General features: G+C 39.7%; 1 protein-coding gene across 1 annotated transcript; it reads right to left on the bottom strand.

Annotated features, from left to right (window-relative positions):
* Window positions 1-16,089: 16,089 nt before the first annotated feature.
* Window positions 16,090-62,415, bottom strand: LOC122743730 (pro-cathepsin H-like). The gene is made up of 12 exons (XM_043988855.1): window positions 62,186-62,415; window positions 60,019-60,050; window positions 58,526-58,631; window positions 54,271-54,341; window positions 45,281-45,385; window positions 36,551-36,637; window positions 32,668-32,723; window positions 25,668-25,749; window positions 25,512-25,580; window positions 21,995-22,101; window positions 20,250-20,375; window positions 16,090-17,280 (listed from the first exon to the last, which is right to left on the bottom strand). Exons 1-12 carry the CDS (start codon window positions 62,271-62,273, stop codon window positions 17,205-17,207), a joined length of 1,005 nt encoding a protein of 334 aa, XP_043844790.1. The 5' UTR covers window positions 62,274-62,415; the 3' UTR covers window positions 16,090-17,204.
* Between the last annotated feature and the right edge of the window lie 9,674 nt (window positions 62,416-72,089).

Here is a 72,089-nt window from a genome sequence, read left to right as displayed (position 1 = left end):
CAAAGAATTTTCTTCATATTAGCCCAGCAAAGTAGGTACCATATGTTTTGCCATTATATTCAATCATCATAACTATTTCCCTCCATCCTATTCCCTTCCCATGATATTTACTCTATTTTCTATCTTCTTTTAAACTATTCCTCCTCAAAAGTGTTTTACTTCTTCTTCTTTTTTTTTTTTTTAGTGAGGCAATTGGGGTTAAGTGACTTGCCCAGGGTCACACAGCTAGTAAGTGTTAAGTGTCTGAGGCCGGATTTGAACTCAGGTACTCCTAACTCCAGGGCCGGTCCTCTATCCACTGCGCCACCTAGCTGCCCCAAAAGTGTTTTACTTCTGACTGTCCCCTCCCCTACTCTGCACTCCCTTTTTTTTCACCCTTCCATCCTTATCCTCTTCCCCTCATACTTTCCTGTAGGGTTAAATAGGTTACTCCTCCCAACTGGGTGTGAATGTTATTCCCTCCATGAGCCAACTCTGATGAGTTTAAGGTCTTTGAGTTAATTCTATGTTCCAAATTTTTCTTCCTCCCTTTCTCCTCAACCCTCCCTATGAAATCAAGCAATTCAATATGTCATACTTGTGCTGTTATGCAGAACATCTTTACCTTCCTCAAAAGTATTTTGCTTTTTACTACTCTCTCCCCGAATCTGCCCTTCCCTCCTTCCCCTCTCCCCCACCCCCCTTATCTCCCTCCCCTCCCTCAGGGCAAAAATATATTACTATACCCACTTGAGTATGTATGTTAGTCCTTCTTTGAGTCAATTCTGATGATATTAAGGTTCACTCACTCCCCAATTCCTTCCCCCTCTTCCCCTCCCCTCCATAAGCTTTTTTCTTGTTTCCTTCATGTGAACAACCTCTCCCCAGACCATCTCTCCCCTTCCCCCTCCCCCAGTCTATTTCTCCTACACCTCAACCCTATTTTAAGGATGTCATTATGGGTTAGTTAGGTGGCACAGTGGACAATGTACCAACCCTGGACCCAGGAGGCCCCAAGCCCAAATCTGGCCCCAGACATAAGACACCCCACAGAGAACAAACCTTAACATCCCTTCGTATTCAGTTCAGACCTGTGTCCTCTGTTAAATCCTTACTGAGATAGTTCTTATGAGTTTGAAGTATTATCTTCCCATGTAGGAATAGAAATAGTTTGATCTTTTAATATCCCTCATGAAGTCTTTTTCCTGTTTATCTTTTTATGCTTCTCCAGGGTCTTGTATTTGAAAGTCAAATTTTTCTATTCAGTTTAGGTCTTTTCATCACAAATGCCTGAAAGTCTTCTTTCTCCTTGAAATTCCATGTTTGCCTCTGAAAGATGATGCTTAGTTTTGCTGGGTACATGATTTTTGGCTGTAGTCCCAGTTCCTTTGCCCTCTGGAATATCATATTCCATGCCCTCTGGTCCTTTAATGTAGAAGCTGCCAGATCTTTATCCTTATTGGAGCTCCACAGTATTTAAATTCCTTTTTTCTAGCTGCTTGCAATATTTTCTCCTTGACCTGGGAGTTCTGGAATTTGGCTATAATATTCCTGGAGGTTTTCCTTTTGGGATCTCTTTCAGGAGGTGATCGGTAGATTCTTTCAATTTCTATTTTAGCTTCTGCTTCTAGAATATCTGGGCAATTTTCCCTCACAATCTCTTGGAGGATGGTGTCTAAGCTCTTGTTTTGGTCATGGTTTTCAGGTAGTCCAATGATTTTCAAATTATCTCTCCTAGATTTATTTTCCAGGTCAGCTGTTTTTCCAAGGAGATATTTCACATTGCCCTCTATTTTTTCATTCAATTGGATTTGCTTTACTGTGTCTTGGTTTCTCATAAGGTCACTAGCTTCCATTTGTTCAATCCTAATTCTTAGGCAATTATTTTCAGCAGACAGTTTTTTAATCTCCTTTTCCATTTGGCTTTTCAAACTGTTGACTTTTTTCTCATGACTCTCCTGCATTGCTCTCATTTCCCTTTCCATTCCTTCCTCTCTTTCTCTACATCTTCATTCTATCTCTCCTACTTTCTCTTCAAAGTCCCTTTTGAGAGCTTCCATGGCCTGAGACCAGTTCATATTTTTCTTGGAAGCTTTGGACGTTGGAGCTTTGACCCTATTATTATCTTCTTCTTTTGAGGATGTATTGTGGTCTACCTTTCCCCCAAAGAAGTTTTCGATGGTCTTCTGCTTTCTCTGACTACTCATCCTGGCTTACTATTTCCTGGCTTTTTACTCCTTAAAGTGTAGCGCTGCTTCCAGGACATACTGTTCGTGCTGCAGCATGGCCCAGGGGGTGATTGGGCTTCTTCTCAGCCTGCCTGGCTTGTGAGTAATCACAGCTGCTTTCTCTTTGACCTAGAAACAGAAGTCTGATTGAACTTTGATTCTCTATGGTTGGAAGCTTGGCGTGCTTTTACCCCTCCCCCACTGGACCACCACCACTCAATTCAGCCCACTGGTTCAGACCCAGGGCGCTTTGCCCCAACTGCAGTAGATACTGCCTCCACTTCACCCCGGCCTACCGCCAAACCCCCTCACCAGTCCGTAATTGGAGCCTCAGAAGCTGCTGGTGCTGAAGACTCTGACATGCGCTGGAAGCAGTGTCCCTGGCTGGGTCCGGACCGCGCCCTGAGCTGTTCAGCCTGATCAGTAAGTGATCAGAATTGCCCTCTTTTGCGGAGAAACAGTCTCACTCTGTTCTTATGTGCATTAGGCTGTTCTGGGTTTTGATTTTTACCGCATTATTTGGGCGTGAATGGACGGGTTTATCTGGAGCTTGTGGGAGTCACAACCTCTCCTCCGCCATCTTGGCTCCTCCCCCTGTCCTTTATTTTTGAAGAGGACCACGACATCACCCTGATGTCATGACTTGCAGTGAATTAGATTTAAGTGAGGGAGGGCAATCAATGCAAAATCACCAATCTCACTCTCTCCTCCAGAGCCATCTGGGTCCAGTGGCAAGATATATATCAGGGTGATTGGAGATGGCCCCAGATGTTTAAGGCAATTGGGGTTAAGTGACTTTCCCAGGGTCACACAACTAGTAAGTGTCTGAGGTGAGATTTGAACTCAGGTCCTTCCAAATTCAGGGACAATGCTCCATCCGCTGTGCTATCTAGCTGACCATAAGCAAAGATGGAAACACTTCAAACACATTTGAAGAGTACCAAGCAGCCTCATTTAGCTGAAGTAGAGAGTATGTGAATAGGAAATAATGTATAAAGTTGCAAAGGTAGATTGGAGCTACGTTTGAGACAGTTGAACTTTATTTAGCAGTAATGGAGAATTGCTTATGAGAATGAATAGAAAGGCTGCTGGCACAGACAATAGGAAGTTGGTTTTGGAACAAGACAAGCTCGGGTTCAAGTCCTGCCTCTAATACATACATATCAGCTGTATGACCCTAGACAAACTGATTGTTTTCTCAATGCTCAGACAATTATAACTAGAACTTTCAGAACAGGTGCTCATCTACATTTGACCTCCTTGCTGGGGGCTTTCTATACCAAAAGGAATACAAATCTAGTTTAAAAAAAAAAAACAGATGGGGAGTCAGTGAAGATTTTCTTTCGGAGTGGAATAATGTATTAAGATTATTTAAGAAAAATTATTGTAGTACAATTACGCTTATATTCCTAAAAAGATTATAAAAAGAGGAAAGGGACCCATTTATATTAAAATATTTATAGTGGCTCTTTTTCTAGTAGCAAATAAATGAAAATGAAAGGGGTGCCCATTGTCAACCTGAAATTTTTTTTAAATTTTCAAAAGTTTATTTATTTATTATATTTATTAATTTATTATTAATTTATATTATATATAAATATAATATAAATATAAATATATTGTTTATTTATTTAAAAAGTTTAAGTTTCAAAAGTTTATTTATTTAAAAAAATTTTTTTTTACATATAAGGTATTTTATTTTTTCCATTACATGTAAAGATAGTTCTCAACTTTTGTTTATACAAGCTTTACAATTTCAGATTTTTCTCCCTCCCTCCCCTCCCTCCCAACCTGAAATCTTAATGAAGATAACCACTATAGTAAGACTAAGGTCTTTAATGGGAGCTGAGGAGGTGCAGCTTATGGTACCTCCCAACAAGCTCTGGAATACTCAAAGAGGGGAGCTGGGAATAGAGACTAGATGGAACAGACTTAAACAAAAATTTGAAAGAGTCCCGGGCAAAAATATCCAAAAGGACTTAAGGTGACAAGTGTGTATGTCAAATAAAGTGTCCTTAAGGTATTTCTTATTCAGTTTTAAAAAGTAATACCTTGGGGGCAGCTAGGTGGCACAGTGGATAAAACACCAGCCCTGAGTAAATGAGCCTAACACTCCTCAGAATTGGCTCAAAGACATCAATCTCATTAGAATTGGCTCAAGGAGGGAATAATGTACACATTCAATTGAGTGGAGTAATCTCTCTAACCCTGCAGGAAAATAGGGGAAAGGGATAAAAAGAGAGGGGCAAAAGAAGGAAGGACAGAGTGGGGGAGGGGACAGACAGAAGCAAATCCCTTTTGAAGAGTGATAGGATGAAAGAAGATGGATAATAGAATAAATATCATGGGAAAGGGAATAGGATGGAAGGAAAACAGTTAACAATAAATAGTAATCATGAAAAAGAGAAAAGGGGGAAAATTGTACAAAAAACTCTTTGTAGTGGCTAAGAATTGAGAATCAAGGAAATGTCCATCAATTGAGGAATGATGGAAGAAGCTGTGCTATATGATTGTGGTGGAATGGTCTTGTGCTATAAGAAATGACAAACGGGATGGTCCCAGAAAAACCTGGAAAGACTCATGAACTGATGTATAGTGAAGTGAGCAGAGCTGGGAGGACATTGTGCAGTATTGTTCAATGAACAATTGTGAATGACTTAACTACTCTCAGCAATGCAATGACAATGATCCAAGACAATCCCAAGCGATTAATGAGGAGCTTACTATCCACCCCCATAGAAAGAACTGTGTAACAATTGGAATGATGCCACCTGCTGGAAACTTACTGTAGGAAAGCTCCACCATGAGGAGAAGGCCTCTGAGGGCAAGGCCATTTGGTTTTTCTTTGGCGTCAGGAAGTGATGTTTGCTCATGTGTACTGTCTATCAAGGTTACCAGCCAATGAACTTGAGGAGCCTCCCATTTCTGGAAGGAACACACACGAAAGCTGACCCTGGCAGAGGGGTTCTTTCTCTTTTGGTTCCTGACCTGGCCATGGTGGAGGCTAGACTCCAGAGGACTTCACAGGAGAGTGGAGAAAAGATAGGATTGCCAGGTTGTAGGAATTCTGTTCTCAATCTTTCTTTTTCTCTTACTATCTTTCAATAAACCCTTAAAAACCTAAACTTGTTTATCAGTGATTTTAGTCAGTTTTCCCCCAAAACTGGGGGGACAGATTAGAACCTACATTTAGAAATTTAAATTACACAACTGATAAAAAGAACACCTGTGGATTGTACATATATAATCTGGTTGCGATTTTGTGGAGTGGGGCGGAAAGGGAGTGAGAAAAATTTGGAACTCTAAATCTTATGAAAATGAATGTTGAAAACTACCCTTACGTGTAACTGGAAAAAATAAAACAAATTAAAGGAAATTTAAAAATTAAAAAATAAAATAAAGCACCGGCTCTGGATTCAGGAGGACCTGACCTTAGACACTTGACACTTACTAGTTATATGACTCTGAGCAAGTCACTTAACCCTCATTGCCCCACAAAACAAAAACAAAATAAAATGTAATACCTTAAAACAATATTAGGATTTTAAAAAATTTGAAACAAAACCAATCAATTATCAATCAGGTGTTCTCAATTCAGTTGAATGTGCTACACTCCATACACAAAACTCTCCACCCTGTTAATGGCTAAAATTCTAGCTAGTCTGTCTAAAATATCTAATGAGTGGTCGCCAATGAATTATAAGCTTTAGCAAGAGTTAGACTTTTAAGCATTTATTAAAGAGAATAAGAATTTGGTAAAGAGATAAGGAAAGGCCTACATTCATCTATCTATTAAAGGGAGAGCGCATTTCTAGCTCCCTTCTCCACCAGAGTCCTCAGGAAAAGAGAGAGTCAGAGCGCCAGGCTCCCCCTTCTTCCTCCCACCAGCAAACGTCACTTCCTGATGCCAAAGAAAAGACTTATGGTCTTGCCCTCAGAGACATTCACCTCATGGGGGAGCTTTTCTACAGTAAGTCTCCAGCAGGTGGCGTCATTCCAATTGTTACAGTCTCCGCTTTGTTTCTTCAAGAAACCGGGCATTTCCTTGATGAAACAGTCAAAAATAATAGAATATAATAACCTATGCTAACTAACAATATGCTAATATCAATATAGAAAAGGGAGAGAGGAAAGTTTTGTCCAGAGGGGCAATTTTTTGTCCTCATGAACAGGCACTTTGACATTGGTCTTGCAAAGGGAGGGCCTCTGCAGAGAATACATGTTACAGATGGTGTACATAATAACAGAAGAAAAAAACAAAAAACAAACAAACAAAAAACTGTTCATTTAAAGTCTCTGAAAGTCTTTTCTCAGATGTCCTCTGGGTTTAGTCATGGAATGGAAGTCTTTTCAGGGGTTGATGTGTGGATGCTGGTAATCAGACAGGAAAATTTCCTACAAAATTGAGCTTAACACAACTTTAAAATAGCTTTGTCAATAATCAAATCAAACAATGAAAGTTCTCAAAAACATGTCTAAGCAAATTCAGAATCTTAGTTGTTACACATGAAACATATAATAAAACAAAAATTGAAACATTCTTTAAAATTAATATTACTATAGTCCCCCCTTGTGGAGGGTAAATTGATAAGACAATTGCTGCGATATTAATTTTTAAAAATAATTTTTATCTTTGTTTCATCACTTTTTACACCATCTGCATAATTATCCTCATGCCATTATGAGAAATTTTAAAATCTATTATAATTGGTAACAGATGTCAAGGCCAAATCCAACACTGTATTTATCATGGCACCTGAGATAATTATGGGGGTTATCATAAAAGAACAGAGAAATGATGGGATATGAGCATTCCCACCCTTGAGCAATATATACTGCCCATGCAGTATGCCAGGCTTAAAATAGGTGGATGGAATATATGTCCATGCCACTGAACATATTGGAGGAAACTGAGTCAGACTTAATCAGATGCATGGGATTGAGATGTCCATGGCATCAGGCATATAGGAGGGGGCATAGAAGCCAGGTGAAGAATAAGATGGGTGGGATCAAAACTTTTAGCCATCTGTACAGTATTGTGGGGAAAAATAAAATAAAAATTAAACCAAGAGAATCCAACCTCAACATTTGTCAAAAGCCGTCCCCTCAGCCATACCTTGACTTCATGCATGTCTCCCCTCATGTGACAGTTCAGTGTCTGCTCTTGCATGTATTCCTCTTGTGATTGGATGGCATCTTGGCCAACTGGCATCTGATAACTCAGAATAAAGGCAATTAATGTCTTAAATGGTAAGTTCCCATAATCCAAATCTCATATGGATTTAAAAATTGAGGATAATAAATGATTGCAAAAAATGTGAATGTACCTTGACTCAGAATATAATATATAATTATGCGACAATTTCAAATAATACCCCTTTTTCTAACTTAGTATACAATTACTTTTGTGAAAAATCGGAACATATTTAAATACAAGTTAAAGCACAACACAATCTCAAAGAAAACTTTTTTTTTTTGAAAAAAGAAAACTTTTACAAATGTTTCCCTCTTTTTTTTCTTTTGGAATATGCTTATCAAAAATAATACTTCTAGAATCAATTTACACTTTCCATGGCAACCAATTTGCCAAGGAAATGCTTTAAAGAGTTTGATCAAATAATCAGTTGAGAATAAATAACAAAAACAAACAACTCAGAATATGGGAGCACAATACTCCCAGAATTAACATTGTATTATGAAATCAAAACCATCTTGCAATGTTTCAAAATAGAGATAGATGAATGAATAGAAAAAAATACACATGAAACAATAAAAGACAATGAAATTCAAACTAGGGAAATCTAAATGAATATGAACTTAATATTAATAAGAGTATTATAAAATATAAACTTGATCACGTGACTATAAAAAGCTTTTACAAATATTCTCTTTTTTTTTAAAGCTAAGTATAAAACACAATCTCAAAAGCATGAAAATCTCTGAAAATAAACCCATACCATTAATTTCAAAATGTAGATGTAATAGCATAGAAATCCTATGTAACCTCTAAACTAATACTATTACTCTGAGTGAATCTAGAACACTTTTGATTCCGGTATCTAAAATCCCCAATACTTGTATCAATACCTTGCTGCTTACTTCTACATTTCTGTAAAATATGTACCCTTCCATGGCAAAAGAAGCGGAGTCTTGAACTATGATTGTCATTTTTATTCAGCTTAAGTTTTTCTTCTTTAACCTCACTATATTGTCTGTTGGTCCTTTCATAATACAAATGCTTTAGAAGGTTACTAATCAAAGACAGAAGCAGATAAGCAAAATTATGAACAAAACAAGCATATATGGAATTTAAAGGGTTTTCTAAGGTCAAGTCAGAAGCACAGCCAGGCTGGGGAAGGGCTGAGCCTGAAGCTGCAAATGTAGGTAGAGAAAACTGCGCATGCCCAGGATCAGAATCTGAGGAGGGTGGATTAGATCTTGTGACCTCCTGGGCAGGAGAATCAATGGGCTTGGCCATGGGAAAAGTAGAAGGTGGGGTCTGGAGAGGAGGGGAGGGACCAGGGCAATTTGAATCAGACTTGATTTTGAACTCAGGCCCTTCCCCCACTGCTAGGGGATTAAAAGCTTCTAGAGGTTGGGTCATTGCCTCCAGGCATGCAAAATTAGAGCAACAGTTAGTGTTAGAACTTGGAAAAGCTGCAGAAATCAGAGTTTTCTCTGAAAAAGCATGGCTGGGAGAGGGGGAGAACCCTTGTGTGAGCACCTTGCTGGCTCTTCTAACAAAAAGAAAAAGAAAAGCAGAAAATCCACAAAACAAAGCATTAACATGATCTTATCTCCCATTTGTCTGGTTAAACAGACTAAAATAAAAAATAGGGTAATTAGGGAGTTTAAAAGGTCGATTTGAAAATATGTAAAGGGAAAAAGCCAGTACTTAGCAGTTTAAAGGGACAGGATAGGGAAAATTTCTTACCTAACTGGAAGATCAGAAGATGGATGTATCAGCTTTCCTCTTCGTGGTCAGCCATCTGTTAAAGGCTAAAATTCTAGATAATCTGTCTAAAATATCTAATGAGTGGTCGCCAATGAATTATAAGCTTTAGCAAGAGTTAGACTTTTAAGTATTTATTAAGGAGAATAAGAATTTGGTAAATAGAGAAAGAAAGGCCTACATTCATCTATCTATTAAAGGGAGAGCGCATTTCTAGCTCCCTTCTCCACCAGAGTCCTCAGGAAAAGAGAGAGTCAGAGCGCCAGGCTCCCCCTTCTTCCTCCCACCAGCAAACGTCACTTCCTGATGCCAAAGAAAAGACTTATGGTCTTGCCCTCAGAGACATTCACCTCATGGGGGAGCTTTTCTACAGTAAGTCTCCAGAAGGTGGCGAAATTCCAATTGTTACAACCCATATCTCAGAAACTAATCAGATAAGGAGTAAAGTGTAGCTGCTTTTTTTCCTGGGGAAGCCAGCAAGGTTGAATGCAAGACTGGTCATGGCCTGCCTTACAAGAGTTAAATAATCAGATCAAAGCTTAATTCTGTACAGTTCAATGGTTAGACTAAAAAAATTTTTTTTCTTTCCAACTTTTACACATTACAAATAATTCCCAATTTCAAACTATTCTACCACGAAAGATTTTAAGAATAGCAATAAACAGATCAACAACTGTGAGATAGCTACAGGTTATTTCTTCTTGTCTATGCAGTGAACTAAGACCCCATATGCTAGGAATTTCTTACTGAGCTCCCTTTTTCTTGACATCACACCCTAATAAGGGCCAAGGTGAAGATGGTACAACCAAGAAGGGATGAAGGAATTTGTGATCCTCATGCATCCACATTAAAGGCAGTGTTGGCCTACATTTAAGGGGTTTTACCCCACTCCCCACAACCTGTGGCTTTGGTGGAATACTAGAACCTGAATGAGAGAGTAAGACAGGGGTTACCCCTGTGTCATCTATAGACTTACCTCCTACGTCCTGAGTGACCCTGAGCTTGGCCATAGAGATGTCAGTAACAGGGGGCTGGCCAGTCCCCAGCCGCCCGAATTCTGAGTCCACAGGAGACCAGAGTGCAGGGAGCTAGGTTTTCACTCGGCCAACCTCTTGGGGGCTGCACTGAGGACAAGGAGTTAGGGGAGGTGGCCTCACCTTTGAGGAGGATCCCTACTCCAGTGTCCCAGTTTACTGCCACTGCCCGGAGATCTGCTGGTAGCAGACGTGATGGCTGCTATTAGCAAGGCTTTTTCTATGGAGTGGACATGAGCCTTCTCTTCTCTCTCTTTGGCTACTGCAAGGTCCCTGTTATAAAAAATCTTAATGTCAATATCAAGGAATTGTGAGGGTGGGGTTTGGGGACCCCAGTCTAATTTCTGGATTTTTCTCCTAATGTCAGGAGCAGATTGGCTAATAAAATGCATACTGAGGGACACAATCACTCCAAAAACATCTAAATAATGCCTTAGGAAAATGCCCAGACCAGCAAAACTCACAGAAGAATGTGCTGAAATCATTTTTTAACCAAGAACGGCTTGGAAGGTCAGAAGGAAGGAGCTGCTTTGCTGATACAGGAGTGGAGCCCAACCCCACAGTTACCCTGACACAGACCCAGTCCCAGGAAGGCCTCACCAGAGAGGGAGACCCCCAGAGCCTCTGAATCAGCTGAAGTGCCAGTGTCCTCTGGAACTAAGCTCACAATCTGGTGAGTGAGCTGAGCCCTGGGCAGGGGGGAGACTACAGGGGTCTATGCTGGTGCTGAGGCAGAACTTGGATTTTTCACCCCTGCTGAGAACCAGGAGGAAGGCCTGAGTAGCAGTGGCCCAGGTAGGGGAGGAGCACAGGCTCATCTGAAGCTAACAACCACAACACACAAAGCTGGTTGATTAGCAAGTTGGTCTGGGGTCATCTACAGACCAGGGAACAGGCGAGGTGAGTGAAGAAGCTGATCCTCCTTAATCATACCACCTGGGACTTCTTAAATTTGGGATAGTGCAGCCTGGAAACAGTGCCCCACTTTAAGGAGCTAAAAGTCAAGTAAAAGAAAGGCAAGATGAGCTGACAGAGAAAGGTGAGGACCATAGAAAGTTTCTTCAGTAACAAGGAAGACCAAGGGGCGCCCTCAGAGGAAGATGTCAACATCGGGGCCCCTATATCTAAAGCTTCCAAGGAAAATATGAATTGGTCTCAGGCCATAGAGGTGCTCAAAAAGGACTTTGAAGATAAAGTTAGAGAGGTAGAGGAAAACATGGAAAGAGAAATGAGGGTGATGCAGGAAAGACATGAGAAAAAAGTCAACAGCTTGAAAAGCCAAATTGGCCAAATGAAAAAAGGAGGTACAAAAGCTCTCTGATGAAAATAATTGCCTAGGAATGAGAATTGAACAAATGGAAGCCAGTGACTTTATGAGAAACCAAGGCACAATAAAGCAAATCCAAATGAATAAAAAAATAGAGGGCAATGTGAAATATCTTCTGGGAAAAACTGCTGACCTGGAAAATAGGTCCAGGAGAGAGAATTTGGAAATTATTGGTCTACCTGAAAACCATGATCAAGGAAAGAGCTTAGACATCATCTTCCAAGATATTCTCAGGGAAAATCGCCCTGAAATTCTAGAAGAAGACGCTAAAATAGAAATGGAAAGAATCCACAGATCACCTCCAGAAGGAGATCCCAAAGGAAAACTCCTAGGAATATTATGGCCAAATTCCAGAGCTCTCAGATCAAGGAGGAAATATTGCAGGCTGCCAAAAAGAAAGAATTCAAGTACTGTGGAGCCCCAGTCAGGATAGCAGAAGATCTAACAACTTCTACATTAAAGGACCAGAGGGCATGGAATATGATATTCCAGAGGGCAAAGGAAATGGGATTCCAAACAAGAATCACCTACCCAGCAAAACTCAGCATAATCTTTCAGCGGAAAAAATGGGACTTTAATGAAAAAGAAGACTTTCAGATATTTGTGATGAAAAGACCTGAACTGAATGGCAAATTTGACTTTCAAATACAAGACCCTAGAGAACCATAAAAAAATTGGAGTTGGGGGACATGCCTGGGGTTGTGCAGTGGGTGACTGTCTTGTGTCTGAGGCTGGGTTTTGGCTGGGATCCCCCTGGGTCCAGGGGGGATGCTTTGTCCACTGTATCACCTAGCTAGGTGATGACATCTTTAGGGTTAAATTGAGGGGTGAAGGGAATTCTCTGGGGGAGGGGGAAGGGCAGAGGTGAAATCCTACATAAAAGAAACAGGAAAAGGCTAATGGAATGGGGGAAGAGATGGGAGAGGAGCAGGGCAGTAAATACATTTTACACTCATCAGAAAAGGCTCAAACTCATCAGAGTTGCCTCAAGGAGGGACTAACAGACACACCCAACTGGGTGGAGTAATCTATTTAATCTGGGCAGTAAATGAGCCTAACACTCATCAGAATTGGCACAAAGACCTCAATCTCATTAGAACTGGCTCAAGGAGCGAATAATGTACACACTCAATTGGGTGGAGTAATCTCTCTAACCCGGCAGGAAAATAGGAGGGGAAGGGGATAAAGAGAGAGGGGCAAAAGAAGGAAGGGCAGAGTGGGGGAGGGGACAGACAGAAGCAAATCCCTTTTGAAGAGTGATAGGATGGGGGCAGCTAGGTGGTGCAGTGGATAGAGCATTGGCCCTGGAGTCAGGAGTACCTGAGTTCAAATCAGGTTTCAGACACATAACACTTACTAGCTGTGTGACCCTGGGCAAGTCACTTAACCCCAATTGCCTCACTAAAAAAAAAAAAGAATGATAGGATGAAAGAAGATGGATAATAGAATAAATATCATGGGGAAGGGAATAGGATGGAATGGAAACCATTAACAATAGTAATCATGAAAAAGAGAAAAGGGGGAAAATTGTACAAAAAATATTTATAGCAACTCTTGGTGGAGGCTAAGTATTGAGAATCAAGGGAATGTCCATCAATTGAGGAATGATGGAAAAAGCTGTGCTATATGATTGTAGTGGAATGGTCTTGTGCTATAGGAAATGACAAACAGGATGATCCCCCCAAAATCTGGAAAGACTAATGAACATAGATGTATAGTGAAGTGAGAAGACCTGGGAGGACATTGTGCATACTGACAGCAGTGTTGTTCAGTGAGCAATTGTGAATGACTTAACTACTCTTAGCAATGCAATTATCCAAGACAATCCCAAGGAACTAATGAGGAAGTTTATTATGCACCCCCATAGAAAGAACTGATAAAAAGAACACTTGTGTATTGTACATATATAACCTGGTTGAGATCTTGTGGAGGGGGGAGGAAAGGGAGGGAAGGAGGGAGAAAAATTTGGAACTCTAAATCTTATGAAAATGAATGTTGAAAACTACCCTTACATGTAACTGGAAAAAATAAATGTTTGTTGCTAAAAAAAAATGTATATTGAGGACTGTTATTCTTACATACCTTTCTGGATCTAGATTAGTATATTTTTTCAGAGAGTCCACAAGGCAACTCATGAAAAGCTGCCTCTGAAAGAACTTATTTTGAGGTGGTGGTTTGCACCTGGTTCTCACACTAGCAAAGGAGATGTTTGTGCAATCAGGACTCTGCCACTGGTGCTGATAACAAAAGGCACTTGGGTTCCTCATTCCATTTGAAATTTGACAGTTCAAGCCTCAATCATAAGCAGTAGGACAAGGGCAGGAGAGCATCTCTAGATAAGCTGATATGGGCTTGAATGGCTTCAGAGGGTCTGCCAGTTGGTTTTCACAGTGTGTTGTTAATATGTTAGCCAAGTCTTCATACAACCCTTTGGTTACCAGGTAACTGGGGGGGGGGTCCAAGCAAATTAAGGTATTCTTTTTTTCCTTACAATATATCACAAAATTGGAATTGATTTCAGGTAATTAGATGTCTGCGGGGAAAAAGGAGGAATGAGATTGGACACTAAGGTTTTATGCATTGATTACTGGAAAAATAATGTTTAACAGAACTAGTAAGAAATTCAGAAGGGCAAGAGTTTGAAGTCAAGATGATAAGTTTAGGGTTTTTTTCAGTTGTATTATGGTGTTAATGTAGTTTCTGTGTAACAGATTATAAGCAACTTGAGGGCAGGGGCCATGATTTATGTATTTTTGCATTACCATTGTGTTTAATAAAATGCCTGGGCAGATATTATGTATTCAATAAATATATTCCACAATGGACAAGCCTTCCTTTTCCAGTGAAACTTCACAGTTTAACAACCACACAATTTCCTTAATGTTTTAAAAGACAACCTGAAACAACCTTTATAGTCAGTCAATAAACATTTATTAAGCACCTACTACTTGTCAGGAACTGTGCTAAGTGCTGGGGATACAAAGAAAGGTTAAAAGACAGTCTTTGCCCTGAAGAAGCTCAGAGTCTAATGGGAGAGACAGCATGCAAGCAACTTTATACAAACAAGCTATATACAGGATAAACAGGAAATAATCAACAGAGGGATGGCACTAACATAGAAGATTGGGTAAGGCTTCTTGCATAAAGTGGGATTGTAACTGGGACTTGAAGGAAGCCAGGAGACAGAGATGAGGAAGAGTATTCTAAACATGTGGGATAGTCTATTAAAAAAAATGTTTAGAGATGAAATGATTTGTTTAAGGAACGGCAAGGAGGCCAGTGTCATTGTATTACTGAGAGACATGGTGGAGAAAAGTGAGGAAGATAGTCAGTTCTGTAAGCTGTGGCATATGATGGTGATGGAATATTATTGTGCTATAAGAAATAACAAGCCGGACAATTTCAGAAAGGCCTGAAAAAACATATGAACTGGGGCAGCTAGGTGGCACGGTGGATAGAGCACCGGCCCTGGAGTCAGGAGTGCCTGAGTTCAAATCTGGCCTCAGACACTTGACACTTACTAGCTGTGTGACCCTGGACAAGTCACTTAACCCTCATTGCCCTGCAAAAAACAAAAACAAACAAAAAAACCCCATGTGAACTGATGTATAGTGAGGTGAGCAGAACCAGTAAAAAGTTGTGTAGTGAGTGATATTGTTTGAAGAACTGTGAATGACAACTATTCTCAGCTATACAATGATCCAAGACATTCCCAAAGGATTAATGATGAAGCATCCTATACACCTCCAAAGAAATAACTGATGTTGATTGAAAACTTTTGAAAGCTTCCCCCCCCCCCCACTTTCTTTCATTTTTTAATTCAAGTTTTCTTATATAAAATGACTAATACAGTCATGTTTTGTTTTTGGTTTTTGTGGGGCAATGAGGGTTAAGTGACTTGCTCAGGGTCATACAGCTAGTTAAGTGTCAAGTGTGTGAGGCCAGATTTGAACTCAGGTCTTCCTGAATCCAGGGCCAGTGCTTTATCCACTGCACCACCTAGCTGCCCCCAGTAGTGCATTCTTATAGCCCTTTCTCTGCTCAACACTCATGTGACCCACATCAAGGTTAGTGCTTTATCAATATACAGGAGAGGGAGGCTATAACAGAAAAAAAAAAAGAAAGTACTATAGTTAAGCATCTTCCTCTTTGGACCCTTTAAGCCCCATCACTATTACAGAAGACATTGCTAAGGTCTGGATCTGGTGACATGGAAACTGGCAGTGTGTAATGGGTGAGGGAACATAATTTGTACAAGGTTGATTTCTGACACATTCTATCTAAGTTCTTCTTGTTCTAACTGCTCAATACTATGCATGCAGAGACTGTGACATGTTCTTAACCTCATAAATGTAGACCCAAAAGCCAAGTCACTATTTCGTTAAGGCTGTTTTCACCCAAACTGTATCCTTATGATTCATTTGAGTAGTGTTTGGAAGTCTTTCAGGGCACAAAACATCTGTTCTGAATTAAATAGGACTTTTTGCTGATTGTTATTTCAAATGCTGGTACATGAAATGCCTTTAACAAACACAACTTTTAAAAAAAGACAAGAACAAATGAAACCAATTGTGAAATAGTCAAGTCTCTTTATTCAATTTATTTATATGCAATAGCATCTCAGTCCCAATAAAACGACATTTTGGTTTTGAATTCCTGGGTGTCATTGTTGTGCTGCGTAAGTAGTAAGGCAAATGAAAATTATGCAGGCAGAATTCTGAAGAGGTCCACATAATGTTTCATTTTATCCCATGCATCTCCCTTACTTTACACAACTTGAGAAATAGGCAGTAAGCAGTTCTAAGGCCTGCTCAAAAGGAAGCTGACTCAATGGTCAGGTTTCCTCAATTTCAGCTGAGTGAAATTTTACCCTTTATTCAAATGGCTCTAAATCAAAATGATTTCAAATCTAATGTGTATCCAGTCAATCAAAAAAGACATCTTCAAAACATATTTTTAAAAAATAGCAATTAGCACATGGCAAAAATAGGTTTTAAAAAATCATATACTGCTTTAAAACACATTTGATTTTTAAAAAGAGACATTTGCTATCAAAAGAATAAAAATTACCTGAGAATGAAATGACCACTATAGCATTGGTTTTTTTTTTGGGGGGGGGGCAGGGCAATGAGGGTTAAGTGACTTGCCCAGGGTCACACAGCTAGTTAAGTGTCAAGTATCTGAGGCCGGATTTGAATTTAGGGAGTCCTGACTCCAGGGCCGGTGTTTTATCCACTGCACCACCTAGCTGCCCAACCACTATAACATTGTATAGTTTTCCATGTAAAAAAAAGTAGTGCTTTTATTATCTCTTGACTCACTTAAATGCTTGTGTCAAAATCTCTGGGGAACAGTTTGCTACTTAGTGTCCTTGTTTTACTAAGAGCTTCATTCAGCAAGGTAAGAAAAAGGATGAATTCCTCCTTGGCAGCATTGCTAGATTGATGTTACAAGAGATCAGAAATGATTTGAAAACTTTCTGTTCCACAAAGCTGACTTCCCTAAGGGCTTTTTCTCAAGTGAAATGGAAGGTCAAGAGACTTCACAGCTACCCACTAATTCTGGATCCTCATGGCCAACTTAAAACTCAGGGGTCATTCTCTTAGGTTTTATGATATGTTGTATTTCAGCACATAATGCCCTTTTCTCCTCTCCATCTTTGCCCATCCCTATGTATTTCCAGATTACATTTGTGGGATTGGATAAGATGCACAGTCAGCAAGACCACACATGTTCTTTCCACGCTCAATAAGGAAGTACCTGGAGCAATCAGAAAAAAAAAAAAAGAGAATTAGAGAGGAAGCTTCATATTGCTGAGAGATCAAAAGACTAAGCAGCACTAAAAAAAAAAAATCATCTGACTCCTAAAAAGGAGAAATCCATGGAAAAGGATAATTGAAAGCATAAAGCACAGATCTGGGACAAGTAATGATTCCTGTAGGTGTTGGTAGTGACTAATCAAAGGCAGAGAGGACCATGAAGACTTGTACTGATTTGTTAGGATATAGTCCTAGGTTAATAGATTCCTAATCTTGGTAGAAATTCCTACTTTTTTTGGTGGGACAATGAGGGTTAAGTGACTTGCTCAGAGTCACACAGCTAGTAAGTGTCAAGTCTTTGAGGCTGGATTTGAACTCAGGTCCTCCTGAATCCAGGGCCAGTGCTTTATCCATTGTGCTGACTAGCTGCCCCCTAAATTCCTACTTTTCTTAAAAGGTTATCACAAATTTCCCAGAACAAAACATTTTAATATACCTTTCTCCAGCCCCCTACACCTAGTAAATCATACGAGAAGAAAAATGGGAGCTGTACCAAAATTGAAGTGATGTGTCATATTTTCAGCTTCCATAATTTATGTGTGAGAAATTTATTTTGAATTTCCTACATGTCTACACATACTGTTGAACCCTAAGTCCTTGTGTGGCATATCTACCAGGGGGGCTAGCTGAAATTCTGCTTTTTCTAATCAGGAACTCACTAACTACAGGTCACACGGATTTTTGGTTTTATGAAAGTTCTTTAAAGAAATAACCTTCAATCAAAGTCACCTTTGCGGATGAACGACAGTTTCTCTTAGAGTCAGAATACACTTAGACATATAGATAAACTGAATGCTTTTGCACAGAGGGGATGGACTTTGCAGGAGTTCATAAACACAGAGAATTAAACCTCTATGTTACATGAGGGTAGGCTGTGGTCTCTTAAGACTGTGGCACAGGGGAAATGTGAAAACAGGGAAACTGTTCCCTTTTTTTTTCTTCTTCTTACAAATTTCACAGTTGTGAAACTTGTGACTTTCTACCAGGAAACAGTGGTATTTAGTTGGAGGGGAAGAGAAAGTAACATTTCATTGCATTATTAACCTCCCAAGTTAAATGCCACATTTTGCTATTTTCCAAAAGTCAGAAATTTCCATCTTCTTCAAGGACTTTTGCCTTTCAATTTTATTAATTAAAAGTACTAGCTTTGAGTATTATAGTATCTAATAGGAAATCCCCTGTGCCTTTTATGAATGAGTCATTTTAATATGTTCAAGTTCTTTTCCTTAAGAAGGAAGGTAACTTTTCCTTCTGATGAATCTATTCACAGTCCCCCTTTTTTTGGGGGGGGGGCAGGTCAATGAGGCTTAAGTGACTTGCCCAGGGTCACACAGCTAGTAAGTGTCAAGTATGTGAGTTTGGATTTGAACTCAGGTCCTCCTGAATCCAGGGCTAGTGCTTTATCCACTGCATCACCTAGCTGCCCCACACAATCCCTTTTCTTAAATACTTTTCCCAATGAGTTATTAAGTTACTAAGTTATTAAATATATTTCAATTTTGTTGTTGTCATTTGTTCTGTGATTAAAACTAATCAGTCAAGGATTTGAAGGAATAAAGGTGCATATCAATATAAATAACTTAATAAATTGGGTATGAGGGGCAGCTAGGTGGTGTAGTAGATAAAGCACCGGCCCTAGATTCAGGAGGACCTGAGTTCAAATTCGGCCTCAAACACAACACGTACTAGCTGTGTGACCCCAGGCAAGTCACTTAACCCTCATTGCCCCACCAAAAAAAAAAATAAACAACGGTGAAAATACTTAAATCTTTTACTTAATAATTCTATGGTAACTTTATTTGAAGTACAAATTATCTCTGTTGTCCTTCTTTAGAAGGATGGAGCTGCCTTTGGTGAATATATGTCTGAAAAGAGCTTTGAGTTCTTTATAAAAATAAATTTAAAGGTAGTTCTGAAATGGTAAGTTACTCAAAGGTCTTTCAGAAAATTACACCAGAAATTCTATACAGTGGTTGATTAGGAAATGCACATCCTTTCCCATGTATAATTGGGTTAGTACCTCTAGAAATAATAGCAGTTTAATAAAAAGGAAAAAAATGCTTTCTATTATGATCCTAATATACAATTAGCTGCACTAGTAGTTACAGGAGACAAGATCCAGTGAAAAAGAAAAGGGGTAGGATTTAGAAAATGTTTCTGAGCTTCATTTGCACATCTACAAAACAGCCACAATACTGTATGCCCCACCCACCTCCCAAATGTTATTATGAGGAGATGACAGATGGGAAACCTCTGTGAAAAATTAAAGGTATTATATGCATATAAACCATCACTAATAAACCCAATTTTTTGTTTGTTTGAGAATTGCAACTGAGAATCTTTATAATGTGCTTTTCCTTTTTCCACTTCTTTAAAAAAATATTTTATTTTTTTCTAATATAATACATGTTTAAAAAATGATGCTTTCTTTTCTTGTTGATACAAAGATGATGCCATTTACTCACCAATAGCAGACTATATACTTGTTTTTCACCCCGAGATGATGGATTTATAACCCCCACCTTTCCACCCCCATGGCAAGTATTTAACACATCTGGTTCAAAGTTATTTGTAGTGTTTGACAGTGTAACAATTAAAAACTAAATGGTTTATTTGGGGATTGAATCTGTGATGTTGGCCCTTCTCATCCTAAGTACTAACTGAGGTAACTGTCTGAAGGTACCAGGAACTGTCAGGGGCCTGAAGACTTTTTATTTTTTTGGTGGGACAATGAGGGTTGTGATTTTTCCAAGGTCACACAGCTAGTAAGTGTCAAGTGTCTGAGGCTGGATTTGAACTCAGGTCCTCCTGAATCTAGGGCCAGTGCTTTATCCACTGTGCCATCTAGCTGCCCCTGACTTTTAATCACCTATATATAATTTAGTTAAATGATAATCCGGACTTCCTTACCCATTGTTCCCCCAGTATGTACCCCAAGAGTTTTTCACAATCCAGTAAGGTACTCCATTTTCTTTTCCATACCCAACTGCAAGCACTGCATGATTCACTTTGTCTGGACTTTTATGACACTTAGGGCTAAAAAACAAATCAAAGGTAAAAGTTCGTAAAAGTTAGTGCTACATCATTGTTACTATTACTACCATACTAAAAGTCTTCAAATATCTTTGGAAGCTTGATTTTCAAAATGAACCCTGTATTAAGATCCTTTGTTGAAATGAGTTCAATGCAATAAACTTTCATTTGGTGCCTTCTATATATTATGTACTGTACTAAGCATTGGGGGCTCAAAGAAGAAAATAGTGCCTACCCTCAAGGAACTTATATTCTATTATCAAGAATACTTCTGCTTGTAAAGGGATTCACATTTCCTTAATTACCTGCTTTATAAATTCATATTTATTCTTTTCTTTTTGGTGAGGCAATTGGGGTTAAGTGACTTGCCCAGGGTCACATAGCTAGTACGTGTCAAGTGTCTGAGGCTGGATTTGAATTCAGGTCCTCCTGAATCCAGGGCCGGTGCTCTATCCACTGCACCACCTAGCTGCCCCCATATTTATTCTTAAAGATAGCTACAACTGTAGTGTAATTCATAGAATTTAGAATTAGCTCATTGAACATATAACATGCCTTTCTTTTTTTCCCCTATCCTTAGGTCTCTTTCACTTTCTTTTAAAAATAATAAACATTTTTATTTCAAGTTTTGAGTTTCAAATTCCATCCCTCCTCCCCTGTCTTTCCTTCCCCTCCCTGAGGTGGCAAGCAGATATAGGCTATACATGTGAAATTATATAAAACATTACCATATTAGTCATTTTGTATAAGAAAACTAGAATAAAAGGGAAAAAATGAAAGGGAAAAATAGCATGCTTCAGTCTGTGTTCGATCAATATCAGTTCTTTCTTTGGAGGTGGACGTTATACTTCATCATTAGTACTTTGGGATTGTCTTGGATCATTGTATTGTTGAGAATAGTCCAGTCATTCACGATTCTTCACTAAACGATATTGCTGTTGCTGTACACAACTTTCTCCTGGTTCTGCTCACTTCACTATACATCAATTCAAGTAAGTCTTTCCAGGCCTTTCTTAAGTCATCCTGCTTGTCATTTCTTATAGCACAATTATATACCACAGCTTGTTTTAGTCATTTAGTCATTCCTTTGGGCATTCCTGATGGGCATCCCTTTGATTTCCAATTCTTAGCCACCACAAATAGCTGCTATAAATATTTTTGTACAAATAGGTCTTCTCTTTTTTTGTGCTGTGTTTGGGATATAAACCTAGCAGTGGTATTGTTGAATCAAAGGGTAAGCACAGTTTAAAGCCCTTTGGTCATAGTTCCATGTTGCTCTTCAGAATGGTTGGATCCATTCACAACTCTACCAACAGTGGATTAGCATACCAGTTTTCCCATATGCCCATCAATATCCAACAGTTTCCTTTTTGTTATATTTGCCACTCTGATAGGTATGAGGTGGTACTTTAGGTCTCTTTTATGGAACTACAAAGTACTGCCAAGTGAACTGGTAATGTGGTCACAGAATTCTCAGATCCTGCAATCTAAGTAGCATTTTTGGCTACAGAATTGGCTACTCTTAGGGATTTATAACAAAACTTAACAAAACTTTTAAATGATTGTTGAAAACTACTATTAGGTAATGTTTTTCTTGTTGTTTTATGTAATGAAAAACTCACTTTGAATATATGCCTTTATGGTAGCTTAGAAAGTCTTCAGTCACTTCAAAAGCAAAACTGACAGGGTTATGGTTGGCCACGGCTTCAGTCATAGCTTCTTCATCATACTGAGGGGGAAAATAATATCCTGAATTATACATTTTATTTTGGCCTTTTGCATTCCTTTTCCCCTTTGCTTCTTGATTAAAAATAAGAGACCATTATTAGATTTTCACATCTGGTAAAAACACAACTCAAACTGAAAACTCCCAAAGGAAAAGACTCATTTTTAAAAAGGAGGAAATAAACACACCAGACACTAGAGGGCATGATTATTTTTAGTTTGGCTCAAGTACTAGTTCTTTACTTATATCAGCTAAATATGTAGCTGCTTTAGTTAATTATACATATTTTTCTGTTGATGGAAAAATGTTATGCAATGGAAGTGTGACTCTTATGCAAAACCTGTCTTTAGATAAGTGGATGCCATAGTTCAATCCAAAGTGAGAGAAGGACCATGAAAGATATATCATTATCTTATTACTTTAGAAGTGGTATTCCCTGGATGCAGATCAATAAAGCATCTATCTATCTATCTGTCTAGATATCTATCTATCCATTCATTCATTCATTTATTTATTATTGTGAGGCAATTGGAGTTAAGTGACTTGCCCAGGGTCACACAGCTAGTAAGTGTCAAGTGTCTGTGGCCGGATTTGAACTCAGGTCCTCCTGAATCCAGGGCCAGTGCTCTATCCACTGTGCCACCTAGATGCCCCCCTGGATGTAGATCAAACCATACTATTTCTATTGTTTTTGTTGTTGTTGCTTTTCTTTTATGAGGTTTTTCCTTTTTGCTCTGATTCTTCTCTCATAATATGACTAATGCAGAAATATGTTTAATGTGATTGTACATATATAACCTATATCAGATTACTTGCTGTCTTGGGGAGGGAGGAAGGGATGGAGAAAAATCTGAAACTAGAAATCTTATAAAACATGTTGAAAATTATTTCTAAATGTAACTGGAAAATAATAAAATATTTATATGAAAAAAATAGAAGTGGTATTCCGCATCTTCTCTAATACAAAGTGATCATTGTAACTTGCAGCTATGTTGAAGCTAATCAGAAGAGAGGTGTAATGAGTTTAAGATAAGGATGTTGCCTACTATTCCTTTTATTTGAGGAGTAAGCTCTTCCTGCTTCCTTAAGGCTCTTATGAAGTTCATTGGCTCCTAGGCTCAGACATCACATTTCAGACATTAGATACTATCTAATCTATAGGTCCTTAACCTTTTTTATATTATGGAGATCTTTGACAGTCTGATAAAATCTATGGACTGTTTCTCAGAATAATGTTTTTAAATGCATAGAATAAGATACATAGGACTACAAAGAAAATGAATTACATTAATTAAAAGAAATTTATAAAATTATATTGATAAGATTATCAAAAAATTTTAATCTTATATATTTTATTTTGTACATTTAAAAATATTATTCTGAGAAAGGGTTGATAGGTTTCACTAGACAGACAAAGGGTTTTGTGGTACAAAAGAAGTAAATGTCTCTCTTTTTTTTTTTTTTTGCGGGGCAAAAAATGTCTCATATTCTTTAAAGCTTTATCTGTTCTATGTTTTGATCTAAGGCCAGTCAGTTTGACACTACCCCTACTTCTCCCCTGGGGTAGAAGCTTCTTAAGGAAAGTCCCAACAGGAATCTGGTTTGTTCTCAAACAAAGAATTCCAGTGGAAATGTTTATCAAAATATTTTTTTAAAAAACCAAGTTCACAGACCCCTCTACCAGGTTAGGGACCCCAAGCTACTCCAACTGCTTCATTTATAGATGAGGAAACTGAGACTCAGAGAGATTAAATGACTTGTCCAAGGTCACATGGGTAGCAAGTGGAAGTATAACTGGGATTTGCATGCAGATCATTTGCCACCAAATTCCAGAAAAGCAAGAGAAAGCAAAATTAAGTGAAAATTATAATTAATACCTTCCATTTTTTTCTTTTTTCTTTTTTTTTGTGGGACAATGAGGGTTAAGTGACTTGCCCAGGGTCACACAGCTAGTGTCAAGTGTCTGAGGCCAGATTTGAACTCAAGGCCTCCTGAATCTAGGGCTGGTGCTTTATCTACTGTGCCACCCAGCTGCCCCCAATACCTTCCATTTTTACAAATATACCAATCAATAGAGCTTTTGTTTTTATTAAATATAGTCTTTTTGGTTTGTTTTTTTGTGTTTTTTTGGTGAGGCAATTGGGGTTAAGTGACTTGCCCAGGGTCACGCAGCTAGTAAGTGTTACGTGTCTGAGGCTGGATTTGAACTCAGGTCCTCCTGACTCCAGGGCCAGTGCTCCATCCACTGCGCTACCTGGCTGCCCCTATTAAATATAGTCTTTATCCACATGTAACAATGTTTTCTATAGTCTAATTACACTTGGAAGATGACATCTCAGATCAGGGAATCAGAACGCTACTGATTTTCCCTAACCAGATGACTTTTTTTTATCATTGTAATATAGTATTCAGATGATAATTTGTATGATCAAGGTATCCAGGTAAAATGGACAATATAAGTAGCCAATCAGAATTAATTTCATCTCCACAATGGAATTTTTTTGACTTGAATTTGTTCTATTTATCTATGCTAGCTGGTTAATTGCTATTTATACCAGACAAAGCTTGGAACAATAAGGAAATATGGAGTTACATAATGTTACAAACATAGTGGGTGATATGTCATTATAAAAATATCACTATCAGAAAACTTTATCACAACAAAAGTATTCAATGACTATTATCTCCTCAATACAGCAAATTAATAAAAATAACAGTAATAGCTAGCATTTATATAGCACTTTAAGATTTGTAACGGGGGCAGCTAGGTGGCACAGTAGATAACGCACTGGCCCTGGATTCAGGAGGACCTGAGTTCAAATCTGGCCTCAAATGACCCTGGGCAAGTCACTTAACTCTTATTGCCCTACCCCCCAAAAAGTATTTGTAACAAATAAATATTATAAATATTAATATGATATACAAATATAATTTCATTTGATTCTCATAACAACCCTGGAAAGTAGATGTTATTACTCTCTCCATTTTATGGATGAGGAAACCGAGGCAGAGGTTAAGTGAGTTGCTCAGGCTCACACAGCAAGTGTCTGAAGCTGTATTTTTGTATTTTTGTTTTTTTTAGTGAGGCAATTGGGGTTAAGTGACTTGCCCAGGGTCACACAGCTAGTAAGTGTTAAGTGTCTGAGGCCAGATTTGAACTCAGGTACTCCTGACTCCAGAGCCGGTGCTCTATCCACTGCGCCACCTAGTTGCCCCTGAAGCTGTATTTGAACACAGGTCTTCCAAACTCTGGGTTCAGTGCTGTAGCACTGTACCACCTACCTGTCTCCATTGTGAATTCCCATAAAATAAAAGAATTGACATAACTATTTTGTTGAAAGGGAATTTGGTCATTGAAACTTCTTTGTACAGTATTCTGACAGTATTGTTACCCGGGAACCTTTTGTACTCACAATTGTTATGTTGACCACATCTTTAACAAAAGCAATGGCTTTGTTTGGTTGGAATTTGCAAGTGCCATCCTGTTCAAAATAGCAACAACATTGAAAATTAATTATATATAATACAATTATTCCAACAATATTGTTTAGGTGAGATTTCAAGAATACCTTTCCTTTATAAGGATATGTGTCTTCTCCCATAATTCCTTTATTATACATTATGTATTCAAAAGCTTGGCTTGGGAGACCCCTGTAAAACAATTCAATGATATGCTTATTATGACCACAAAACAATTTTTTGGATAACTGTTAATAAATCACATATGTAGAAATTCATGCTACAACTGATTTTTCCTTGAACTAAGTTAAAGTTACAGTATATTTATCTAACTTTTCATATTTGCAATATATCCAATAACAGCATTTGTTGATTATCTCAAAATGGAAAGTGACAGAATGCAGCCCCTTGCCTTCTAATTTTTAAGTTGAATGCTATGCCGCTGTATATTAATATAAGCATGAGGGGCAGCTAGGTGGTGCAGTGGATAGAGCACCGGCCCTGGAGTCAGGAGTACCTGAGTTCAAATCCGGCCTCAGACACTTAACACTTACTAGCTGTGTGACCCTGGGCAAGTCACTTAACCCCAATTGCCTCACTTAAAAAAAATATATATATATATAAAAGCATGAGATATTTGCCTTTATTTCCATGAAAGTTCAGTAAACTGATTGGAAACCTACCTGATCTGAAAATTCAACCAAATTTGTTTTTGAGAAAACAAAGATGGGGCAGCTAGGTGGGACAGGAGCAGCTAGGTGGCACAGCAAATATAGCACTGGCCCTGAATTCAGGAGGACCTGAGTTCAAATCCAGCCTCAGACACTTGACACTTACTAGCTGTGTGACCCTGGGCAAGTCACTTAACCCTCATTGCCCCTCCTAGACCTCCCAAAAAAGTAATTGGGGAAACAAAGAGTCAGGCTCCAATTCAGAACTCTGTTCTAGCTCTCCATTGTAATCACCTATTATATGGAGTTGAAGCTAGTTTTGTCCAAATTAGAATGTAGGATTGTCTTGTTTTAAATCAGCAATTTGTAATGAGATCCAGTTAAGATTTCTTCATTAATTCAACAAGTGGTGATGGTCCATATCCAATAAACTTTATTATATAATAAGACAAGAATATCAATAACTATACTGCAAGGTGGAACATATAAATGCTGTAAGTGAACTACAAAACAAGTTCCATTTAGAGCAGAGACAGAACATAACCTGATGGGAAACTGAGGGAAAGCTTCATGAATGGGGTAGTATAGGATATGGCCTTGAGCTTTCCAATAAAAACGGCCAATTACATTCTCAATGGGAGCCAGATCCCTCAAAAAAACCCTTAAAAAAGAAACCAACCCAACAACATGCCAAATAAAACAAGAATTGACCAATATTTTAAAATGAGCAAAACAGAATACTATTAACACTTAAACAACAACAACAACAGAAAACTATAGGACAATTGGACCAGCTAAGAGCACTAGAAGCAATGCAGTGGGAATAGGAAGCCATGCAAACATGATACATGAAGATATAGAGATGGGTATTTCTTGTATGATAGGTAGAGATGGATGTTGCATTATGGGCAGATACAGAAAAGAGAGGCACAAAGAATAGAGGTTATTTCAGGCAAGGAAATAGCAGGAACAAAATCTGGAGGAAGAAAGTTTAGGTACAAGGTAGCACGTAAAGCTGGAACATTGGGTTGAGGCTAGAACATGGAGGGACTTGAATACTAGGCTGAGGAGTCTATCTGAGAAGAGATGGAAAATTTAAATAAAAGAGTGAAGATTAACCTGGCAATAGCTTATAGGATAGATTGAAAGGAGGGAACAGGTAGAAGGCAAATCTCCATGACAGGTAATAAATAAAATGCTGAAATGGAGTAATGGTAGTGGGAATTGAAATGGGGGGATAGGTACATGTGATATTTTGAGGTAGAATTGATAGGACTTTTCAAAGTACTGAATTTGGAAGATGAAATAGAAGTGAAAAATTACTAGGGTTTTGAGTCTGGATAGGGTGGTACCATTAGCAGAAACAGGGAAGTTAGAAGTAAAAACTATTTCATGGGGGGATATTAAGTTTTGTTTTAGATAACTGGAAAAGATATCTTAAGTAACTGAAATGAACTAATTCAACTGACAGTCTTTGATTAATTAAGCAGATTTATAACAATCAAGCCAATCTGCCACACAGATATAGCCTCAAATCCAAATCAAACAATACCTTCAAAAAGAACCAGTGACTTTCTACAATATTCTTCAGTAACCAAATATTTGGTTGTTCTATAAGATAGTCTTTCTCTGCTTAGTTCAATTTAATTCATTTCAGCGGATATTTATATAGTGTTGAATGAATACTATGAATACATGAATACTATGATGGACAAATATATCTATATATCTATAATTATAACTATACACACATATATCACCCAGAAGGGATTATAATTTCCTTGCAACATAATCAAATCAGTTAACTAACAATAAAAGGCTAAAGATGATGAAGTGCCAAAGTGATTGTTTTAACAATATTCATGTAATGGCTGGAGTGCTGGACTTAGATCCTGACTTGTTCATATACTAGCTATGTGACTCTGGGCAAGGCATTTAATTTCCTCAGCCTCAGTTTCTTCATCTGTAAAATGGGGATAATAAAAAGCACCTAAGTTACATGTTGGTTATGAGGCTCCAATGAAATACAAATGTAAAGTACCTTGCAAACCTTAAAGCAGGGGCAGCTAGATGGCGCAGTGGATAGAGCACCGGCCCTGGATTCAGGAGTACCTGAGTTCAAATCTGACCTCAGACACTTAACACTCACTAGCTGTGGGACCCTGGGCAAGCCACTTAACCCCAATTGCCTCACTAAAAAAAAAACCAAAAAACCTTAAAGCATTCCATAAATTCTGGCTATATAAAGAAAGGGAGGAGATGAGTGAAGCATAGCTGGGGCTTTCCTGAAATTGGGTTATTATTAATATGATGACTAATTCAAGTTGATGGGACTTGGAATTTGACTGCTGGCCAAGGAGTTTAGACTATTCTGCGGGCAACTAAGAGACACTGCTGATTTTGAGGGAAGCAGTGTATTTTTTAGGATTAAATCTCCGGTGACATTGAGTTTAGCTCCTGATATATTTTAGAAATGAAGCCTTTATCAGAAGTGCTGGCTGTAGAAATTTTTTCCCAGTTTTCTGCCTCCCTTCTAATTTTGGCTGCATTGCTTCTGTTTGTACAAAGCCTTTTAAATTTAATGTAATCTAAGTCTTCCATCTTGCATTTCATAATATTCTCTATCTCTTGTTTCTGCTTGTCATTTACAATCATATACCACAAGTTTTTCATTTATTCAATGTAGGGGCATTCCCTCAATTTCAAATTCTTAGCCACCACAAGAAGAGCTGTTATAAATTTTTTTGTATAAATAAGTCTTTTTTGCTTTTTAAAAAAAAATCTTTTTGGGATATTACTACCAGTGATATTACTGGATCAAAGGGTATGTATGGTTTTATGGCACTATGGGCATAGTTCCAAATTGCTCTGCATAATGGTTGAATCTGTTCACAACTCTACCAACAATGTATCAAGTGTCTCAGTTTTTCCACATCCCCTGCAACATTTATCATTTTCCTTTTTTGTCCTATTAGTCAATCTGGGTGTGAGGTGATTACAGATAGCTTTGATTTCTTTGTCTGAAAACTGCCTGTTCATATCCTTTGACCATTTATCAATCGGGGAATGACTTGTATTTTTATAAATTTGACTCAGTTCTCTATATATTTGAGAAATGAGGCCTTTATCAGAGATACTTGCTGTAAACCACCCTCCCCAAACCCAGTTTTCTGCTTTCCTTCTAATTTTGTTTGCATTGCTTTTGCAAGATTTTTTTAATAATCAGAATTATCCATTTGATATTTCACAATGCTCTCTTAACTTGTTTGGTTCTAAATTCTTCCCTTATCCATAGATCTGATAGGTAAATTATTCCATGCTCTCCTAAACCACTTATGGTATCACCCTTTATATGTAAGTCATATTCTATTTTGATTTATTTTCATATATAGTGTGAGATGTTGCTCTATACCTAGTTTCTGCTATATTGTTTTCTAGTTTTCCCAGTAGTTTTTGTTAAATAATGAGTTTTTGTTCCAAAAGCTTGGATCTTTGGGTTTATCAAACACTAGATTACTATGGTTATTTATTACAATGTATTTATATGTCTAATCTATTCCACTGAAATATCACTCTATTTCTTAGCCAGTAAGAGATAGTTTTAAGGGGTGCAGTGGATAGAGCACTGGCCCTGGAGTCAGGAGTACCTGAGTTTAAATCCGGACTCAGACACTTGACACTTACTAGCTGTGTGACCCTGGGCAAGTCACTTAACCCCAATTGCCTCACTAAAAAAAAAAAAAAAAGAGAGAGATAGTTTTAATGATTACTGCTTAATAATATAGTTTGAGATCTGGTATGGCTAGACCACCTTCCTTCACATTTTTTTCCCATTGATTCCCCTGATATCCTTGACCTTTTGTTCTTCTAGATCTAAACAATTCGAAAATATTAATTGCTTATGGGTAGGCTGAGCCAATGTAATAAAAATGACAATTCTACCTCAATTAATCTATTTAGACAGTGCCATACCAATCAGTCAAAAATTATTATATATATTATATATAATATATATTATATATTATATATAATATATATAATATATAATATATATATAATATATATATATAGAACTAGAAAAAATAATAACAGAATTAATCTGGAAGAACAAAGCTTATTATAAAGCAAAACAATCTGGTACTGGCTAAGAAATAGAGTGATGGATCAGATTAGGTATATAATGCATTATAGGAAATAACCCTAGTAATCTCGTATATGATAAATGCAAAGATCCAAGCTTTTAGAACAAAAACTCATTAGACCAATATCTCACACTGTATGCCAAGATAAGGTCAAAAATGGGTACATGATTTAAGATGAGAAGATATAGAGATCATTAAAAATATAAAATAAATAATTTTAGATTACATAAAATCAAAAAGGTTTTGTGCAAATAAAACCAATGCAATCAAAATTATAAGGAAAAAAAACAAAAACAAACAAAAAAAAATTATAAGGAAAGCAGAAAACTGGGAAAGAAGTATCTCTGATAAAATCCTCATTTCTCAAATAGAATGAGAATGGACACAAATTTATAAAAATACAAGTCATTCCCCAATTGATAAATGGTCAAATGATATGTACTGGCAGTTTTCAGACAAAGAAACAAGGCTATTTATCTATGGTCATATGAAAAATGCTCTAAATCACTACTGATCAGAGAAATGTAAATTAAAACAACTATACACCTATCATAGTGGCAAATAAAACAAAATAAGGAAAATATTAGATGTTAGATGGGATGTGGGAAAACTGGGATGCTAATCTACTGTTGGTGGAGTTGTGAACTGATCCAACCATTCTGGAGAGCAATTTGGAACTATGCCCAAAGGGCTATCAAACTGTGCATACCCTTTGATCCAGCAATACCACTTCTAGGTTTATATCCCAAAGACATCCCAAAAAAGAGAAAAATAACTATTTGTACAAAAATATTTATAGCAGCTCTTTTTGTGGTGGCTAAGAATTGGAAATCAAAGGGATGCCCATCAACTAGGGAATGGCTAAACAAGCTGTGGTATATGATGGTAATGGAATATAAATTTTAAAATATATTACAAGACTTTAACTTGGTGCTGATAAAATGAATGCTAGTATTTACCCTTGTAACAGTAAAGGAAATCAACATATACTTGGAAGATAATTTATTACGGATTTCTTGGGCTGGGTGATGCTCCAGCTGCTGCTACAGATTGTTCTCCAGCAAAACATCCATAATTCAGGGTTATGAAGGATAAGTACAACTAGATCCAAAATAAGAAATGCTGAATTCAAAAATAGTTGAGATTAATGTGTAGCCCAGGCTTTGGAGCATGCTCAGTTTGTCTAAGATGGAGTCCACTGCATTCCCTATTGCATAGGATGGGGTAACAGAAGGCTTGAGGGAACTGAGGAGATTAGGACACCAAGTGGTTAATTGTGGGAATTGAGTGAACCACACTAACCATCTTGTGACTTGAATCCGGAGCTAGCCCAGTTTCCTTTCTTTTTGTGTGATTTTTTTTTTTTTTGGGTGGGACAATGAGGGTTAAGTGACTTGCCCAGGGTCACACAGCTAGCAAGTGTCAAGTGTCTGAGACCAGATTTGAACTCAGGTCCTCCTGAATCCAGGGCTGGTGCTTTATCCACTACACCACCTAGCTGCACTGCACCCCCCCCCCCCCCCGCCATGTTTCCTTTCTATTCAATTATGGGTCTAGTCTGATTTCTGTCTTGTGAGAAAATGTTATTCAGTTGTGGGAATTGGAAGAAAATCTTATTGCATTGTTTGAACCTAGCCCTGCATGGTTGGGAAGTTGGACCACCTCTACCTGCTGTTTCGAGACCCTGAACTAAGGACCTAGATTATGCTGATCATAAACCTGGTCAGATCCAAAGATTGGTGCAAGGAGTATTCTCATAATTATACATTTCAAGCAACCCCCGTGTCTTATCTGAAAACTGGCCCAGTACTGATCAATCAGTTGTTGTTTCCATGTTCCTTTGATTATTTTCAGACACTTGGGGGAAGTGGTATACCCCTTTTTCTAAATTCAGGGAATTGTACATGTTCATTTTCCCCCTTCCAATTTAGAAATTACCTAATCTTTCCTCCAATTAGAAATTAGATTATCTAATGCTGTATTGTTTCCTTTTAATTAATTGGTCTTTTTGACGAATTGTTTTTAAATGTATAAAAGTCTGTCTCCCCCTGTATTTGGGGTCCAGGCCTAAGCTGAGGAGGTCTGGTCTTGGTTTGTTGGGTGATTGCCACGCATTGCTTAATAAATCGATACACTCAGAAGCTCAAACCTTTGTTTCCTCAGTCATTTAATCTTTCACCCACTGCAGGCTCCATGTTAGAAAAACTAGACAAGTTCACAAGCTTGAGCCAAACTAGATTAAAAGTAATTTATGAAGTCTGGTCTATATAGAGACAGCTGATTCGGGACTGACTTACCCATTGCATCCATGATTGTTAAAAGCCTGAGCGCAGTCCACTAGCTGTTGTTCTGCCTAATGAAATAAAAATGAGTTCCAGTGAATTTGATTCAGAATCAAAGTAATTTAGAACCATACATACTCTGTACTTATATTATATATATTATATATTAAGTATGCCAATCAGATCTATAATAATAATAATAAAAATAATTGTTGCTAGTATTTATATGGTACTTTAAATTTTGCAAAGTACCTTATATGTCATCTAATTTAATCCTTATAACAGCTCTGGGAAGTAGATGCTATTTTTATCCTCATTTTAAAGATGGGTCTGAGAGGGGTTTAAGTGAATTGTCCAGGATCCCATAGATAGTTAAATGTCTAGGGCAAGATTTCAACTTAGATTTTTCTAATTCCATATCCAAAGCTCTATCCAGTTTCCGCAGATGTCAGATTCCTGGCAGGTAAAATGAGTGGGCCCATACCAGGTTATTACATAATTGGAAAATATTTAACAAAATAAATAAAAATACAATACAACATAAATAATGTTAATTTGTGGTTTGGTTTCCTAAGTCAATATGCAGTTGTAGGAGTCCAGTTCTATTTGAGTTTGACACAATTGCCATTATACCACCTAACTGCCTACCTGTCAACTACGTACCAGGATGAGTATTAGGTAAACTGATTTGTATATCTCTATCTTAAGCATATAATTAAGTATGTCTCCTTCTTAGTACTTATATGCCTTATACATTTATAAGCATGCTATATCTTACACGTAGGTTTAGATAAGGCCAAAATAAGTTGGTAAATCCTTAGCTTCTATACATAAATGATGAAATACCTGAGTCTTATTAAATGAATTCATCTATTAAATGAATTCCTTTGAAATTGGAATCTTTAAAAAGGTAAATTATGTCACATTTAATTTCAGTTAATCTTTTTATACTTTTTTAGAAGTGAAATCTCATGTTAAATACAGGGTTTTTTCTTTCTTTCTTTCTTCCCTTTTTTTTTTTTTTTTAAAATTCAGGTCCTTTCCAAGTTAAATATAACCAAAAGTTCAGTGGCCTCAAACCTTAAGTATATGACTTACTATCCCTCTTCCAAGTTGGTTTGAATTCAATACGTTATTGTGTTCTTTTTTTTTTTTCAAAAGTACATTAAACTATTCAGAAGCAAAACTATTACAATGATCAAACAACAATAAAATTATTGTGCACAGAAAATTAAGCTTAAATTCCTAGCTTCCTTCAAAGTTCAACACAAGTACCAATTCCCACAAGAGGCCATTCCTGATTCCCCAGCTACCAATGCCTCCTCTTCCCCACCATAAAATTGTTTACTTGTGTATATTTTGAATTTATTTATATGTGTAAGTGATGTTTCCCCCGATATAATACTAGGCTCCTAAAGAGCCAGGACTGTTTTGTTGTTGCCTTGCCCAGTGCCTAGCACTGTGCCTGGTACTAATGGGTGCTTAAGTGATTGATTGCTAGAGGTATACAGGTTAATTACTAATTACTGATGTGTTGAAGCATTAAGGTGGTGGTGGTAGAGGTTGTTTTCCAGATCTATAAGGTCTATAATTTCTTTGGATTTAGGGAACTCCTATGGTATAGAGAACTTCCTAATTATGGAAACGCCTTTGGCTAATAAATGGATTTATTAAGCTCTTACTATTTGCTAAGCACAGGAGATAAAAAAAATAAAAACAAAAAAGTCCCTGACCTCAAGGAGCTTACATTTTCAAGGGGGAAACAATACGGATTTGAACTCAGGTCCTCCTGAATCCAGGGCTGGTGCTTTATCCACTACACCACCTAGCTGCACTGCCCCCCTCCCCCGCCATGTGGAGTAGTGGCCAGGCAGGGGCACTTTAGCTCAGAAGGTTAAAGGAATGAGAATTGGGGTCAAAGTGAGAAGCAGTCATTAGTCTGGAGAATGAGGCCCCAAGGCAGAAAGATAACTGTTCTGCAACTTCTAGTCTTAGAGAGTTGTCTGGAACACCAAGCAGTTAAATGTCTTACCCAGGGTCAAAAAGATAGCATAATAATAATAATTAGCTAGCATTTATATAATGCTTTAAGATTTGCAAAGTGCTTATAAATATCTCATTTTATGCTCACAACAACCCTGGGAAATAGATGCTATTATCTTAATTTTATATATGAGGAAATTGAGAGAGAGGAGAGGGTAAGTGACTTTGCCTAGGGTCACGCAGCTAGTGTCTAAGGCCATATTTGAATTCAGACCTTCTTGACTCTAGGTCTAGCACTTCATAATTAATACACGAATAAATGGATGAATAAAAGTGATAGATAATATTTATATAATACTTACTATGTGCCAGGCACTGTGTTAAAAGCTTTATAATTATTATCTCCTTTGATCCAAACAACAACTCTGAGAGGTAGGTGTTATTATTATCCCAATTTTACACATGAGGAAACTGGAGCAAACAGAAGATAAGTAACTTGCCCACAGTCACACAGCTAGTAAGTGTCTGAGGCTGGATATGCACTCAGGACTTCCTGACTCCAGGCTCATCACTCTATCCACTGTACCACCTAGCTGCCTAGATAATAGGTCTTGGAAGTAGAGCTTAAGCCCAAATTTTGACTGAGTCTCCACTATGCCTTTTTTGCTTTCCCATATTACCTACACAGGGACACATTGTTATTTTTGTTCTGCTTTCTTGATTATGTGTCACTTCATATATATCTTCTCCCACTTCTTTGTATCCTTCATATTTGTTACTTCTTATGCTGTAATAATGTTCCATTATATCCATATACTATGATTTTGTATAGCTATTCCCCATTTTGCCAGATATATGGGTTGTTGCCAGTTTTTTTTGTTATTACAAATAATTTGGCTAGGAATATCTTACAGATAGTTCTTTTTTTCCCTTGTCAATAACATTTTAAAATTATCCAATTTGGAAAAGACATAAACCTTCGGACAAATTCTGAATGTTCACAGAGCTGGAACATAATTTTATTCTTCTTGTCTAAGAATGTAATGGTGCCAAGAGGATGAAAAAGCTCTTTCTGCTGAAAGAGCATTTAGCATCTGATTCACAAGCACAAATTTCAGAGAAGGATGATCATGATGTTTGTATTTAAAAGCTTCCTTTAAGTCCAGTGAAAATCCAACTTCTATGGGAAACCTTCCTTAACTCTTCTTAATTCCAGTTCTTTCCCTCTTTCAATTATTTCCAATTTATCTGGTATCAGATTTGCTTTGTGTATTTTTGCATGTTGACTCCCCATCTGACCATAAGCCCCTTGGGGGCAGGGACTATCTTTTGCCTCGTTTTGTGTCCCTGGCACTTAGCACACTGCCTGGTATGCAGCAGGCATTTAATAAATGTTTACTGAATTGAATTAATAACCTGACAGAGTCACAGAATCAGTATTTCCACCCAGTCATACAATTTCATGTAAATAAAATAAAAACAGGCTAATTCAATTCAATTAACATTTAGTGTATGCTATGTACTAGGTATTTTTGGTAAAAAAAATCCAAACCATAAATCAATCATTGCCCATTAAGACCCTTAGGTTCTACTTAAGGGATATAACAGTACCCTGTAATTTGAGAAGGAAGAAAGCACTAAGATTTCATGGAGGAAGGGGTACCTTTGCCCAACCCTGGAGGTTGATAAGGAATCGGAGAAGATGAGGACGGAGATCATTGAGGGAGATTTAAAGCTGAGTGAACTTGTGGAGGGAGGAATTTGGGGAATAACTAGTAGTCCAGTTTGGCTCAAATGCAAGGTGTGTAAAAGGGAATATGAAATAAACAAATTACATTGAACATTCAGGGAAATAAAAATGAGGTTAGCATATGGATGATTTCTCTTCCAGCATTCCTAAAATCATATTTCTTACCAGAGAGAGTAGTTTTCCAGTTGCTATGGCAACAGCTGACTCTAGTCCCCCAGTAGTAGAAAAAGTCCAGCAACTGCCACATCCACCCTGGAGAAGAAAGGAGAATAAAGTCTGTCAATTTTTCTAAACCAACTTTTAGACAGAATCTAAACTCTCTCTCTTTCCTAAATCTCCTACACTCTGGCTCCCAAACCTAAGATACTGTGTTTTTGTTTTTGTTTTTTCTTTGAGTACCCTTTATTCTGTTATAGAATGATTTCAGGACACTCTGAGGCTTTAGGGCCATCATTATGAACATCAATTGTAACTGACTTTTGGCTAGAGAAGATCCAAAAAGAATCCTCTTGAAACTGCAAGAAGAAAGAGACTTTGTAGGAAGTTCAATATGTGCCCAGTTGATTATTCCCTCTCAACTAAATAAACCCTAAGTACCATCTTATGTTCTCATTCTTTTTTTTTTTTGACAGTAATAATAAGTTGTTTTAACCCCTCCCCCCAAAAAAGACCCCCCAAACATTTCTTAAGAGCTGACAACTTGCCAGGCACTGTGCTAAGCATTAAGAGTACAAAGAGAGGCAATGATACTTCTTGCCCTCAGGGAGCTCACAGACTAATGGAGAAGGCAGTTAATGTAAATAACTAGGTCCTAAAAAGATATACTCAGAGTAGAAGAAAGGCAGTCTCAAAGGGGAAGGCACTGGTAGCTGAGGGGGACCAGGCAAAACCTCTTGTAAAATGTGGGAGTTGAAATGAGTCTTGAAGGAAGCCAAGGAAACTAGGAAGCAGAGTGTTCCAGGCATGGAAGATAAGACAGGCATAGAGATGAGGAGTGGAGAGACGTGATAGGAAAAGCCAAGCAGGCCAGTGAAGCTGGATTATGCAATGTATGGAGAGAGGTCAAGTATAAGAAAGCCTAGAAAGGGGCAGCTAGGTGGCACAGTGGATAGAGCACCAGCCCTGGAGTCAGGAGGACCTGAATTCAAATCTGGCTTCAGACACTTAACACTTACTAGCTGTGTGAACCTGGGCAAGTCACTTAACCCCAATTGCCTCACTGAAAAAAAAAAAAGCCTAGAAAATTGGAGGGGCCAGGTTTTGAAGGACTTTAAATGCCAAGTAGAAATTTATATTTAATCATGGGGGTTAGGGTTAGGGTTAGTTTACTGACAAGGTCAGACCCGTGCTTTAGGACAATCACTTTGGTGGCTAGGTAGAGGACACAATGGAATGAGGAAGAGTAGAGGTGATCAGAAAGAAACGGAACTGGCTTGCTCACAATGATATATTCAAAGGTGACTCTCTACTAATCTTCCTAGCTGTGTGACACTGGGCAAGTCACTTAACTCCAATTGCCTTAAACATCCAGGGCCATCTCCAGTCATCCTGCTGTATTTCTTGCCACTGGACCCAGATGGCTCTGGAGGAGAGAGTGAAGCTGGTGACCTTGCACAACCCTCACTTAAATCCAATTCACTGTAAGTCATGACATCACCCCAAGTCATGGTCCTCTTTGAGAACACAGACAAACAACTCTCTGTGAATACAATTATTAAAGGCTCCAGCTCTCCTTGCTAGGGCAGCAGTTGTTAGTAACTTTGTTAACTCTGTATATATGATAAGAGTAATATTAACTGCAAATATTAAAGTACTGTGAAAATAAAAGTGAAAGTGCTTAATGTAAATTATTTCATTTGTTCAGCATAACATCCTGATGAGTTAGGTACTACAGGCATTGTTATCCTTACTTTACAGCTGAGGTAACTGAAGTTCAAAGAAGTGACATTATTTGCCCACACAAACATAACTATAGTAAGTTTTAGAGGTGGGCCTGTTAGGCCAAAGTGACTCCTTTGTAACTGGCCCTCCATATTATGACTAGACTGTTATGGGGTTGGGGATTTGGGACTATTAAAGTTTAAAATGGCCAGCTAACTCTCCTTGAGAAGCTAAACTAAAGGACAAACACACCTTGAAAAGCAAGAGATAGGGGGGAGAGACTGAGATGGCTCCAGAGATCAGAGCATCCACCCAGACCACCCACAGTAAGGACTCAGGTGATCATCCCCATTTACCATCTATAAAAGCTTTTGCCTTTTTCCTGTTCAAGGAGATAGGTATCTATGAGAATGTCTCTGAACCATCTCCCCTCCAGAGAAGTCCAAGGCCTACTTTCTTAGTTCCTCCTCTCTAGCACCTAAATAAAAGATTATTTTATTCTAATTGGATTTGTGTGCGAAAGGGTATAATTCTTTTTTTTTTGGCAAGGCAGTGAGGGTTAAGCGACTTTCCCAGGGTCACATAGCTAGTAAGTGTCAAGTGTCTGAGGCTGGATTTGAACTCAGGTCCTCCTGAATCCAAGGCCGGTACTTTATCCACTGCGCCACCTAGCTGCCCCCATATAAATCTTTAAAGAGGAATACTTAAGGACCTCCACCACTGATTCCCCCCCCCCCCCCTTTCACTGACTTTTGAGTTTTGTGTCTTTTTTTGTTTGTTTGTTTCTTTGGTGGGGCAATGAGGGTTAAGTGATTTGCCCAGGGTCACATAGCTAGCAAGTGTCAAGTGTCTGAGGCTGGATTTGGACTCAGGTACTCCTGACTCCAGGGCTGGTGGTGCTCTATTCACTGTGCTACCTAGCTGCCCCTAGTTTTGTGTCTTTTTAAATATTTTCTGTATAATTCCCCCATTCATGAGGGATCAGCTCATGCCCCGATCCAAACTGAAGTAATCTTATTTCCCTCTAGCACTATGTAAAAATAATATATAAGCCAAAGAACCTAGATCCTCTGGGTCCTACCCCTGTCTGAGAGCCTTGGACCCTATTTGTTTCAGGAACTGTATGCCTTGCTAAGTAAATTGTTATTTAGATGTGACTCAGTATCTTTATCCTCTGGATCCCAACTTTAGCACTCTTTCCAATGTAATCAAGCTGCTTCTCAAAGATAGTAATGTATTCATCCCTTGAGTTTTCCTTTTCTACATAAGTCCTCTTTCCCATAGGAATGAGTGTTTCTCAGCTCCTGCAGCCCTCTCCTAGAGAGAAGATAGGGCAGTCCCTTAAATCTTAAGTTTCCTTTGTCCTCACCTTCCCTCCTTGAAATTCTTTGCATTTTATCCTGTGCTAGATACAAGACAGCAGCATGTTATATTGCCAATTTTCCTTCATCTTCCCTTATGGGGACAGTGTAGGCTGTTTTAGTATTGGGTCAATGTTATGTTTTTTTTTTTTTTTTTGGTATTTGTTGTTGTTGTTTTTTTGGGGGCAATGAGGGTTAAATGACTTGCCCAGGGTCACACAGCTAGTAAGTGTCAAGTGTCTGAGGTCGGATTTGAACTCAGGTCCTCCTGAATCCAGGGCTGCTGCTTTATCCACTGCACCACCTAGCTATCCCCAATGTTATATATTTTTGATGAATAGGGCCCTTAGCACAGTTCAGAGTGCAGGAAGCTGGGGATAGGGACCACTTCAGAGATATTAGGAATGAATTTTGGGGCTCCTTCACTTCTATCTGATCCTCTGTATTCCTCAGTAAACATCTCTAGCTTTGAAATTTCCTCTTTCACCTTGTAATTCAAACCCAAGTATTGGTAAAGCTAATATACTATACTATGCTTGTTCTCCTCCTGCAACTCTGGTTGCTCCTTTTGTTTTCCGATTCTACTTCCTCTTCCTACCCTTGAAATGTGGAAATTCTTCAGTCAGACCACACACTATCTCTGCTTCTCTCTTCAGTTACTCTCACCATTTCAACTATGATCTGCAGTGCTGGTGACTTCCAAATCTAACATTTTCAGCACCTTATATGTTCCAGTCTTACAGCTTTAGTGCCTGGCTAGAATCTTCCATTTGGAAGTCTTGTCATCAGTTTAAAAAAAAATGCCTAAAATGGAACTTCCTCATGAATTGATTCCCCCTTCCCCCACCATCCTCTTCTGTCCTTAGTTTGACTTTTTGTTCTGTTTTTGCAGGTTAAGGGTTAAGTCATTAGCCCAGGGTCACACTGCTAATAAGTGTCAAGTGTCTGAGGCCAGATTTGAACTCAGGTCCTCCTGACTCCAGGGTCAGTGTTCTATCCACTGCGCCACCTAGCTGTCCCTCAGTTTGACTTTTAAAATTTCCATCAGTGTGCATCATTATCCTAGTTACCCAATTCAATCATCAAGCCCCAAGTTTACTTGATTCCCTTCCTTGTTCCTTCTTCTCCACCTTATACTTGTTATTGGTAGTGATACTTTCATATGCATGTCTTATCTCCCTAACTAGACTCCACCTCTAATACTTAGCACCTACCACCCTCTTTCACCCATAAAAGTTGCTCAATAAATAATTTTTTATTGACTCACCCATTCTTCCCTTTGTAAATGGCTTTATGTGTTCATATTCCAGTATTTTCTTGCTCTGTTTCCTGAGGGGGACTCAGTGTTCCCTACATTGAGTAGGCAGACTGGAACAAATACCCACAACAAGCACCTCCTTTGATTGGAATGCTCCCTTAATTTTAAGTTATGAATAGGTGACCATGCAATGTGAGCAAGAAATGACTCAACATGATGACTAGAAATCTGTAAACAGAGTTTAGGCTAGTGAATGTCAAGTGTCTGAGGCTGGATTTGAACTCAGGTCCTCCTGAACCCAGGGTCAGTGTTCATCCACTGTGCCACCTAGCTGCCCCCTAAGCTTGTTGTTATGATATTTAATATTTTTAACAATGACCTGGGTAGAGGGATGGATGAAATGCTTTATCAAATTTGCAGATGATATGAAGAGTGACACAACAGCTGGAATGAGATACAGTATCCAAAAAGAGCTCGACAGACTTGATTTGTGGGCCAATTCTAATAAGATAAGATTTAATAGGTATAAATGTAAAAGTCTGACAACTAGGTTAAAATATTAGGCTTTACAAATATAGCTAGGTCCTGATAAGCATGAAAAACAAACAACCCTTCCCCCCTCCACTACCCGAATGGTCACATTATTAGAATTTACACAGCATATTTCCACTGGCCTGGAACCAATAACCACATTTAACATAATTGTAACTTCAAATAGTGTGACCACTTCAGGCAATTTGTTATTTGCATTAAAATTGGGACCTAGGTGGACAAGATGTGAATCATAGCTACCCAGCTATTTGTCTGAAAAAGCTCTAGAGGTACAATATGAATTGCCAATGTGACTGGGCAGCCAAGAAGCTAACAAACTCCTATTCCCTATTGTATTCTGCTCTGTTCAGACCTTACTGAGGCCTTGTGTTTAATTCTGTGCCCCATATTTTAGTTGGGATATTGACAAATTGGAGAATGTTATTGACTGTCCATTGGATTTGAATCAAGGTCCCTTCAGACCCAAACCTCACCACATTTTATGCTGTTACCAAGCTGAACTTTGGAGATGAGTTTCCTCTCCTCTAAAATGACAAGGGTTGGGGAGGAAAGGCAGTGAGCTCCCGAACTCATGACACGATTGCTCCAAAAAACAGCCAAATAAGGCCATAGGAAAATGCCCGGACCAGCAAAACTCACAGAAGAATGTGCTGAAATCATCTTCTAACCAAGAACGGCTTGGAAGGTCAGAAGGAGGGAGCTGCTGTGCTGATACAGGAGTTGAGCCCAACCCCACAGTTACCCTGACACAGACCCAGTCCCAGGAAGGCCTCACCAGAGAGGGAGACCCCCAGAGCCTCTGAATCAGCTGAAGTGCCAGTGTCCTCTGGAACTAAGCTCACAATCTGGTGAGTGAGCTGAGCCCTGGGCAGGGGGGAGACTACAGGGCTCTATGCTGGTGCTGAGGCAGAACTTGGATTTTACTGAGAACCAGGAGGAAGGCCTGAGTAGCAGTGGCCCAGGTGGGGGAGGGGCACAGGCTCATCGGAGCTGACAACCACAACACACAAAGCTGGTTGATTAGCAAGTTGGTCTGGGGTCATCTACAGACCAGGGAACAGGGCAGTTGAGTGAAGAACCTAATCCTCCTTAAATCATACCACCTGGGACTTCTTAAATTTGGGATAGTGCAGCCTGGAAACAGTGCCCCACTTTAAGGAGCTAAAAGTCAAGTAAAAGAAAGGCAAGATGAGCCGGCAGAGAAAGGTGAGGACCATAGAAAGTTTCTTCAGTAACAAGGAAGACCAAGGGGCGCCCTCAGAGGAAGATGTCAACATCGGGGCCCCTATATCTAAAGCTTCCAAGGAAAATATGAATTGGTCTCAGGCCACAGAGGTGCTCAAAAAGGACTTTGAAGATAAAGTTAGAGAGGTAGAGGAAAACATGGAAAGAGAAATGAGGGTGATGCAGGAAAGACATGAGAAAAAAGTCAACAGCTTGAAAAGCCAAATGGAAAAGCTCTTTGATGAAAATAATTGCCTAAGAATGAGGATTGAACAAATGGAAGCCAGTGACTATGAGAAATCAAGACACAATAAAGCAAATCCAAATGAATAAAAAAATAGAGGGCAATGTGAAATATCTTCTGGGAAAAAACTGCTGACCTGGAAAACAGGTCCAGGAGAGAGAATTTGAAAATTATTGGTCTACCTGAAAACCATGATCAAGGAAAGAGTTTAGACATCACCTTCCAAGATATTCTCAGGGAAAATTGCCCTGAAATTCTAGAAGAAGCTAAAATAGAAATGGAAAGAATCCACAGATCACCTCCAGAAAGAGATCCCCAAAGGAAAATTCCTAGGAATATTATAGCCAAATTCCAGAGCTCTCAGGTCAAGGAGAAAATATTGCAGGCTGCCAAAAAGAAAGAATTCAAGTACTGTGGAGCCCCAGTCAGGATAGCACAAGATCTAGCAGCTTCTACATTAAAGGACCAGGGGGCATGGAATATGATATTCCAGAGGGCAAAGGAAATGGGATTCCAACCAAGAATCACCTACCCAGCAAAACTCAGCATAATCTTTCAGTGGAAAAAAATGGGACTTTAATGAAAAAGAAGACTTTCAGATATTTGTGATGAAAAGACCTGAACTGAATGGCAAATTTGACTTTCAAATACAAGACCCTAGAGAACCATAAAAAACTGGAGCTGGGGGACATACCTGGGGCTGTGCAGTGGGTGACTGTCTTGTGTCTGAGACTAGGTTTTGACTGGGATCCCCCTGGGTCCAGGGGGGATGCTTTGTCCACTGTGTCACTTAGCTAGGTGATGACATCTTTAGAGTTAAATTGAGGGGTGAGGGGAATGCACTGGGGGAGGGGGAAGGGCAGAGGTGAAATCCTACATGAAAGAAACAGGAAAAGGCTTATGGAGTGGGGGAAGAGATGGGAGAGGAGCAGGGCAGTAAATACATTTTACACTCATCAGAAAAGGCTCAAAGACCTTAAACTCATCACAGCTGCCTCAAGGAGGGACTAACAGACACACCCAACTGGGTGGAGTAATCTATTTAATCTGGGCAGTAAATGAGCCTAACACTCATCAGAATTGGCTCAAAGACCTCAATCTCATTAGAATTGGCTCAAGGAGAGAATAATGTACACACTCAAATGGGAGGACTAATTTCTCTAACCCTGCAGGAAAATAGGAGGGGAAGGGAATAAAGAGAGAGGGGGCAAAAGAAGAAGGGCAGAGTGGGGGAGGGGACAGACAGAAGCAAATCCCTTTTGAAGAGTGATAGGATGAAAGAAGAGGGATAATAGAATAAATATCATGGGGAAGGGAATAGGATGGAACGGAAACAGTTAACAATAGGAATCATGAAAAGGAGAAAAGGGGGAAAAATTGTACAAAAAATATTTATAGCATCTCTTGGTGGAGGCTAAGTATTGAGAATCAAGGGAATGTCCTTCAATTGAGGAATGATGGAAAAAGCTGTGCTATATGATTGGAGTGGAATGGTCTTGTGCTACAGGAAATGACAAACAGGATGATCCCCCCAAAACCTGGAAAGACTAATGAACATAGATGTATAGTGAAGTGAGCAGAGCTGGGAGGACATTGTGTGTAGTGACAGCAGTATTGTTCAATGAGCAATTGTGAATGACTTAACTACTCTCAGCAATGCAATGATCCAAGACAATCCCAAGGAACTAATGAGGAAGCTTACTATGCACCCCTATAGAAAGAACTGATAAAAAGAACACTTGTGTATTGTACATATATAACCTGGTTGCAATCTTGTTGGGGGGTGGGGGTGGGGGCGAAAGGGAGGGAGGGAGAAAAATTTGGAACTCTAAGTCTTATGAAAATGAATGTTAAAAAGTACCCTTACAGGGGCAGCTAGGTGGTGCAGTGGATAAAGCACTGGCCCTGGAGTCAGAAGTACCTGAGTTCAAATCCGGCCTCAGACACTTAACACTTACTAGCTGTGTGACCCTGGGAAAGTCACTTAACCCCAATTGCCCTGCAAAAAAAAAAAAAAAGTACCCTTACATGTAACTGGAAAATAAAATAAATGTTTGTTGCTGAAAAAAACAAAAAACAAAATAAAATAAAATGACAAGGATTGGACTAGCTAACCTCTAAGGTCACTTCTAACTCTAAAATTTCATGATTCTGTGAATTTGTTAGGGATGAAAAGATAGTAGTTGTGACTAGTTAAGGGAAGAGTGGAAAGTGGGACACAGGGTTCAGGTTGGGAAAGAGACTTTCTGGATTATCTCCTTGCAATAGTCTATTTTACTTGTTTTTCTGTATATAACAGAAAGACTGGTAAACTATTCATGGATGAGACTATTTCACAGAAATTACTGGAAAATTCATTGAATAATTGTCCATACCTGGTTTTTTACTGGTGAGACATAATTTCCTTTCTTTCTCCAGTCCATAAATTCTGGGTATGGACCAACATGTCGAACATGGCTGCCTTTAGTAGCTGAGCAATTCTGAAATAACAAAATGCCTTTGTTAGAAAAAATGCTTTAAAGTTTTTTTTTTTAAACCACGTGATTAAACTGGAATATACAGTAGAGATTACATAAGTGGAAAATCTTTTCTCTCTGCCCCCACAATGAAATTCAGCACAAAAACAGATATTTCCAAGATGAAATTGGGGTCAATTTATAGGACAGTATACTGGCAGCTGAATCTTTGTCTTCTGTGCTTTAAGGAGCTTCAGCTCAGTGCTCCCTAATCCCCCCTCCTTTCCTGAGCAAACATAGCTTTTTGAAGTATTTGGAGGGTTTTTACTGCTAACAACCACAAGGAAATATGGGAAATGAAGTGAAGGAGAAGTGAAAAGTAATCTTAAAAGTCTTAAGAGTTAGTTACCTAAGCATTCACTGGAATGTCAACACAGTTATTTAGGCCTAAATATCAGTAGAGTTATTAGTTCCCAATGTGTTAGATCTGTAATTAGAGGATTTGGGCCTAAATCCCAGTCCTGTGACTTACTGTCTGGTTTTTCTTAAGAAAGTCATGTAATATTTCTGGGCTTTGGTAATTTCATTTATAAAATGAAAAGTTAGACTGGTTGATCTTGAAGGTCCCTTCTGCAGATCTAAATTTTTGATAATATTCCCTAACACAACTTTTCTCTCTTTGGAGTTAGTTACATACCAACCCTCTAATTATCTCCTTTCAGTCTGTTCTTATCTCTACCCCCCATTTTCTCTTTAGTATTAGTGGTTAGGATAGATAGCTAATTAGCACAGTGGATATAATGCTGGACCTGGAGTCAGAAAGACCTGCAATCAAACCTGCTCTCAGACTATCTGTGACTCTGGGCAAGTCACTTAACCTCAGTTTCCTCATTTTTGTTTGTTTTTGTGGGGCAATGAGGGTTAAGTGACTTGCCCAGGGTCACACAGCTAGTAAGTGTCAAGTGTCTGAGGCCAGATTTGAACTCAGGTCTTTCTGAATCCAGGGCTGGTGCTTTATCCATTGTGCCACCTAGCTGCCCCCAGTTCCCTCATTTGTAAAAATGGGGATGATAGTAATAGCACCTACCTCCTAGGGTAGTTGTGAGGGTCACATTAGAGAACCCTGATCAAGTGCTTTGCAAATGCTTTTTATACTATTGCTTGGACAAAAGACTCAGTGAAATTATTACACCTTAGAAGAGCCTCTAGATTAATCTCTATCTTGATTTCTTCTTCATGATGCAGAGTGATCTGTTTCCTAACAAGTTAAAGTGTAGAGCCTGCGTTTTTAAAACTAAAGTCTAGGCACAAAGCTTGAGGTTTGGTCTGCTCAGGTGTCTCAAATCTCACTTTATCTGGCAGTCATTAAGCATGTGCAGTGTACCTACTGTATAGGATCCTCAGACTAGTCAGTCCCTACCTAATAAACACCTATAATCCACTTCTCCCATGCTGACTCTGCTCATTTGAAAATCAAACAGTGTTATGGCACTCTGCGTCACATGATAGTCATTATTTAGAGTTGATGATGTTGTGGGGATGACCAAAGAAATGATAAGCACAGTTCCAATCTTGTGGGCTCCTACAATCATAGACTTTGAGGGAGGGATATGTGATTTCATTAATGTGGATTTGCCCTTGAATGACAAAGATTGAAGCCCATCCCATGTACCTCTTGTCCACATGCTCCCATAAATGCTTGACATTGCATGACTACCAATGAAGGACATGACCGTCTGTTCTTTGTCCCTGGCTTCTCTACTTCTCTAACCATACATTACTCTCTTGACATACTTTATGGAACTTCTGGGAAATTCCTCATTTGTAATGCCCACAATGTGCCTCTCCATTGTTCTTTAGTCTATGCTCAGCTTCAATTCTTTGGAGACTGTGGTATTCCATGACTCATCATCAGAAGAACATTCATATTCAAAACATTTGTTTCAAGAAAAAGCTTGGAATCATTAAAAAGACTTTCTCAGAGGCAATCCAGCCTATACTCCTCCTTCTGCTCAGTTCTGCACTCAGCTCATTGTCCATTTGCAAGTTTTGTCTCAGATATATGAACTAAAAGAGGAGAGCTCTATAGATTGTCTGCCAACTGCATATCATATTCTGGACAAAAGACATTCTTTAATCATTTGATTTTTCTTGTATGGATTGTGGATGGGTAGGGAAATTCTTATATGGGATTATGTTCCTAATGCAGGAGGCTCTGCAATGTTCCAGGGCTTGCTGGGACCGGCACAGTACCACTGAAAACAGAAGTACCTCACCATTTGTATTTCTCTTGGAACTAGGGCTAGACCTCCTCTACAATGGTGGCAAATCCCCCTTTTGTGAGCTTATGTTTCTTTGTCGTTTTCCTTGCTTGATAGTAATAACCAGAGTGCCACTGAACAATGTTATCTCTTTAAGGAAGTGTTTCCCTCCGCTGAATCAAATGTTTTTCAATTTGACTTAGTTCTGAATTTAACAAATAGCTGCCCCCCCCCCCCGCCTTTCTATTCACCCTATAGTGGAACTCTGCTATAAGTTTAGTTTTCTCCAATTACAATATGAGATCTTTGAGAGAAAGAACTGTTTTCGCTTTTCCATTTTTATTCCCAGCATTTACCATTTACTGTGCTTAGCACAAAGTACATACTTTTCCATTCTAATGCTCCCAGGTTACAAGCCTGGGTGATTGGGAAGATAGTGGTACCACCAACAGAAATATAGAAGGTAGGGGAAGGACAAGTTGGGCAAGTTAATGAGCTTAATTTGTATGGGTTAAGAAACTCATCTCAGGTTGATGTATGACAGGAGCTCAGAAACTGAGCAAGAATTGGAAATGCTTAGAAAATAACAAAACTCAATTTAAAAAAAGAGCTTGAAGAAAAATGAAGAGAGGATTATCAGAGGGAGCTGGGGGGAGTTACAGTATAGTGCTGGGCCAGGAGTCAGAAAGACCCAAGTTCAAATCTGGCCTCAGAAACTTACTAGCTGTGTGACCCTAGGCAAATCACTTCACCTCTGCCTCAGTTTCCTCAACTACAAAATAGGGATAACATAAGCAACTACCTTCCAAGGTTGTTGTGAGGATCAAATAAGAAAGCACTTAGCACAGTGCTCACCACTATGAAGAACTTATTTAAAGGATGTTGTTGTTGAGTTGTTTTTCAGTCATGTTTGATTCTTTGTGACCCCTTTGGGGTTTTCTTGGCAAAGATGCTGGAGTGGTTTGCCATTTCCTTCTTCAGCTCATTTTACAGATGAGGAAACTGAAATGACTTGCCCAGGGTCACACAGTCAGTAAGTGTCTGAGGCCATATTTGAAACTCAGGAACATGAGTCTTCCTGACTCCAGGCCTGGCACTCTGTTCACTTCCTGCCACTAGCTGCCCTATTTAAATGTTAGTGATTATTATTAATAATGGTCTCAATCAGATGACCTCTGGCATTCCTTCCAAACTCTGAGCTTCTATGTTTCTAGGAAACTTCTCTTTCTCATAACCATGTAAGCTATCTGATTAGGAAGTCAGGACCAGGAAAAAGGCTCTCAAGGCACTTACATGCAGGGCCTGTCTTGTCAGATCCTGAAATCCATTATTTCTTCTGCCCGATGGAACTTTACACCTACCTAGCCCTGCTCTCTGGCAGTAAAGTTCAGGTCAGCCTCCTACTGCTCTGCTTTAGTACTCAAACAAAAATATTCTAGAATACAGCAATAGTACTTCACGCTTTATGGTTTATAAAGCTCTTTCACATACATTCCCTTTATTTGATCCCCACACAATTGTGAAGCAGGCAGAGTATGTTTACTCCCACTTTACAGGTAAGCAAACTGAGGTTCATGGAGCTTAAATGACTTGCCCAAAGTCACACAGTTTATATACATGTCTGAACTAGAACTCAGGACTTCTGACACCTATTGCAGTATTTTTCCTATAGATACTTCATTGTGGGAGCCTTATAGGTAAGGATTCAATTGATGTATATCACAGAGGCAACAGGAGTGGAAACAGGTGGGAGTGGTCACATGGCTAGATTGCTTCACTGGTAATTACTAAATGTAAGAAGACCTAAAGAAAAGGTCAAGCACGCTGGTGGGAAATGCTTTGTGGAGAATCCATGGAAAAGCATGGAGAAGAATCACAAAGAATGAGAGGGCACACACAGATGGGTTACAAAATTACACCAGTGATTAGACCATAGACTCACTGAAACTGAGTAAATGCATTTTCTATTGGGTGACTCATGAATTCATCTCAGTAATCTTTTCTCCAAACTAAGCAAAGTGCTTTTATGGTTCTTTCACTGTTCCCAAAGTACCCACTCTGTAGATACATTTCCACTGGTAGGTCAGGTCCCCAGAGAGTGGCTCCTCCATCTCTCCTTAGTGAGCTAGAGGTAGTTTTGAGGGTATGGGAGTCATTCTCTAATGCTATATACAGCTCATGAGCACCCACCTATGTAATTACTAGTTGAAAACTATTAGTCAGCCAGACCCAATTAGCTTGTGGAAAGGGGTATTTACTGGTTGGTTGTTGGTCTTTGTTCTGGAAGAGGACCAAAATGATACCACTATGTAGAGTTAAGTTACAATGTGTCCAACTGTGGCTGATCAGACCAATATGAGCTTGGAATGTTCTACTACAGTTTGGGCACAAAGAGGCCATGTGAACATTTGGGGTGGATTCTCTAAATTTGTGCATCTCAACTTTCTTTTGAGCCACTTCAATTCTGCTTTCCTCATAGAGCACAGTGCCTTCTTTGATGAGGGCATGCCATGCTGGGTGGTCCTGCGTCAGTGTCTCCCGTGTCATGCAAACAATTCCAAAGTTCTCCAAAGAGATCTTGAAAATGATCTTGTCTCTCTCCTTACTACCACGTGAGTACTTGCCATGTCTGAGTTCTCTGTAAAATAGTCTTTTAGGCAAGTATACATTTGGCATTCAAACAACATGACCAGCCCACTGGAGTTGTGCTCTCTGCAATACAGTTTGATGCTTTTTGTTTTTTTTTGTGAGGCAATTAGGGTTAAGTGACTTGCCCATAGTCACACAGCTAGTAACTGTTAAGTGTCTAAGGCTAGATTTAAACTCAAGTCCTCCTGAATCCAGGGCCGTTGCTCTATCCACTGCACCACCTAGCTGCCCGTGCAATACAGTTTGAATGCCTGACAGTTTAACTTGAGAAAGGACCTCAGTGTCCAGTATTTTATCCTGCCAGGTGATCTTTGGGATCTTTTTTTTTTTTGGGTGGGGCAATGGGGGTTAAGTGACTTGCTCAGGGTCACATAGCTAGTAAATGTCAAGTGTCTGAGGCCAGATTTGAACTCAGGTCCTTCTGAATCCAGGGATGGTGTTTTATCCACTGTGCCACTCCCCCCCCCCCCCCCGCCCCCGCCCCGGGATCTTCTTAAGACAATTCAAATGGAAGTGATTCTGTTTCCTGGCATGGTGTTGGTATACTGTCCAGGTTTCACAGCCATACAACAATGAGGTCAGCACATTGGTTCTGTAGACCTTCACTTTTGTAGGCAGTCTAATACCTCTTCTTTTCCATACTTTCCTTCAAATCCTCCCAAATGCTGAGCTAGTTCTGGCAATGTGTGTGTCAACCTCATTATCAATGTGTACAAATACTGGAACAAATACTACCTAGGTAAGTGAACTTATCCACGATATTCAAAACTTCTCCATTTGCTCCATTGTTTTACTGCATTGGTAACTGGGAAAGTGTGAGAGCATCATCTATTATCCAGAATGTGGGCAAGCATGCTGTCATGAAATTGGTATACCATAGTGATCAATTTCTACAGGCAACCAAATTTTAATATACTTTTCCATAAGCCCTCAAAACCAACAATATCACATTCCTTTGTCCTGTCAGCAAACATTGTGTACAGACTTCTGTTCTGCTCCTGGCATTTCTGCTGGAGTTGTTGGGCAGCAAACACCATACTGATCATTCTGTGGCCCTTTCTGAAGCCACACTAGCTCTCAGGTAGATGACCATCTTCCAGGTGAAGGATCAGCCTATTAAGGAAGACTCTGGCAAGAATTTTTTCAGCAATGACTAAGACAGAGATGCCCCTGGGGCAGCTAGGGGGCGCAGTGGATAGAGCACCGGCCCTGGATTCAGGAGGACCTGAGTTCATATCTGGCCTCAGACACTTGACACTTACTAGCTGTGTGACTCTGGGCAAGTCACTTAACCCCAATTGCCTCACCAAAAAAAAAAAAAAAAGAAAGAAAGAAAGAAAGAAAGAGTTGCCCCTGTGCTTGTCACAAAACAATCTATTGCCTTTACCTTTATAGAGATGGACAATGGTGGCATCCTTGAACTCCTGGGATATAACATCCTCTTGCCATATAAGCTGGAAAATTTCAGTCAGCTTTTGTATGAGCAAAGAAATGTCCTCCCCTCCCCCACCTTGTGCATTTCAGGTAGAACAGAATCAGCACCAGGTGCTTTGCCACATGAGAGGAGCCTAATGGCATTCAAAAGCTCTTCTTCAATTGGAAATTTGGCTAGAGAGGGATAGATTTCAACCCAAAGTGAAAGGTCAGTGGCTTCAGCACTGATTGATGTAGATTGAGAATACTGTGGAAGTGTTCAGCCCATCTTTCTAGGATCATGTCCTTATCACTAATCAATGTGGTTCCATCAGTGCTGAGTAGTTGAGACGCACCATAGGTCTTTGGCCCATAAACAGACTTCCAGGCATCATAAAAGTGCTTTGGATTGTTATTATCTGTGTAAAACTGAATTCTATCTGCCTTGTTACTAAGCCATGAATCTTTCATTTCTCTAAGTTTTGCTTGTACTTTTTTTTTTTTTGGGGGGGGGCAATGAGGGTTAAGTGACTTGCCCAGGGTCACACAGCTAGTAAGTGTCAAGTGTCTGAGGTTGGATTTGAACTCAGGTCCTCCTGAATCCAGGACCAATGCTTTATCCACTGAGCCAGCGAGCTGCCCCCAGCAGTGCAGTCTTTAAAAGGCTGCTCAGACATCCACTGCTTCCAGTGAGAAGATGACCCTATGGCCTGGGCCACCCACGTACAGGGTTGTGATTACAGCTCCCAGTGTATATGCATCAGCTGCTTCATCACTTGCCTGTTGCTACAGGGATTAGAGATAGGTAAAAATGATAAAATGGTATGGGTGATGTCTTTTGAATCAAACATAAACTGGATTTATGTGAGGTAGAGTTGCACAGAATTGTTGGCCCCACTCTGTCTTCCAGAGTCTTCACAGTCCAGAGTCAAGATGACTGGTGATGGCTTGATATGCACTGGATGACCCTGGCACCTTTAATGTCTAACTAACTTCAATGTCTCCACAGCACCTATTTCAGCTACCTTCACGGCCAGGGGAACAAGTTGTTCTCATCCGCCCATTCCACCTAGTGGGAAGTCTTCACATGCTTGGAGTAAACATCCCCCTAACTCACCAAAAGGTTTGAGACTCCTTGATTACCCTCAACCTGGTTTAGCCTGTCTGCTGAAATGGTTTACTGGGGTGTGGCTGCTGCACATGCCACAGCTTCCTGGAGCTGCAGGTGAGAGGTAGGTGGATCAGGTAGACACCAAAGGTGGAAAGAGGGCTTGGCAACCCTCATACCAGAGGCACTAGTTTTCCCTGATCAAACCCTCTACCCCACTACACTATACTAATTAGGTGTAATAAGAGCGGCTGATACAAAATATCCCACAAAAGTTTGTGACACACTCTCCTACTAGTACACATGCAGTCAAAGGGAAAGTGGGCTCCAGCTTAAAGAGTACATATTGCAGGGGCAGCTAGGTAGCACAGTGGATAGAGCACCGGCCCTGGAGTCAGGAGTACCTGAGTTCAAATCTGGCCTCAGACACTTAACACTTACTAGCTGTGTGACCCTGGGCAAGTTACTTAAGCCCAAATGCCTCACTTAAAAAAAAATTAAAAATTAAAAAAAAAAAAAGAGTACATATTGCAAAGAGTAACAGAGATTTCCTACAGTCTTCACAATAGTCTCCATGTGTACAGCACAGCTTCTTTGCTGTGCTCCTTGTAAAAGCTTGGAGTTGCCTTTCCTCAGAATGTCTAGTTTTTCCTCTGTCCCTGGTGCCAACACTACATCAACTGTTCTGGGGATAATCCTAGGAATAGGGAGCTAATAGGAAGCCTAAAATCCTCTGACCCTCAAATCCTCTCATCAAACGGAGGAAGGAGAAGCCAAGGTGTTCTCCTATCTTCAAAGTGATTCTTTCTCAGTGGCTTGGATAGAGGCTTCTACCACTGATCTCCGAGAAGCTTGAATGTCCAGGTTCCAAATTTCTGATTATTTTATGGATGACCCACTGGGTGTGAATAAGTTTCCTCAGCCAATATCAGTACACTTCCTGTGCAACATTACACTCTTTCATTCAACAGCTTTCAAGGACTTCTAAACTGATCAAGGACTTGTTGAATTTAATCTAAAGCCTATTATGGATTCAATGGAGATATCTTGGCCTTGATCCAACCTACTTTATTGATCAGTCTCACCAGACAAAAGCATTGGGGCACAGTTTCTTCTCATTTTAAGTGAGGTGAGAAGAATTCATCTAATCCACCCCCATTCTTACATTCCTGTTTCCCAACTGTCAACTGTGGTGCCTCTCTCCTTTTCCTTCTTTGACTCTAACACTTCCCTTAAGCTGTGATCAAAATGTCCTTGTTGCCATGTGAGTTAAAGTTTAAGACACAAATAATAAGCCAAGTTCCCTTGGGATAAGGATGGGTTCCAACTTTTCTGACTCCCAGGAATGATTCTGAACAGAAGCCCATTTGAAGAGAGAGAAAATGGAAGGCAGAGGAGAGGGGACAGATGACATTGTAAACTAATTCAAATGGTTTACATCTAAAAATCCTCATTTTGTCAGAATGAACAGTACTTACTTGAGGTGCTCTCATAAGATAAGTCTTTTTGAATTCATCAAAGGTCATATCTGAAAACTGGTTCAGTCCCACTGAAAGGAAGTTTCAAAAAAATTCAATTAACAAATAGCAGAAAGGCAATAATAGAATGTTTTATTTACATGACCATTTAAAATTTTTCTCAATCTTTTTTCTGAACTTTTGAATACTTTCAATTTTCTGTGTTACTCATGTACTGGATTCCTTTAATTTGCATAAAAGAAACCTGGATTTACCTAAGAGTAACTTGGGTGCAGGTCTTGCTAGCATCCCCTTATATATTTGGCATTTCTTCCCACCTTTCCAAGCCTTAGTAATTTAAGCATATGGCCTCTTCTACCCACTTTGGGCTTGGAGTTAAAACAGCCTAAGCCTCGAAAAGATCTTGGCCCTCATCCTAGGAAACTCATTCCAACAGTCTGGACAAGAACCTTGGACAGACTGCTGCAAATGACCAAATAGCGTAAGGGCTTTTGGGGACATCTTAAATTCAAGCAGAACAGAAGGCCCTTTACTGTTCCAGTTCCAAATGTCCCAATACAATTTTACTAAAACTCCTCTAAGCTGACTGATCATTCCAAGATCCTGTAGCTTGATATCACTTGGAAGATCCAACTTCCCCCTTTTTGCATATCACTTTCAATACTTCAATAATGAACTAAACTACCAAAATCATTGCAAAATCCTCTCTCCCCCAAGTCATCTCCCCCAAATATTTTAATGCCAATATTTGGGGCCATGTCTAGTTTAGGCCAGTCCAGAGATTTAAGTTTGGGATTAGAATGAAATAATATACTTGTGGGTCAAAATAATAATAAAAAGGCTTTCATAGATTCAATTAGATTAAAAAGGATACAATTCCTAATGAAATTCAAATAAAATATCCCCTTCCAAATTCACCACAGCAATTAGCAACACTTAGGAAGGTGTCCCTACAGGGTGATGGGAATTTTCTAATAAATCCCAAGGTACCAGTTCCCCATAGGCTGGATCTTTTATTTGTCAGGGGCTAAGGAAGGCAGACCAATAATTCCAAAGCTCTTTGGCATATAAATAGATACCACATGTAGATATAGTCAATAAAAGATAATTATTTCAGTATTACTATATACAAACGGACAGTCTCCCAAGCTCCTAGTTCATTAACTCCCATGATCTACATTTTCATTCCTTCTCAGCCACACATGGTTATGATCATACATACACTTGATTTCACCAGCACCCATTTGTGTTCATCCTCCATTACCCAGATTTCTGAATTTCTTCTCCCTTGAGCACAAGCTCCTAAGCATATCTTTTACTCTATTTCATTCCTCCTAAACCTGTTTTTATTCCTCATCCCAATCTCTCAAGTCCTACTTGTTTTGGCTTCACTCTCATCCTTTTGCAGTCTTGACCACAGAGCCAGTCAGTCAATGAACATTTATTAAGCACATGTGGCAATCAGGGTGCTAAGAAATGGGGACAGAAAGGGCAAATTGATAGAGCAGGTCAACTATGCACTGCCTTCTATCTTGACTCCTCTGTCCCTTTCTCCTATCATTTCTCCTGCTTTGCCAAGTCCCATGCCTGGGTTTCTGCCATCACCTGCTTTCCCTGCTCTTAGTCATATGCTGCTGAGCATTACTGCAAGCAGCCATACAACTCTACTGATGGGACCACTGTAAGTGTATGTTATCTCAACTTGACTGGGTCCTCAGTGCTGCTGGGTAAACATTATTCCTCTCTGATTGACTCAATCACACTCCCCACAGGTCATTACAAATCTTCTCTTAAACTTCCTAACCCACCTCTCCCCAATCCCTTTCAGCACAGCACCTCCTGTTCACATTTTACTGAGAAAATAAATGCCTTTGAAGACAAGTTCTCTCCTCTCCCCTATTCTACATCTCAGAAAACCTCTCTATGTCATCCACCATTCTTCCTTTGCTCCAGTCTCTAAGGAAGAGGTGGCTTTGCTCTTTCCTAAGGCCAAACCCTCCAATTGTGCCCTTGATGCCCTCTCTCTTCTTCAGCCTGCTGATTCTTTCCCCTCAGCCTAGAGGCATGCTGAGGTATCCCCATAGCTACAAAACCTGCACTTGACTAGCCACTCTCTCAGGCTATCTAGAGTCCCATATCAGTCAGTCAGTTTGTAGCCCAGCTCCCAGAAAAAGCTGTCTTCACTTCTTCACCTTCCACCCCTTTCTTTTAAGTTGCTTTTAGGAGCTAACACTGGAAAATGGTTCTGTCCAAGGCCATCTATGATCTCAATGACTAAATTGAATAATCTTTTCCCATTCCTCATCATTCTTGATTTCTTGGCAGGATTTGATTTTGTTGACCACTCCCTCCTCATCTCCTCACTTAGCTTTCCTGGTATTACCCTCTCACAATTCTCCTTTTCAGTGTCCTTTGCTGGATTCACCAACCATGCTCTACTTCCTTAATTCTGCTTTCCCACAAGGCTTTGGATGGATTCTCTCATCAGTTTCTCTTGGCTCAGTTGTCATTTCTATCTAGGTTATTCTCTTATCCATATGATCATATTAGTCTCTCTTGAGCTCTACTTCTCTATCACTAATTTCCTGCTGGACATTTTTCTCTACCAGGATGTCCCAGTATAACTAAGAATGTCTGGAAGGGAATTTATTATCTGCCCCACCTAAACCTGACCTTCCTCCAAATTTCTCTATTTCCAGATAACCTGTTTTCTGATTTCAGAATCACCCTTGACTCTTGACTCTCTCTTCTATTCAACCAGTCACCAAGTTCTGTCAACAGTAATGATGGCTGACATTTATACAGTGCTTACTTACTATGTGCCAGGCACTGTCCTAAGTACTTTTTTGAAAAATTATTGTTAATTATTATTATCTCATTTGATTCTCACAACAACCTTGAGAGGTAGGAACTTTCTCAGGGCCACACTGCTAGCAAGTATCTGAGGACAGATTTGAAATCAACTCTCCTGCCTCCGGGCCCAGTGCTCTATCCACTGCACCACTTAACTGCCAATTCAACCTCTACAACCTTTCTCACAACTGTTTCTTCCCCACAAACAGGGTCCTCATCACCTCTTTCCTGGGCTTTTGAAATCTCCTCCTAACTGGATTTCCGGCTTCTGGGTTTTTTCCTCTCCAGGCCAATCTCCCCACAGATGCCAAAATAATCTTCCCAAAGCACAGGTCTCACAGTGTCACTTGCTTACTCAGGACTTTTCAGTAGCATCCTATGGTCTCTAGGATGATATACAAAACCGTACCTTGCTTGGCACGGCAGGCCCTTCAGTCCGTCAGCTTACTTCTCCAAATATTTGACTGCGTTCCTTTCACTCAGTCAACTTTCCAGTCATTCCCACCACAGCCACATGTCCCACTTCTGGTTTCTTGAGCTCAGCATGCCATCTCTTCCCTTTCCCTTTTCATAGGTTACTACTCATGCCTGAAATACGCCCAGTCTTCTCTTAGTATCTTTAGCTTGCTTCAAGACCCAAATCAAATTACTTCCTTCAGAAAGTTTTGTTGTTCCCCCTGGTTGTTAATATGTTATATACCCCCACTAGATATAAACTTCTTGAAGGCAGAGACTGTTTTTCCATTTGTCTGTCTATCATCAGCACTTAGTGCAATGCCCAGCACACAATAAGCCCTTATTATGCTTCTCCCCCCATGCCTGCTGACTTCCTACTGTACCTCACCTCCTAGACTGTGGCCACTGGGCTTCCATGTGCAGCAATTGACCACAAGCTAGCATGCCTCTTACCCTCAAGGGACCCCTCACTGTGAGAGAACCTTCCAGCACCTAACTTCTTCCCATTCATACTGCCAGGGTGGGACCCTGTATAGGGAACTCTAGGGGACAAGCTAGTCCTTATCTTGGAGGTGTCAACCCACTTTAACTGCTTCAGCTAACTCTGCTAACCTCAGATAAATGAATTTGCTTCATGCATAAAAACTCCTAGTTATATCTCATTTTATACCAAGGTAACACAGTATCATTTCACATACACACATATACATATATACATACACACACACACACACACACACACATTGTATTATATCCCATGTCTGGTACATAGTATTTAATAAAATTTTTGTTGCCTGATTGGTTGATGATTCATATAAAGGCACAAGGCACCACTTCCTGGTTAATTAATTAATACCCTTTGGCTTATACTCTCCTGCCATTTTCTAACATTATCTTACCACCCCCAGTTCCCAGAGAAGTAATAAGAATAATTTTACTGCAGTACTTGTGAATGAGTGGTTCCCGGCATTGTGTTTGTCAATCATTCTCTTTCTTTCAAGAAAAATGTGTAGCCTTCGACGATACTCCAGCATATCATATTTCTTGTTGTGCTAAAAAAAAAAGGCATCATAAGAAACCCAAAGTATGGAAGCAGCTATTGGTCACCAAAATAAAGACTTTATGTTCTTGTGGGATACAAAGGAAAACTTTTCCTGGTAACTTATTTTATTGGAGTAAAAAGCTGGGGCCATGTCAGTGCTTTGTTGCTGTTGTTTTTTATTTAAGTGAATGTCCAATGTCTTAATAGAGATGTTCATGTAGGAATATTGGGGATGAGTCTAGTGCCTTGCACTAAATGCAAGGTAAGGTCTTTGCCCCATTCAAACACAATTTCATTTGCTTATGGGCACTAATTGGCAGTGCTGGAAGGTATTTTTATTCAGAACAAACAAGTAGTAAGTCCAAAAGGACCTTAATGAACAAGTTCATTTTTTCATTTCTTCTGTAGATGCCAAGTATCACTAAGTAGCGCCTTGCCTTGTAGGATAAATGTCCAGCTGGTTGGTGAGAAGAGCCTAGTCAACTTAGTGTGGTAAAAGGATAAGGGTACTATTTGAGACTTTTGATCATGTCACCCACCCCATATTCACATGGGACTTTGATCAGAAATCTGAGGCTGATAACATTTGGAACAAAATAGAGTTGGGGGGTACAAATGGTCAGTGGGTTACTTATTAAAACTCTTTAAAGATGATTATTTAATTCTCAAAACTGATAGATTTGATCAATCCATTTGGTTGCTAAAGCCAGGCTACTATAGATTTGGCCTATAGAATGGGCCAAACACACCTGCAGCAATTCATTCCAAGTCTGAGAGATAAATAGTTGGATCAAAAAATTTTCCTAAAAAAAAAAACAAACCTGGCTTAATTTGCAAAAACTTCTGATAAATTTAAAACATTTAAAAATGGTTTAATGGGGGACAGTTAGGTGGCACAGTGGATGGAGCACTGGCCCTGGATTCAGGAGGACTTGAGTTCAAATCCGGCCTCAGACACTTAACACTTACTAGCTGTGTGACCCAGGGCAAGTCACTTAACCCCAACTGCCTCACCAAAAAAAAAAAAAAAAAGGTTTTATGACTTTTTTCTATTTAAATACACTTAAAAAATTTAAAATAGCTGGAATATTCCCGAGTATATAATAGTCTCTTAAAGATAAATAGTGGCTAGGATGGTCAATAACATAATAGAGTGTTAACAATTTAAGCATTCTTGGCAATTGTAATCAATTGCTTAGTTTTCATTAGTTGACATTTTATTTGACAAATATTATTGTAGAAGGACTCTGGTGATGAGTTGGAAAACCCCTTTTCTTTACATGTTATCACAATTGACTTCATTTCTCTCTCTCTCTTTTTTTTTTGGTTGACTTCATTTCTTAGCAGGAAACTTATGAGATTTAAATAGTTCAAAAAAAGAAGAAGTAATCACTGACCTGCTTCATCCATGACTGAAAATGAAACTTCTCTGTGAAGGCAAAAGCACATTTTAGAATTTGGTATAAACCAGGCATGTTTGGTCTACATTCAAGTAACCTAGTTCATAAATTAATTTTTATTCGTAAGGGCCAATCATTGCTTTATTTATCTAAGAAAGTAAAAACATATATGGCACTTTATAAAATGGAAACTTCTAAGAACTAGGATTTCTGATACTCTCTAATGCAAATTTCCAGGCTAACTCCCAAAGTAGAAGTAGCTGAATTTAGTACCAAGGCTTCCAATGGCATCAGTGGAAAGCTGTTATCTATACATTAATTAGGCAGCTAGATGGCTCAGTGGATAGAGAGCTGGGCATGGAGTTAAAAAGAGCTGAGTTTGGGGCAGCTAGGTGGCACAGTGGATAGAGCACCAGCCCTGGATTCAGGAGGACCTGAGTTCAAATCTGACCTCAGACACTTGACACTTACTAGCAATGTGATCCTGGGCAAGTCACTTAACCCCAATTGCCTCACCAAAAAAAAGATGCATTTACAAAGAGTCAGGTGTTAAAAAGAGCTGAGTTTAAAGGTGACCTCAGACACTTATTGGCTGTGTGACCCTGGGCAAGGCACTTAACCTCTGTTTGCTTTAATTCACAGGAGAAGGAAATGGCAAATCACTCCAGTATCTTTGTCAATAAAATCCCATTGGATGGTATTGGCATGGATGGTCCATGGGTCAACACTGAACTAACACCATACATTAATTCTCTACTGCATTCATTTAATGGTTTAGGGACAAAGTCTAGAAAAAGCAGGGTTCCAGATTAAAGGGAGAGCAGTGAAGCAACATGAATTAATTCTTAACTAGTTAGAAGGAATTAAGAAAAAAATTCTAACATCAAACCTTATCTAAGCCTCCAGAATGGATGTCACTTAGGACTAGGGTATAGGTATTTAAGTCAGATTTGGCTCTTGGAGAAAATGCTTTAGTTCTCTGGTTACATTTTCAGTTTCATAATTCTTGACTGTCTACAGTCAAATTTCCTTTCGTTGGGATTTATTTTTTCAGGTCCTAAAAGCACTGCTAAACCCTTGGAAATTCTGGCATAGTAGAAACTGTGCTGGTGAAAAGCCAGGGGGCTTGGGTTTAAACTGGCTTTGGTAAGTCACTGATGTCTTCTCTCTGGCCTCAAGTTTTGCATCTGCAGATGAGGGTTTGGGTTCACCAGCCCGAGGTTCCCTTGGGTTCTAGATCTCAGATTCCGTGTTTCTGTCTGGAGGGAGCCCAGAGACCTGAGGTCTCTGCCTGCCAACACACTGTCTCTGAGACGGTGACCAAGAAGGACTCCGGCTCAAAAAAACCCAAGGGTCGATGGTTTTAATGTTTGCCTACTTTTGTTTCATGTGTTTCACGCACACAAGAGGGCTGGCTAATTTTAGAACCAGGCACTCAAATTACTGACAGTAGAGGTGCGTGCAGGGGCTTAGTTTCAGCCCCTGGGGCTTTCCACAGCTCCCTTAGAGTGGCTATGGAACTACTCAATTGCAGTTCTGAGCTCTGTAATTTGCGAAATACTCCCATAATAATTCGTTCTCGGTGAAGTGGTGTGTAGCAGGACTTCAGTGACCCATCCATTTTACAGATGACGAGAGAAAACACCGTTAGCATTAAAAAGGAAATATAAAATACCCTGAGCATTAACCGGTGGGAGAAGGGGAAAGTTGCAACTATCACACCGCAAGGAAAGGTCTCGGTTCTGGAGAACAGCCCTTGGATCCCTAGGCGTTCTCTTTTGCTTAGTTAGTTCTCCATTCCCTCCCCCCGCACCCCCTTGCCAAGAGTTTCTTGTGTGATTTAGTTTTCATGATTAACTTTCATTTCCCAGCCTTTTCCCAGAAAGGAACTAGACGTGCGTGTGCGTGCGTGTGTGTGTGTGTGTGTGTGTGTGTGTGTGTGTGTTGGGACGTTTGGGTGTGTTTGTATATGGGTGTGGGGGGGGTCTGTGGAGCATACAGGACCGACCCTACTAGAGGGGACGGTCAAGTTCTCCTGCCTTGCTCCCATAACCCCGCTCAGTCCGCCCGGCTCCGTTTGGCAGCCGCTCCTTCGCTAAAGTTAAGTTGGGGTAGTCAGGAAGCGGACTCTGGTTTCCAAGAATTTCCATCCCGTCTGCCTTACCTTCTGCAGAAACAGAGGGCAAACTGGAAGCCCCGGGGGCTAGAAAGAAAGCCCCCGCTGCGAGGAGAAGCAGCAGCTTACAGCGCATCTTGACGGACACTGGGACGCCGGAAAGTAGACTGTCCTAGCCGATGCCCCGGCAATGGCGACGAGGCGGCTGCGGCTGTTTCTGCCGCTTCTGCCGCTCCCGCGGCTCGGGCAGCTGCTTTAAGTGTCTGGGTCAGGAAGCTGCTAGGAGGAGGGGCAGCTGACTGGAACTGAGCCTGGGAAGGTTTCACAACTCCACCTTTGGTGGGTCCTGAAGGCCAGCCTCTCTTGCAGTGATTTCTGGGTGAATGAGGAAATAGCACTGGATTAAAGTTGTTTTGGGATAGGCACGGGACCTGGCTGGGAGGAGACATCTACCCGCAGGCTGCTTTCTCTCGGCCCCTAAATTGGGAATGAAATGGATGGCTCTGATGCAAAAACATTTCTTAAGCCTTTACCATGTGCAAAGCCTTTACTGTGCCCTTGGATTTGGGTTGATGGGGAAAGAAAAGGCTCCTTTCTGGAAAGGACTGGATCAGAAGGCATGCCATTAGCATCAGGTAATGGCACTGTGTACTATACAGGTTATCCAAAAAGTCGTAGTGAAGTTGTTATGGGGAAATTGGTGGGGGGTTTGGGGTTTGGGATAAGGGTTGGGGTCCGTAGGAGTTCCTCGCTAAAGAATTACACCCTGGGGGCAGCTAGGTGGCGCAGTGGATAAAGCATTGGCCTTGGATTCAGGAGGACCTGAATTCAAATCCAGCCTCAGACACTTGACACTGTGTGACCCTGGGCAAGTCACTTAACCCTCAATTCCCTGCAAAAAAACCAAAAACAAACCCAAAAACAAAAACAAAAAGAATTACACCCGCTTGCACACAAATCCAGTAGAATAAGATAATAGTTTATTTAGGGGCTGGGGAAGGGAAACCAAGAGAGAAATCCTTGGACTTCTCATGGGGAGAAGGCATGGCACAGAGTGTGGCTCTGAGATACCAATCTCCTCAAGCAGGAGACAGGCAGATACCTTTATAGAGAGGACTGATGGGGTGATCGAAAGTTCCCTTATTGAGGGAGGATCATCCCCCACTGGTGGTGGCTGGGGGAATTGAGTGAGGGGTGGCTGTGGATCTCTCAAGCCATCTCTCTCTCCTCTTCTCGACAGAAAGGCAGCAGCCACACCTAATCTTATTTCCCTAGGGGTGGGGGAGACTGGAATGAAGGGTGGTGGTCCTGGGGCTAGCTCAGTCCTTATCGGGGCCACTTATCTCTTTAGGTGTGTCTGTCTTTTGGTTTAGTTTCTCAAGGAGAAGGTTCTTTGATGTACCCCAGAGAACTTCTGGGGTGCTAGACCCATAACAAAGTTTTAAGCTAGTAAAGCTTAAATAGCTTAAAAGTGCATGCACTAAGATTTTGTGGACATAAGGAGGTACTAATGCTTTAATCTTTTGGAACACAGAGGTACTAAAGCTTTAAGATACTAACAGCTTAAAACTGCACTAAGACTTTTGGGACACAAAAAACTTGAGTGACTTACAATTACACTAAGAATTTTGGGGCAGCTAGGTGGCGCAGTGGATAGAGCACCGGCTCTGGAGTCAGGAGGACCTGAGTTCAAATCTGGCCTCAGACACTTAACACTTACTAGCTGTGTGACCCAGGGCAAGTCACTTAACCCCAATTGCCTCACTTAAAAAAAACCAAAAAAAACAAACAAGCAAAAAAAAGAATTTTGGGATGGCCTGCATATAATCCTTTCTCTCCTTCCGTCCTAGAATGTGAGCCAGACCTTTCTCTGAATTTTTCTTAGCAAAATGAATGATCATGATTGCTTCCACTGTAAGACTGTTTCTAGAATTTCAGGTATGTGACTTAATGGTGACCTAAGCCAGTTTATAAAGGAGAATTGATCAGTAAATTTTTGGCATGAGTACTTACACCTCCAAAATTGTCAAACACTGCAAATCAGGCTTTGAGTTACTGTTTTGTTGATTGTCTAGGATCAAGAACCCTAATCTGTGACATGCAGTATGCTAGCTAAAGGAATTCATACTCTTCTTTCTAGACATCCAGGGTGGGAAGAACAGGGCCTGGTTTGAATGCAGACAATCCTATTTTCAACTGCTACCCTGCAACCCCATGCTTGCCTGGGTAAAGGTGCACTTCTTAAATCTTCCTGAACTCCCTTTTTCTAATCTGTAAAGTAGCAAGTATTATGAATCCTTGTACTTGTGAGGAAAGCATGTTATATGTTTTGCAAAGCTACATATTCTCAGATCTGTTCTCTCCTCTTGTCTTCCTTTCCCCAGGTGGAATGAAGTAGTCCAGCTTTCAAATTTGGGCTGGCAGGAAGATATCCTGCTACTTTGTTTTTTAATTAAGGAATTTCCCTCTACTCTATTTCAGAGAGATGGAAAGAAAATCAGGAAAAAGATTTCCTTATCTGAAAGAAAGGGGATTCATCTTTTTCATGTCTAACTTCTACAATTTAAGCATTTTGCTAAATCCTGTTCCTTAGTGCTTATTAACTGTGGGGCCAAGAATATATAAATACACATATGAACATATATATGTATGTGTGTATACTACACACATACACACACACATACATACACACACACACACACACACACACACACACACACACACACACACACACACACACATATATATATATATATATATAAACCTCTCTGTGCTTCAGTTTTCTCATCTGGAAAAATGGGGATGATAATACCTACAGCACCTATCTCGCAGGGTAGTTGTGAGGGTCAAACAAGGGAATGTATATAAAGTGCTATATAAATGCCAGGAATTATTGAGGACTCACCTCCAAAAACAAGTTATAGTTCTACAATTCCCTTGCTACTGCTATCCACCCCCCCATCAACCCCGTCCCATCCCCACAGGAAAGTAGACAGTGTTTTGCACACATACCAGGGGCCAGAGTACACTAGGAGTCAGCCAGGTACAAAATAAGTAAGAGGCAGTATGAGGTGATCAGAGAAATATTAATCAAAGAATTTGGTACTCTGAAGGTCTTTGCAAGTAGTCAGGAGTGCAGGAATCTAAGAGTTGAAGGATTAGGCCCACAGTAGAATTTAAGCCTTTTGCAGATAGGCACTGTTTTGTTTTTGTGTTTTTCTTAGGGTTTTCAGAAGTATTTGTTGAATTAGAGTGGATTAGCAAGCAGGAATAGGAGCCAGCATTGAAGATCATTGCATTAGGATATGAAGAGAACCTTTGAGGCCACCTGATCCAATCTTCTAATTCTTTTTTTTTTTTGCGGGGCAATTGGGGTTAAGTGACTTGCCCAGAGTCACACAGCTAGTTAGTGTTAAGTGTCTGAGGTCAGATTTGAACTCAGGTACTCCTGAATCCAGGCCCGGTGCTCTATCCACTGTGCCATCTAGCTACCCCCAATCTTCTAATTTTTACAGGTAGAAGATATACTTAAGTAAACCTGATGAACAGCTTGAAGTTTTGATTCTATGACCCTATGGAAGGTAAAGCCACACTCTTTAAAGTATGATTCATTTTTGTTTTTTTTTGTTTTTTAGTGAGGCAATTGGGGTAAAGTGACTTGCCCAGGGTCACACAGCTAGTAAGTGTTAAGTGTATGAGGTCAGATTTGAACTCAGGTACTCCTGACTCCAGGGCCGGTGCTCTATCCACTGCGCCACCTAGCGGCCCCAAAGTATAATTTATTTTTAATGGAAACCTTTTCCACAATAGCCTAAGCCAACACATCATGAGTAGGAAACTCCCTTTACCAAAGCAAGTTGGCATCTTCTCTGCAAATTAGAGGCTTATAGAGTGGCCTAGAACACTGACAGTTGAGTGACTTGCCTGGTATATGAGGCAGGATTCAAATTCAGGTCCTTCCTGGTTTCAAGCCCAGATCTTTATGCAATGCTATTTTTTTTTTTTTGGTATGATGAAACCACTTTCTACAAGGAAAAAGGCATTGTGAACTCTCAGGGTAATTTAACATGCTACTTATATTATTTTTTACAATTATTTACTGCTTAAGGTGTCATTAAGGAATTTTTAGCATTTTGGACTCTTGTTGAGAACACTAAAGGGGTTCCTGAACCACTAAATGGGAACCACAGTACTCTGCCACACTACCTCTAAAATCAGTCATCCTCAATGAGGGGCAAATGGATGGACAAGTATCCAAGGCCAGATATTCCTCTTGTACAAACTCTATACAGATGAAGACATTGAAGCATAGAGAGGTTCAGTGATTTAAAAAGGGACACACTGGTATCCAGTGATAGACCTAGAAGTTGAGTCCAAAGTTTCTGACTTCCATATTGGAGCTTGTTCTACTACATATACCACATGAATCACTAAAACCATGTTATCTTTCTGCTTCTGGATTTTCTATGGTTCTCATATGTACCTGTCCCAAAGGAGTTTGTTCCTACATGTGGGGACAGGTCATTGAAGATGCCTGTCCTGGGTGAAGAGGATGGAGGTAAGAGGATATGGACTAATTGCATTCTCTAATTTCTCTACCACATATCACTAACATTCCTTATGCCACTAATAGTATGGTTGAGAACCTAGAACACTCCTAAGAACATGGGAGGCATATGGGGGGAGATACCTGGTTTTGGAATCTGGGCATCTTCTGTTTGAATCCTAACTCTATCAATACTCCATACCATAGGTAATACTGAATAAAACCCCCCAAACTTACAGTCAAGTTGATAGAGTCAAATCACATGAAGATGACTCTACCTAGTAATTCCTCTTTGTCTGCTAGAAGGCTGGAATACAGATTTTTTTAATGGGATTGGTAGAAAGGCAACCTCAAGGCTGGCACTGCCCAGAAAGCTAGGGTTCAGGAACTTGTATTCCTTGGTCAAGAAATTCCCCTTTTCCTAGCTGTCATGTCTCAGATTGTGTGATTATGCCACTACCTGTTCAAGGCTGAGCTCAAGAAACCCCTTCTCTAAATCTGAGAACATGCAAATTCCATCTACCTAATCCTCAAGGCAGCCAGCCATTAGCAGCTCCTGAGTGGAGGAAACCCCACCCATGACTCAGGCCTGCTTTTAGTTAAGCTGATTTCTGGTCTATGCTCCAAAAAGGAAAAAAAGGATGAAAGGGTCATGAGTTTGCAATTGACCCCCCACCCTTATCCTTGCAATGTAGGGGTGATTCTATCATCAACTTTCTAAGCCAGTAAATTCATATCCACTTGGTGAGATACAGAGTCTCAAACAAAGGCTCACCACCCTTTTACCTCACCAAGCAGATCAGGAAATAAACCATTATTCCTCTCTTCTCTTCCTCCCTCTCCCATCAATCTTCCATATAAAGTAGGCAAGGTAGGAACAGAGGAGAGACCATTGACTCTGGCATCAAAGGATGTGTTCAAATGTTCCCTCTGACAATTAACTGTGTGACCTTGGTGAAGTTGCTTAAAATCCATGAGCCTTAGTTTCTTCAGCTGTAAGGGGTAGGACCAGATGGCTGGAGATCATTAGAGGTTCTTCAACTTTTTTGGATCCTGGACCCCTTTGGCAGTCAGGTGTTGATCCCTTTTCAGAAGACTGTTTTTAAATACATAGGATTACAAAGGAAACCAATTACATTAAAAGATATTTCTTAAAAATATTTTTAAGGGGGCAGCTAGGTGGCGCAGTGGATAGAGCACCGGCCCAGGAAACAGGAGTACCTGAGTTCAAATCCGGCCTCAGACACTTGACATTTACTAGCTGTGTGACCCTAGGCAAGTCACTTAACTCCCATTGCCCTGTTGGGGTGTGTGGGGGGAATTTTTAAAGCAAGTTTGATTACCCCAGGTTAAGAACTCATTTTCTAGGTATGTGTATATTTATATATACCATGGATTAGGTCTCAAGTCTGGCCTCTTTCCTGCTCTCCTGGTCTGAGGACTGGTGTGACACACAGAGAGACGCTGACTGGAGTTGGACGCAGTCCGGCCTGATGAGCCTCTCCTCCCCAAAGGTGGCCTTGGGCTTTTGGTGAGTTTTATACGGAATATAAACTAAGCTTAGACTTAAGACTATTTGTTTTATATTTCTACTTGAATAATGAATAAGTGATTTTGGGCCAATCACTCCCACTTTCAACCCTCTAAGCAGATAAGCTGGAGAATGCATGGAAATCCTACTTAGGACACATCTTCATGATAAAATTCTGAAATAAAATAAGAACATCAGGGCATGAGATGTAAACATTGACTCATTCTCTGACCTGGAACTGTTTGCAGTTATTATTCTGATGAACTCTGATGATGATGATGATGGACTCTGGGTGAGCAGTGGACAATGCAGTTGTTTTGAGGTGCTGAACAATTTTAAGCACTTGACAAAGGACTGTTGAGTTGATCATGGTGATGTTTGCTTTCTAGACAGATATTACTTTAATATGGTAAAGAAATTTATAGATGTGGAATGGTTAACTAGAAAAAAACTGTACATTTATCCTAAATTCTCCAGCCCATATATAATAATTGGTCTCCTGAGTTTGGAAAAGCCCATGATTGGAATACTACCTGCACATGATAGTGTTTTTAAGCACTGATACATTTCAGACGTACTATCAACTTTCAGTTTGTGGTTAATTTTGGAATGAGGTAGTCTACAGGTCTTTTACTTGGAATAATCAAATTATAATATAGATAGACTTTTTTGGGGGGGGCGGGCAATGAGGATTAAGTGACTTGCCCAAGGTAACACAGCTAGTATCAAGTGTCTGAAGTCAGATTTGAGCTCAGGTTCTCCTGAATCCAGGACCAGAGCTTTATCCACTGCATCACCTATCTGCCCCATAGATAGGCTTTTGTTAAAGGGTTAAGAACCAGGGTACAGGGATATTGGTGCCCTCATTGCAAGGATATATTTAGAGAGATTAGATCTGAGACCTAGAAAACTTCATTCCACATCTCTGAGGGAGACTGTGATTTCCACCTATCAGCAAAGAAGAACTACCAGAAAAGCAAATGAACCCTGTTTTGTACCTCTATTTTGGGATTCAGAATAAAATCTACTTTCCTTGGTTCCTCTGGTTGGAAAATAGTCCCACCCCAGATGAAGAGAGTAATAGTAAACTTACTTTTTTCCAGCTTTGCTCCCTCTCTCCAAAAGCTTGTTACTGTTGAAAATTAAATATAGTTTTTATCTGCCTGTCTCCTACAAAAATAATAAACAGATCAGAGAAATCAATTTATAATATCTCCTACAAAAATTAATAATAATAAACAGACATGTCTTCCACAGAACAAAACCAGATCAGAGAATACAATGTCTCCTACAGGATAAACCAGATCAGAGACGGACAGAAAAAACACAATACCAATTTATTTTGTCCCAGGGAAAAAAAAAAAAAAAACATGATCGTGTAGAGATCCTTCCCAAAAGGTATATAAGGTCCCCCCGCCCTGGTTATCAGGCATTGTCAATTTCAAAAGTATGATACAAAAATCAACCTAGAAGCAAAAGCATTTTAACAATTTCAGTTATAACAGGTATGGAGGAAATATAGAATCATCATGATAAAATTACAGGATTTCAAAAAAGGGTTTGGCAAGGATGAGGATGTCTAGATGTCCCTATAAGGTAGGGACTTGTTATCCTTAGGGAAAAGAATTCACCAGGTAGGGTCTTTTATCTGCTAGCTATCTGGGTTCAGTTTGGAGTTCACTCGAAGGACATTTTACTCCTATTAACTTAGGGTTTCATAAAAAAAAACCTTTTGGATAATAAAGCACCTCCATCAAATCCAGGTGATCCATACATTCATATTAACATTACACAACAGAAAATCATGGATGGGTAGCAAATGTAAAATAGAAAGCAAGCAGTAACATAGGAATCATGAAAATTATACAGAGTAGGGCAGGTAATAATACTTAGCATATATCTATATGTATATACACATCACATAAACATACACACATGCACATATACTTATACACATCCATATATACATGTATGTTTCCTATAAGTTATGTAATTATCAGATTCACTGTCTCTTTTACTTGTTCCAGCTCCTTATTTGGAATGAGGGAAAACTTCCTCCCACACTCTTTAAAGGAATTGGAGCCTTCTCTTTATCTCTATTTAACAACTAGTGCAAGTAGTTCAGTTTTGTGGGCCAATATGTATGTGTGTGTGTGTGTGTATGTTTGTATTTTAAAAAATAATTTTTTTTTTTTGCAGGGCAATGAGGGTTAAGTGACTTGCCCAGGGTCACATAGCTAGTAAGTGTCAAGTGTGTGAGGCTGGATTTGAACTCAGGACCTCCTGAATCCAGGACCAGTGCTTTATTCACTGTGCCACCTAGCTGCCCCTTCCCTTGCTCTTTAAAGGAATAGGAGTCTTCTTCTTCTATCTCAGTTCCACAATCAGTGTAAGTAATCCAGTGGGCCAATATGTGGTTTTTTTTTTTAAATAACAACTGGCTAAATAGAGGAAACATAAAATTAAACTTGGGACTGGCTAGAGCAGAAGGGAAGAGACAATGGCAAAACAGGAAGCGAAAGGATTGATAGAAACAGGAATCTTGGCATCTCTCTGGAGGGAGGAAGGGAGGCTATGACTGCTAGTGTCTATCTTACTTTCTACCATTGTTCTCCACCTTCATCTCTGAATCTCCTTCAGATCAGTATGGACCCCTGCCATGTTTTCACTTCTTCCAAGAAATCTGTCCAACTCAAGGCGAAGCCCTCAGGAAATTCTGGAAGTTACCATCAACTTGGATCCCTCTAGGCTTCTCTGTCAGTGCCCCTGTGGGTTAGGCAAACCTTGGGGTACACTTGAGCAGCATGAGGCTCCAGAGATCCAATTAGTTAGGCTTTACAGGAATAATCAGGAAAATTTTCATCAGAGGCAAGAATAGTTGAGGGAATCCCTAATCTCATCTCAATCCCCACCCTACCTGGATCCAGAGAGAACAGTACAGCTGGGGAAGATGGTAGTGGGAGAAGAGGTGGGAGTAATTTCATGGTCTTAGACTGTCTGTAAACAAGGGCCTGCTGCTAGGGGTAGGCCTGGCTGAGGGCTGTAATTCTTCCTTACACCAGGAGCTTCCCTGAGGGGAGATTACACTGTAAGGTTCAGGCCTTCAGAGAATAGAAGCTGGGATTCTTTGGGGTTGAGTGTACTTCTGTTGACTCTGTCCTTACTAAGGAGAGGTTCCTAAAGGTTACCAGAAAATTCTAGCATCAGAAGTCACTCTTCTCTGAGGAGGAGGAGGAGGAGGAGGAGGAGGAGGAATTACTTCTCTTTTTGACTGAGGATAGTGTTCTTTAGACACCCTGGAACTCCAGGAATGAGGCACGCATTGATTCTGGGAACCCAGGGAAACTTTAATTGACCAGGAGGAATAGAATTTCAGGCCACTGTGCCATCACTTGCTTTGTATCTCCCAGAGGCTGTTGTATGAGGAAAGGGGGAAGCTTGTTCTGACCATAACTGTTCCTCTGTCAGCCTGTGACTTCATTCTCTCCCAAGGTTCGCCTTCACTTCCATAATTTAAAAGGACATTGACATTAGAGGACCATGATGTTTAAGGCATGCAGACCTTGGTCTCCATAATCCTCAGGGAATAGAGTGGCTGCACAAAGCATGCCCCTCCCCCATATGTTAGAGCCTCAACTGCATTACCCTGAGACTCCCCTTCCCCATTTTTAACTTCAAAAGCCAGGTCAAACTCTGTCAACACTGCCCCCAGCTCTGTCCATGATAGAATTAGGTGGCACAAGATTCAAAGTTCTCAGTGTCAATCATAATTCTCCATGTAAACATACAAGGCAATGTATTTTTTTCCTATCATAGCAAGCAGTGAAAAATATAATATGCTGGAGGAAGAGCAAAGCAATTTGTTTCCAATATTT

This window comes from Dromiciops gliroides, chromosome 2, assembly GCF_019393635.1.
Source record: "Dromiciops gliroides isolate mDroGli1 chromosome 2, mDroGli1.pri, whole genome shotgun sequence".
Classification (NCBI taxonomy): domain Eukaryota; kingdom Metazoa; phylum Chordata; class Mammalia; order Microbiotheria; family Microbiotheriidae; genus Dromiciops; species Dromiciops gliroides.
The sequence above is the reverse complement of the archived record's forward strand: the minus strand, read 5'-3'. Positions and strand labels throughout refer to the sequence as shown.

Excerpts from the sequence above, each read along its gene's own strand:
- LOC122743730 (XM_043988855.1), bottom strand. The coding sequence starts at position 62,273 with ATGCGCTGTAAGCTGCTGCTTCTCCTCGCAGCGGGGGCTTTCTTTCTA. Across the intron at positions 58,632-60,018 it reads TTCAGTCATGGATGAAGCAG|CACAACAAGAAATATGATAT; the intron begins GTCAGTGATTAC and ends TTTTTTTTTTAG. Across the intron at positions 22,102-25,511 it reads ATGTGGTCAACATAACAATT|TATGATGAAGAAGCTATGAC; the intron begins GTGAGTACAAAA and ends TTTCCCCCTCAG.